The sequence below is a fragment of the Falco biarmicus genome, chromosome 7, assembly GCF_023638135.1.
Source record: "Falco biarmicus isolate bFalBia1 chromosome 7, bFalBia1.pri, whole genome shotgun sequence".
Classification (NCBI taxonomy): Eukaryota; Metazoa; Chordata; class Aves; order Falconiformes; family Falconidae; genus Falco; species Falco biarmicus.
The window spans coordinates 2,691,787-2,761,215 of NC_079294.1; the positions used below are offsets into that span (position 1 = coordinate 2,691,787).

The following is a 69,429-nucleotide window of genomic DNA, read 5'->3' on the forward strand; positions in this document are numbered from 1 at the left end:
CCTCATACTGAAGTTCCTCTTCATTATTAGTCACCCTGAAAGTTGTCTGGTTCTCCAGGGAGATTGCCAGAAAAACAAAAAAAGGGGGATGGGGGGTGGGGGGGTGCAGGGAGCCTCTGCTCTTTCTGAGGTGTAGAGCAGAGAGGGCAGACTGTGTGTGACAAGGCAAGGCAACATTCTTAGCCCGCCATGAAGAAGTGAAGGAGGTACAAAGAGATTTCTCCTCCTTTATCAGTTACCTTCAAAGTGGTGAGTTTTCAGTTCTCAGCTTGTGTTGTAGTGCCCATTTACAGTTTGGAGGCTTTGTTTTCTGACATACCTAATCCTGCTGCAGGCAGCTCAACTGCATCCCCAGGAGGCTGAAGGAGTTCCGTGGAGGGATGTTCCTAGGGTCTGGTGTCTTCTATTCAAGGCTTTCCTTTCCCCAGGTCTTGCATTCCCTGCTTCCCTGCCTGTCACTCACTCCTGTTTGCAAGGCCAATTTAAATCTACCCAAGGGCCTTAAGTTCACCCCAGAAAGAATAATAATTGCAGCGCTGAGCTTTGCGGCTTCCCTTTCATTCCCCACATAGCATTAGGGTGCTCACTGAAACCACAGCATTCATGGATCCTTGCCATATGCAAACATGCAATTAATACGCTCTTCACTTTCCCCTCTACAAGAGGGAGGAAAGAAGCACAAGTCGCAGTGTACGTTCCCTCAGCACACGCACAGGTGTGTGTGCCTGCACCTCGCCTGAGTGCTCCGGCATGGCTCACACCTAGCTGGGCTCGCTGGTTACCGACGAAACATGTCTGCTTGCAAGCAGGCGTTTAACTTGATGCAGCACCAGTTCTGTGTAGCTGCACGCGAAGCAACCTGCAGAACACAACTCGTGTCCTCCTTCAGCTGGGGCAGCGGATTTATGAACGCTCTGGTTTTACAGGTGCCCCCCCACCCCCGGCTTTAGCAGGGAGCTGGGCTAGGTGTGATCTCCTCGCTGGCTGCCCTCCCTGCCCTGCTGCTGCTCGCTGGTGGTGGGAGCAGGTGCGCTGGGCACCTGGCTGGGAGGCAGCACCCAGGAGAAAGGAGGAACTGCAAAGCAGCTGAAGCTGGCTGGAGGGAGACGTGTGTGAAAGAGAGTTTAAACCAGCATCTGGAAGGAAATCAAAGGGAGCCGGATTTCCCAGATGAGGCGGAGCAGAGGGCAGAGAAAGGCTTCAGAGCCTGCGAGTCCTTCCTCGAAAGTTACCTTTTGCTAGAGAACGTTCTGCTGGATTCCTCCTTTCCTGTCTTGACTTTTTCATGGGTTTTGAATTGTTCCCACAAAACCTAAAGGAAGAAATCACAGCCTGAGGGTTGGATATGCAACTACTCGTGCCATCACAAATGGCCTGTCTCTTACGGGGCTGTCAGGGGACTGCAGTGCCTCTTCTTTGACGGGTTGAAAGTCCCGTTTCCATCCTCACCTTGTTCTCAGTGGGACTTCAGGAGCAGAGGGGACCTACAACGCAGCAGTTGCTCCCTCTGTCTGTGTTGCACAAAATGGTGAGCAAAACCACCCCCAAACAACATAGTGAGAGGTAATTTGAATCCAGAGAAAAAATGGAGAGAAATAAAGGCAAGGCTGCTATAAAGAGCTACTGAAGAGCCAAAGCGTGGAGCCTGCACGGCTCCAGAAAGCCTTTGTGGCTAGGAAGATGGCTTGTGGCAGAAACCAGCTATTCCATCCCTATGAACGCCAAAGCTGGAAAAATAAACAGGACAAATGGTATCTTTCACCAGACTCGAAGTAAAAGCTCTGCTGTGGTGGCAGCCTTGGAGGCAGCCTGACCCCCAAAGCAAGCAGCGCTGACAGCGTGAGTCCTTCCCGTACCGCTCTCCAGGCTGCAGATCAGGGTGAACCCCAGGCAGGCGACCTCTCCTGTAACAACGGGGCCTGCACGCAGCCAAACAAAAGTCACTGACATAGGCAACTCGCCCCACATTCCTCAAGAAACACTCATCCTCGATGAGTTTGTGAAACCTCCTGGCTTGGTCTGGGGTGGGGGAACAGAAAGCCTCAGCTTTGCAGCCTGCAAAACGGCCTGGATTGCTGTCGGCATGTCCAAGGCCAGGGGCTGCTTCCCTTGTCTTGCATGTGTTGGTCACAACGGTGCAGGGTGAAGGCAAAGAAAATGGAAAATGGTATGATGAGAGGCTTGCGGTTCTCCCTCCGTGGGTATAAACGCAGGCAGTGTCGGGAAGGCAAGGCAGGATGGAGCACAGGAGAGCAGGAGCTCCTTCTTACAAGAACTGGGCTGCTGATTCACTTTTCAGCACTGATAAAATGAGCTTGGTTGTATATGTGCATTTGCAGTATCAAACGTTGCGAGGCCGGGATAGCTTATCTGCTCTCAGTTTGAGACTTGTGCAATCTAAACATGGTTGCTGTTTCAGTCTCCTGCTGTGATCAGATTGAAAATAAATCTAAATATAAAATCAGAGAAAATAGGGCTGAATTTGAGCGATCATGTGATTCAGCCCCTGCCCCACGGTCACCTCCTGATCTGCCATAGCTATGTCCCAAGAGATGGCTGCAGAACTTTTAAAGATTTATTTTTTAAAAGAAATTTTTTTCCCAATTTTTTTAAAGATGCTCCGGTGAGGGTGACATTGCTGCTTCCCAGGCGCTCGTCTCTTACTGCTTGTCCCCTCCAGTGTGGCAACAGAAGAGCAATTTGTGCCTGCAGCTCTTTGAGTGCCTAGGCTGTTGGCGTGAGTCATCTCTTTAGACCCAAGAAGCCCAGTTCCCTCGGTCCCTTTTCAGGGTTCACTTTTTCTCCAGCTGCTCCCTCTGCCCTCCTCTGGACCCAGCCCAGTGAGTCCCTGCCTTGCTCGAGGGGTGACAGGGTAGGCATGGTGTTTGAGCTGACGCCATGTCCTGCGCTGGTCCTCTGCAGAGCAGAAGGGGAACTTCACGTCGTAAAGGTTTCCCAGGAGGATTCCTACATCTATATCCCAGCATGGCATTTGCCTTTTTCACAGCCATGTGATGCTCAAGTGTTTCTAACGTAAAAAAACTGTAATTTTTTTCTTTTCAAGATTTTTTCTTAAAAAGAAGAGAGAAAAATGTTTTTTTCAGGAAAAATACCATAGTTGCCAGGTCTCTGCTGCAGCCGTGCCGCTCAGCCTGTCCTATCCCCCCACTGTGGGCACTCCCTGCCAGCTGCAGCAGCATGTCCAAGACTTTCTGAACTGCAATTAACTTCCCTCACACCATCAACACTTTCCCTGTCCCCAGGTCTCTTTTGGAGCACAAAACTGCTCGCCTGCAGAAATACCTCTCCTTTTTGGCTGCAGATGGTCAGCAGTGACACTCTCTGAATGCAGAGGTAACACTTGCGTCGCCTTTAATGGACTGCACTCGTGCCTGATGTGGGCAAAATGTCCGTTTCTAAGCTCTACACAAGTTCTAGGGATGGGGGTCCCATCAGAGCTCTCCAAGATGGGACAGAGCAGCTTTGCAGCGCAATACTGAGGAGGAGGGCGTGTTCTAATCCTTCCTTGCCTGCAGAGGTGAGCAGCGATAGACAAGGGAGCTGTGTCCGGGCAGTTCTGCTCAGTACTAAAAGTATTAAATAGAAACAGGGTCTCAGAGCAGGCAATTTCATTTTTTCCAAGATGTTTTAATCTTCCAAATGGACTTCACAATCCCTATCTGAATGTGCCAAAGCATTTTTCCTTCAGAGCGCAGACAAATTTGAAGGTTTGCTTTGCTTGACCTCTTCTGATGACACTGCCACCCATGCTGCGCAGTCGCTGGAGCTGACACCACCTGAGCTTCCTTGGCCTGGCACTGAGGATGAGTGCAGCATGTGGCCTGAGAAGATGATTCCTTGTGTTAACTTGCGTGAGGCACTGAACCAGGAACTCTTGGTTTCACTTGGTTTCATTGTAGTCAGGGAAGCGATACCCGCATGTGGTTGCAGCAGGTGATGCTGCCCCTGCTGCAGCTCTGCCCATGCTCCGTGACCCTGGGCCGGGTGTCCATCACCCTGCTGCTATCGAAGGGCTCGGTCCTCCCAGCCCTCGCAGCTGAGGACCCTGCTGGCTGGGGCGTTAAGGAAAGACGTCTTTCCCCTTGCTTGCAGATGAAGGTTTGCTTCTTGCTGAAGGGGCTGGACATATTTCTTCTCCCCATCATGCAGTGGCAAAGGTTTCGCTGTGTGTGTCCCCCTTTAAACCCACTGGCACCCACACTGCCAAAGAGGTTTCTTTATCATTAAAGGAGGAGGAACAGCATTTTCTCAGCACAGCTCTGTCCTGGCTGAATTTATGTCTCTGACCTTTTACCCAAAGGCTCTTTACACTTGACTGAAACGTAAAGTAAAAGTAAATGTAACTGAAAGAGCCCATTGTGCGTGCGGGTATAAAGGCTTTTGTGTGCAGGAGGCAGCACGCGGCTGCTTGTGCAACAAGTAGCCAAGGACCACCTTGGGTTGTGCAGTTAAGTCCTGAGACCCGGGGGGAGCAGAGCGAGAGCCGGGAGGGAGGGAGGGAGGGATGGAAGCCCAGTGTTTGGTTCAAACACAGGCTCCAGCCAGCCTCAACTCAGCGTTTCGCCACCAGGACCCTCACGGCTGGCAACCTGCAGCCAGGTTTCTGCCAGGAGAAACGCACCGCTGTCTTTGGGTTTTATTTTTCTCTCTGTGTGCCTGTGACCATGACAGACCCTCCTGGCAGCCAGGACTCCGGTCCGTTCTCTGTGGAGCCATGAAAGCAGGGACAGATTAATAAAACATCAGGGCTTCTTCAACAAGATTATTATAAGTGGTTTTCCTGAGTGTTGGTTGGAGTAAGGATCAGAGAAGACGGGGATCCATAATCCCATTTATCTGAAGCCATATAATCTTCCTGAAGCTCTTTAATGGTGTCCAACTCTTTAATTATGGAGCAGCCACATGGGCTGCTGCAGCCAGGCCTGCCTGCATGCCCGCGGCGGGGAGCGGGGGCGCGGGGCTTTCCCCACCGGCAGCTCCCCTCGGGCACTGCCCCCCCGCCCCCTTTCCGGGGATGCAGGGGGGGCCACCGGCCCAGCCGTGCTGCCGGCAGCTTTGTGCAGCTCACACAGCTGAGATCCCGCTGGGGGGGAACCAGCACCACCCCCGAGCCCCCTCCGCAGCGCTGGAGGGAGTGCAGGAGCCCCGGGGGGAGACTGGGGGGAGACCGGGGCGGGGGGGGAGTGCAGGAGCTCCGTGGGGAGCCCCGGGTGTGGAGCGCAGGAGCCCTGGGGGGAGCCCCGGGCGGGGAGCGCAGGAGCCCCGGCGGCGGGGGGGGGGAGCGCAGCAGACCCGGCAGGGGGAGACCCGGAGAGAGACCGAGGGAGAGCGCCTGAGAGCCGGCGGGGAGGTCGGCGCGGGGGAGCCCCAGGGGAGCGCAAAGGACCCGGGGAAGGGGCAGCCCCGGAGCAGCGGCGGGACCCGGCGCAGCCTCCCCGCCGGTGCGCGGTCCCGCCGCGGCCGCGCTGCCTTAAGGGGGTGGCGGGCGCGGCAAGTCCCGCCCCGCCGGCGGCCGGTGCGCGGCCGGGGGCGTGTCGGGGCCGGCGGCGGGGCCACCCGGCCGGCCCCTCGGCAGCGGGGCACTGACAGCCGCCCCGAGCGGGCACCCGGCAGCCGGGCTCCCCCGCCGCCCCATGGGCCGCCGCCGCCGGGGGGCGGGCGGGCGCGTGCCGCCGCAGTGAGCCGGGCCGGCGGAGCGGGGGGCGGCCGCCGAGCCCCCGCGCCGCGGGCACCATGGACAGTATCCTGGAGCCCTTCCCCGCCGAGCGGCTCTTCCCCGCCGCCGGCACCGGCTTCCTCGACCTCGGCGACTTCAGCGAGGCGGATTTCCTCAGCAATGTGGTAAGGGACGGCCGGCGGCAGCCCCCCGCCTCTCCCTGCCCCGCTCCCCCGGCAGCGGGGCCGGGACGCGCCGGCGGGGCTCGCTGCTGCGCCCCGGGGTCCTGCCGGGGGTGCTGCCCCCCTCCGCTGCGCCCCGGGGACACCGCGCCGGGCAACGGCGGGGGGGGTCTTAAAACGCGCTTTTTTGGTGGGGTGATGGCTGGGGGAGAAGCGGGCGGTCCCGGGCGGGGGGCGTGCGAGCTGCCCGTGGCCCCGCTCCGACCGCCGGCTGCCCCCGGGAGACCCTCGGGCTCGGCGCCCCCGCTCCCCTCCCCGTGCAACTTTTCCTCGGAGTGTCGTTTGGGAGGCGAAGCATCTCCCGCTCGGCCTTGAGGCCGGGCTGATTGGCTTTGGAGAGAAGGGTGAAGGGGAAGAGTGACTGCGGAGGGAAATGCGTTGCCGGTCCCAAGAAACCAAAGGGCCATGGTTCGCCCCCAGGGAAGCCGCTCAGCCTCTCCCAGGAGCCGAGTCCCCGCTCCAGCGCTGGCCCGCGGCAGGCGCCCGGCTCCTGGTCCTGCCCCGGCTGTCCGGGGGCGGTTGTGCGGCGGACCCTGCGGCCTCTCTGCCAGGGAGAACCCGGCCCTGGAGCAGGAGGGGTTTGGGCTGGGGGCATCATCCCGCGCTGGGCAGCGGGGCACTGCCGGCACCCGGGGCTCCGCCGGCCTCCGAGCAGCCGCAGCCCCGGACAGGGAGCCTGCCCCGGACAGAGGGGCTCCAGCTGCACCTTGTTACCCCCTGTCACAACGCTGGCACCTCCCGCGTTCCCGGGGCAGCCCTGAGTGTCCCTGAGAGGTCCCCTTGCAACGAGAGCAGGGGAGATGCCAGCAGCACAACGCAGAGCAGGGGACAGGGAGGGGAGGGCTGTAGCCATTAAACACCTGATGGATCCGCTTCTGTTTTGCTACGCGAAAGGTCTCCAAACCCTTCTGCGCTGCCTCCCTTGTGGAGGAGGCAGTAGAGATGCGGAATCTGCATAGACGTGAAGGCACCCCACTTGGTGTGTGGAGGCACTCCAGGTCTGGGAAAGACATCATGCCGGCAGCCCCATCTCTCAGAAACCTCGCCAGCTCCCGATTTCCAGGATACCAGGGTGCCTCAAGGGCTGACTCCAGCCGGGCTCTGCGGGAGGCAGCTCGTCCCGCTGCGCTCAGGCAGCCCTTCGCATGGCCCGTCACCCCGAGACTGAGCGCTCGCTCGCACTGCGAGGACGTTTGCTCACATCTGAGAGACCTGTTGTTAGGAGTCGCGTGCTTTTCCCTAGTTCTATATACATCCAATGTGGATGAAGCTATGCTGATATGAAGTGCTTTATGCCAGGAGCATTAATTCCCTGAGCGAAGTGAAAATAGGATGTACTGGCAGCAGCCCTTTCGCCTAGGTGCAATGCGGGCTGCGGTCAGAAGTCACGGAACCTCTAACCAATAGAGGTGGTGCCTTTTTATAACTTAAATACAACTTCTGCCTGCAAGCAGACCCTGTGAAAAAGAAGCTTTTGTGTAAGAGTGCCATCTGGTGCCACCTGCCAGGACAGTGTGTTTAAAGTGTGTGGTGGCCATGTGCAGGCTGGCTCTGTCCTGCCTTGCTTAAACGGCCTTTCTGCTTGGAGAGCTGCTTCTGCAAGGAGCCTACCCTTACATCACGTTAACTAGGTTGCAGTGACTCAAGCTTCGTTGTGCTCAGCTTACAAGTAGAAAGGATCTTTTTGTGTGTGTGGATTTTTTTCCCAACTGCCAGCACCACAAACTTCTGCTGGAGTGTGAGAGTCAAGCCAATACCTTTTCTTCCTGCAGATGATAAACACAAGAGATTCTGTAGCCACTTCTCGCCCACCAAATCTGTTGGTGATACAAGTGCCAGAACATAATACATCACCCTCTTTGTTCTCACTCTGCATGACAACATGGGGGAAGGAGCACACTCACATTTTCTTACTAAATCCAGCAAATCTCCCGGGATCTTGAGATGTGTTGAGAAGTTCTTTTTACATAGAACTGTGCAAAGCATCACCGTGCACAATAGCTCACAAAGTTGCCAGTGCCTTTGCTTCAAAGATGGGCAAACTTATCCAGATATTGTTCAGCAAGCATTTTTCTTAGTGCAGGCCAGGAATTTTGGCCATAAAATGCCAGTATGGAACTTTTTCTGAGGAAGATTTCCTCCGTTTGGAAAGGAAGTGGAAAGAAAAGATGGATGAACCTTATTGCAGAGGCTGTGCTCCTTTGGGGCAAGAATTATGCATCTCTAAACTACTCTCCTTTCCTGAACCTTGGCTTCTAATGAGTCATCTTGATCTTTAAAAAATGGTTCTCCATATTGTTCATCTGAAGTTGCGACAAAGAAATAATGAAGGCATGTGTGTAGCTGCAGCCTCAAAAAGGTCTGTGTGCGTGAAACAGGAAAAAAGAAAACCCAAACGATTTGAGTAAGTCTGGGGACTGCCACTCAGATGAACCTAGCCAGGCTGGAGCAACAGGCTGACAGAAACCCCATGAAATTCAGCAAGGACAAACGGATTCTTGCCCCTGGGACAGATGGAGTGACCCACCACGGGCCATGGAGCAGTGCTGGGCCCCGGCAGCAAAGGCAGCTAGCAGTCAGCAACAGGCGGGCGGTGGCAGATGGTTGGAGGGCAGTGATTATACCCCTTTTCCTGACAATCATAAAACTGTGTCTGAAATACCGTGTCCAGTTTTGGACTGCCTGGTACCAGAAAGACGTTGATAAATCTGAGCATGGCCAGAGGATGGTCACCAAGATAGCTGGGGGCTGGAGAGCTTCTGTGAGGGGAGGCCGAGGGAGCCGGGTGGGCTCAGCTGGAGGCAAGGTGGCTCCAGGAGGACCTGGCAGAAGCCTGCCTGCGCTGGTGGGGAAGGGATGGAGAAGATGGAGCCAGGCTCTTTCCAGAGTTGCCTGGCAGGAGGATAAGTGGTCGTAAATTGGAACGGGGAAAGTTTAGCCTGGGTATAAAGAAACAGCTTCTCACTGTGAGGAGAATTAGTGGTGGATGAGGCTGCACGGAGACACCATGGAAGCTTCATCTCTGGAGGTTTCCAGGAGCTATCCGGACAAAGCCCTGAGCAACCTGTATTTAGTGCTGGACCTGCTCTCAGCAGGAGGTTGGGCTGGAGACCTCCTGAGCTCCTGCCCAACTTGCATGAGTCTGCCATTATATGATGGGGTTTTCAGGTTTTTTGGAAAATCTTAGGGAAAGCAGAGTCTGCTTGGTACTTGGAGGGGAAATCTCCAAGGGACAGAAATGTTTCTTTTTACTTCACTTAGCTTGTGCTAACCAGACTTACGTGTGATGACTACATTATCAACAGCATTATCAGTCTCGTTTTGCTCAGGAGTCCACATACTGCTCTTGAACTTAGGCAGCTTTGCTCATCTTTTTCTGCCAGAAGGACGTACCGTACATGAAGCCGATCCTTCACACAGTGCCGGCTTACCAGTGTCACCTGTCTGCCTCCTGCCCAGCCCAGCATTTCTGGTCGTTCCTGTGAGCACCCATCTGTTCACTTATGGTCTATTACAGCTGCGCTCACGGAGCTCTTACTTTCTCTCTCAGCTCTTATCAGTGCCATGAAACTCTTCAAAAGCCTTATTTTTTGAGTCAGATTCACCACAGTGCTTCACTGGGTTTGTAACACTTCAGTGTCAGAATGAAGCCAGAATAAACCAGCCAGCCAGAAGTCATGTGTTTCTTTTTAACCCAGTACCTCAGTGGGTTTGTTTCTTCCTTATGTTTCTGTATTTTATAGTATGAAAAATACCTTCAAAGATGACTTTGGATGTTCATGTAAACACAGCTCTTTTTTTGATTCTATGGGTTTCAAAGCATATTCTTTACCTCTTTCTGAAAGAGAGACATCAAGGCAAAAAGAAATACCCTACATGCTAGTCGAGGTCTGCACTGTTAGAAGTTGCAAAATAGCAATTCAGGCTGTCTCGGTGGTGCTAACCCAGCTCCTCTGCAGGGCGCACGGTGACGTGCCCTTGCACTGTGTGATCCTATATGCCCAGCCAATGTGACAAGCGGCATCTTCTGAAGCCTACCAGGGGACAGCAGAATGGGAGAACCGCTTGTCTCTGGGGGTTACTCCTTGAGTGCAAACTGGGTTTTGTGCTTAATGTGTGCTGTTCCCTTTAATGTTGTCCCGGCCCGCAGAAAAGCGGAGAGTGGCAGGACTGTTTGTAGTGAGCAGGCTGAGAGCAGTGCTGGTGCAACTTGTGAGGGGAGCCTCCCCTAAAGATAAAGAGGGACTATTCACCATGAATGACCGCTGCTCTTGCAAGAAGCCTGTACACACTTCTTTTCCTCTTATGCCTACTACAGGGACATAAATAGCACTTTAGTGGTGCTTAGGTCTTGGGCTGACCTTTGGTCTGAGTTTCATGCTATGTAAGCTCCCTCTCACCATCTCCTTACACAGGGAGGACAAATTGCTCAGGCAGATCGGGTCATCCACTTCTCATTCCTTCCAGCTGCTCTAATGGGAGCTGGGTCTCTGGGATTGATGGTAGTCCCTCATGGGGACATATGCAGCATTTTGGGCCTCTGTTCCCATGCCTAGTAAAATTTGGTCAGTGACACATCCTTGATTAGTCAGCCAAGTACTGGGTAAGGCAAGACTTTTTTCTTTAAATTTTGCTTGGAACTTGTCAGTCAGAGATTCCTGTGGGATCTGGAGCATAGATACAGAGAGACCTGCTGGGGCCATCAGACCTGGCCTGATGGAAATCAATCCTAAAATAACAGCTCACAGACTTTCCTATTTCATTAGTCTCTTTGGATCCACCTTGTGGTTCTTCCACTTCATGTCCATGCTGCTCCTTACTGTCTCACAGCAGGACTTACACCTGCAAAAGTGCCAGCAGCAGGATGAAACCAGAGCTAAACACAGAAGTTCATGAGTCTTTGAGCCTACAGCATCATCACCATAGGGTCATCACCAGGAAACGTATTTCCATTTTGGTGACAAAGACAGGGAGAGACTTGAACTTCCTTTGGAAGACTCTAGGTCAATACTTTCTCCACAGAGACTGGGGATCGTTTGTGTGTCCCTCCTAGCTGCCAAGAAACTGATAAACATTTGGGATAGTCTTCCTAATAAAAATGTTCATCTGTTGGACAACTGTCTGCATCTGCTGGGCATCTGCTGGCCTAAAGGCTTGTCTCAGCTGAAGTGGGAGAACCCTTTGACTGCACTGGTAGGCCAAAGCTAGGAGAGAGGTTGCAACTCAGAGCAGGAGTGGAGGAGGAAGGCATGCATCCTCAACAGGGTTAAACAATGGAGACAGAGCCATCGTCTTGGTGGGGAGAAGCAGGAAGGACTTTGGTGAAGTGCTTGCAGAGTAAACAAAGGGAGGGCTTGGCAGGAGGTGGAAGCACATCTGTGCATACAGTCCGCTCTCACTGAGGGGGGGTGTCAGCAGCACCAGATGGGAGATGCTGGAGCTGTGTGCAGCTCAGGCCATGTCTGCCAAGTGATCCCCATCCCCTCTGGCATATGGCAGCCATTCCATGCCAGCACCACTTTCAGAGAGGAGGAGACTTGAGGTCTCATTTGTATAGATGAGACCATAGAAAGCCTCTGAGGCTGGCCCATTGGACCTCCTCCTGGTACCAGTGCAAGTGCCTAAGCATGGCATCTAGTGGCTTCTGAATCCCAAGACAAGTGTTGGGTTCATTGGTGCAAAGTGGCTTTTGCTGCTCAGGAGCCCATCTGGTGCTGCACCAGTCCCACCCCATGCTGCACTAGTCTCATTCGGCACTGTGCTGGTCTCATCTGGTGCTGCACCGGTCTCGCTGAAGCCTGGAACATAGCTGCCTCTGGTCGAGAGGGAAATTTGGAAAGAAGAGTGTTTTCTGAAGCAGCCCGTTAAAGGGAAATTTAGAAGCAGGGATTTCACAGCCACAGGTGCAGCCCCACTATTCAACATAGGGCCAGGCTGACACCTCTGCAGTGTACTCCTGTGTTTCCTCTGGGAAAGGTCTACTCCTGCACTTGCTCCTTTTTTTCTCAGCACTTCCCTGTAGGTTTTTAGACTGTAGAATTTAATTAGCATGTAGTATATTACTTACTTATTATTTAAAGTATTCTCAGTGTTAAAGGAAGCAAATGAAAATGCTTAACTCTCTGAAGCCGCCTTTGTGATGGCTACATGGCAGGTCCTCTTCCCATAGCCACAGGTAGGATTGTGCTTGATCTGAAGTGCATATTGTACCAGTGCATTTCAAGGCATGAGTCAACCCACGAAAGCCTGTGAATCCTTGTCCTGTTGTAGACAGTCCACTGCAGGAAACTAGATGGTTTGCAAAAGCCAGCTGGTGACTCTTCTTGCTGCAGAGTTACAGAGGAGCATGTAGGGCACCAGGGATGAAGCTGACCATTACAGCTCAGCTAAGAAATGGCCAATAGCTGTCTCTTGGCCTGGTTTGGCTGGAAGATTTCCCAGGGAAATTCCAGGTCTGTGCTGCAAGGTCAGGTGCTGTCACCTATGCTTCACATGCAACCTGGTGGCCAGCATTGTTGTTCTTCAGGAGAGGTGTCTGTCGGAGGAGCCAAGTGTGTGAGTCCTCACTTCCAGGCCAATCTCAGTCCTGGGATTCCTACATCCCACCAGTCCTACCCTTCTGCTGGGGACTGTATTTATCCTCCTTTACACATCTGAACTGCTGGCACTTCATGTCTCCACATGGGAGATAAGAAGTGAGAGCAAGGGTGGAACCAAAGCCACGCTTCTCAGCTGAGCCCCATGCTGGCACTGTGTCTGTCCCACTGCAGCAGGTGACTTCTGTGTGTGCAACTTTAGTGTAGTTTGGTATCCGCTGGCTGAAATCACTGATCCTGATTTCAGGCTGGCAATAGGACAGAGTGAGTGTTTGTGTGGAGCCCTTTTCTTACTCTTTCCTGTCTTTGGAGCTCAACTTGTTGTGTTGTGAGTCGTTAGTTGTTTTCTTGGGTTATCATCCCTCAGAGCAGAAATAGCTGAAAGGTTGTGAAGACCCGAGGGCATGGCCAGAGCAGCAGGGGACTGCAGGTAGCATGCTGAAAGGCAGGCTGTGCCTTTCGGCCTGGTTGCTCCCCACATCTGCTGTGCAGTGTTTACATCTCTCTAACTTATTCCCAGCTGCTCAATAAAACAATTTTTTTTTGCTTCTACTTTCCTGTAGGGTCACATCATTTAAGGTTTTCTTTTCCTGTAGTCTCCTGAACACCCCAACCTTCCCCTCACCCACCCCTTTCTGACTTCTTTACCCACCTTCTCTCTTTGCACCTCTGCTTTCACTCCTCCTTTCTTAAATCTCTCCAGGGCTGGCTTTGAAATCATGTGGAGCTGCTCTGGTCTGGTCAGTGTCCAAGCGATAGATGCTTGACACTGATCTTGACACATTGTCCAGCCAGAATGAGGTCTCATGAAGGTTGGAACTGCAGATATCCACACACTTTTTCACTCCTTCCTTTCTCTTCCTATTTTATCTTCTTACTTTCTAAGACTGCAGAAATTCCTCATGCAGGATGGAGGCAATGTGCATGGCTATTCTCCCTGAAACTAGTGTGTAATATAAACCAGTGCTGGGGTAATTAGTACCATCTTTAGGGCTCAAAGGTAATGACTTATGTGAGGTCATTCAGTACGATCACTGTCCAGCCTGTTCCAGGGGAAACTCATCCCTGACTACCTCAGAAAAGTTGCTTTTGGCTTCTTGACACTGTGACTTTGTCTTGATTAGGAAAAATGTTCGTTTAGGTCAGTCTGGCGGACCCGATTAGCAAAGCCGGCTCAAAACTCAGTTAATATTTTTCCTAGAATAGATGCAAGAGAACGTTCAGCTCGGCAATCTGTGTCAGGAGTTCCCCTGCAACAGGAATGTCAGGGCTCCCTTGGGAGGAACCTGGCAGCAGAGGCTGGAGGAGAAATACAACTTGGGCCTGACATCAAGCACGTTACACAGGAGGGAGTACAAATGGATACAACATTGGTTTTGCACACTCATATTGGATTGTCAGCATCCCTCCTGCAGGTGAGCTTCCTTAGACCAATGCCCAGGGAACTTCCCCCATGCTGAGATCTCCACCACAGTGTCACGGGGGCACTGGATTCTCCTCCCGATGCCACAGCATGTCCAGGTGGGAGCACTGCAGCTCCAGAATAACACATCTCTGCTGACCAAGGTGCAAGGGGTCTGCCTTGCAAGCCTGCTCCTGGCTCTGCGGTATTTGCAGCTCCCCCTGTCCCAGGAGGACAGCTTTTCCCTCCAGAAGGGGAAGCCAAGGCAGAAAGACGAGGGTGAAGAAGGGGACTCAGGTCCAGAGCCTCGACAGCTAACTGTTGCCTGTCACAGCAGCTTGATGCTAAATGAGCCCCCTAAATTCATGACAGTTGAAGGAAGGAGCTGGGCAGGTGCTTTTGGCTGAGCTCGCTGCTGCCCCAGGGGAGGGAAGGCAAACCAGGCAGCTCAGGGAGGAGGAAACCAGCTCTGACATTTGTAAAGACTGTTGATGGAAGATTTCTTTCAAAACCTTTTCAGTCTGTCGGTCTGAGAGCTCTTTGCCCAGGGGCTGCTGGAAATCTGGCTCTTCTTTCCAAGCAAATGTGGCAGACTGAGAGTTGATGAGGTGCTGTCGAGCCACAAATATTGAATTGCCAATTGAATGGTGTTGGCTTTGTTTTTGTTGTGTTTTTTCTCTCCTTATGGACAGCGGTGCAGTGAGGTTGTCGGGAATGGGAGAACTGTGTTTTAGTCCCAGCTCTGCCAGTTACTTTGCATGTGATCCTTAGGGTGTCACTTGCACAATGCAGCTTTCACTCTGTATAAAATAGTACACATCCTTATTCTTACTGACATGGGGCAGTGGCATCAATGGGTGAAGCAGATTAATGAAAAGTTAGACTGGGGTGGAGTTTTGCTAGTGGATATCTGCCACAAAAGGTCCATAGGAGCTATTGCTTTGCGTCCCTGCTTAGAGTCTCTTTGAAAGGCTTTGCAGCTATACATGATATTTGCAATGTTTTCAGTTTGGCAGGGCCATCCTCCACTGATGTCCCTGCTATCTTTCACCCTTCTTGTGTTCCTTGTCCCTGGGGACTGCACGTGTCTGATTCTGACCTCAGATACTTCAAGCAAATCCGGAGAAGGCAGTCTAAATGACTGCATTGGTCAGCATCAGGATTTCAACTAAAGTACTTGGGCCATGCTGTTGTTGGCCTGACCTCTTCAGGCCTTACTGAAAACCAATTAATTTGTACTTTATAAAACCAGTGAATGGACTGTATTCATACCTCATCCTCCACTGCATAACCAGACCCTGGCTGAGTCACAAAACCTAACTTCTCCCCGGTTTTGGCACAAATTGCTGAGGGCACCCTGTTAAATTTCTGCCTGAAATTGCTGCATGGTCAGGGCTATGCTGAGTTCCCAGGCTCCCAAACTATGTTTCATCTGGTTTGTGTCTGAGGAGAAGGTACTGAGCTGCAAGTACCAGAGTGCAATGGCTTTATCAGTCCCCAAGCAGGGCAATTAAGATCCACGTCAGTCCCTCCCGCTGCTCAGTGCATGGTTTTGTGCTCTCCCTTTCTCTTTGAAGGTGCCTTTTCCCTACAGTAAGTCTGCCTGACCTGTTGTAAAGTTAGGATTTCCATCGTCCACTGGGAAGAGAGATGCAAAGGTTGCTTTCCCATTCTGCGACACTTCTCCTGCTCTTCAGGATTTGTCAGATATAGTTGGCAGCGGTCCAGCAGCTGGATTAGCATTAAATAATGAGCAAATGGCCTGCAGCCCTTTTTCAGACCCAGGAAAGCACACACCTTTCATTCTTTTTATACACGTCTTCGAGCCCTGTTTTTATCACATTGGGAAAGAGCTAAGTCCCAGATGCTGCTCTGGTCAATGCTGGGGACAGAACAGAGGGTGCTGCACTCCTTTCTTTGTCGCTAATTAGTACCAGGATGGTAGCTAGAGGCTGCTAGCTGCGAGAGCAAAACTGTTCTCTCCCTCCCCTTGTAACTGCAGCCACGGCGAGCAGTCAGTGGCAGCTGTAAGCAGCTGTGGTGAACTGCAGCAGAGCAGAAGCAATGCTCATTTCTTAATTTTCCTGCATGCTTTAGGCTCCAGAGGAGCAGCTCTGGTAACCTCCTCCTTTGTAGCCAGAGGCTGAAGTCCCAGGTGAGATGAAGGCATTACTATGTCAACCCCAGCAGCTAAACGGTGTGATGAGGTCACCCAGCAGCCTCGATATCTAGAAGTAAGTGCCAGAGATCCATGTCCAGACCAGTGCCCCATCCGCTGGTCTCAGATGCCTTTCAGATATTTGATGAAATTGGATTGTATAGAGTTGCCAGAGAATTTATTTATCTATTCTGGGAAAGGGAAGAGGGAAGGAGTCCAGGAGGGATGGAGAATAGGGAAAGAAAGAGGGAAGAAAAAGCAAAGACAAGAGAGAGGTAGCTATGCAGTTAGCATTACTGAGCCATCTGGACCTGTTGGCATGGCCCCAGCTGGACAAGCTCACAGGTTTATCCACAGCATGATGTAATCTCCATCGTCCAGCATTTGAGTTTTCTCCTTGCACTGGATGGCCTCATATCTGGTGCATGTCTGGAGCGGGCATTTTGATTTCCTGTTGCTATTTGTGGACTTTTCCTGGCCGATCCTCAAGAGCAGCTCGGGCGGTTTGCATTCCTTAAGTTGAAGAAGCAATGCCATCCCGCCGGCGTGGAGTGGAGGCCAGCCATGGCCAGCCTGCTGGCTGGAGCGGGCCAGCCCCACGCAGGGAACCAGCTGTGGTTTGCACCGTGCTGCAGCTGGAGGAAGGGTGACACCTCTGCCTGGTGCTTGGGACACTGCAGCCGAGCTCAGGAGTTGACCAGCACAGAGGACTGGCAGGACCACCCTTCCCAGCCTCTCGTGGGCTTCCCTGCCCTGCTGGGTCTTGCAGCAGAACAGGATGAAGGATAATTTTATTTGGCCCAAGACCTATTCCTCCCCTTGGTAGATGTGAGTAAAAAGCAATCAATGATCTCAGTCCTGCTCCCTTGCTAATGCCGGCACCGGGGATCACCAAGGCCCTTGGCTGCCCTGTGAAGCAGGTGGGCTTCCCAGCACAGGGGAAGGGGAGCTATGGAAGATGTGGTCCAATGCTGCCAGGCACCCACCCTTGCTAGGGAATAGGCCTGTAATCTCCTTCTCTCCATCGCTCAGTGCCATTTCCAGGAGGCAGTGCAGTCTAATGGGAAGGACTCAAATGTACATTCCCTCTGTGGGAGACAGCCGCACCTCACCAAGACCAGCCAACTTTTTTTTCTCGAGTCCTTGCCAGCACATGAAGGGAAGAGAGTTTGACCGTCCACCTCCATAACATCACACTGTTTGAACATCTTTTAAGTTTCAGGAGCCACACAAGAGCAAAGTGGTCTTCTTTGCTACATAAAATCAATGTGTGGAGGGGCAAACAGTAGAGCCTTAGGTCCCCTCCTGCCTTCAGAAACAGAGCAACTCCCACCCTCCTGCATGGCTGCAAAGGTCTGAGATGCCCAGAAAATGAAGACAGAACTTCTCTTCAGCGTACCACTGCTGCAAGCAAACCTCAAACCCAGCGATACAAGCGGCCTGCTTCAGAGTACGCCATTCTTCGCTCTGACTCAAGAGATGTGGGTAGTTGTGTGATGAGCAACAGTCTGACATGAGCACACAGTACTGCCTCCCTCACGATGCCTCACCCTGCCCACTTAGCTTTGCTTTCTCCAGGGGCTTGGGAACAAGGAAGTTGAGTGCAGTGACCTCCAGGGAGCAAGATTTTGTTCAGCTGAGAATCCTACCGTCTGCTTCAGAAGTTGTCCTGGTTGCACCCGGAGGGAGCAGGGCTCTGCTTTCATAATACCCCGGGGATGGCTTGTCCACCAGGGATGGACTCACTGGAACCACAGAGCTGAGCTTTTCCACCCGACTCAGCTCTGCTGAGCAAGAGAGTAGCTGAGGAAAACGATGGCCTCTTTATAAACCAACTGGCAAAACTCTTGCATCTCTCCTGGGAAGTGGCCAGGGATTCTGAGTCACTGCTTAAGTGGGTTGCAGCCAAGGTAGTCTTACCCAAGACATTAAGTGAGAGAAGAGAGATACACCCAGGAGTGCCAGCAGAAAGAGAAATAGTCATGACCATAATTAATAATAATAATATAATGATGAAAAGATTCAGAAATGCACTGCCCACTCCAAAAATAAAGTTTGAGGACAATTCAAATGCTGTAAAGAAAAGAGAAGAGAGGAAAGAGTCGAGAAAGACCGCCAAAGCCTGCATGTCAGCTGCAATGCAAGGAGTCCCATCCAGCTGGCCTGGGTTCAAAGAGCTCCTATTGTCCAACAGCATTTCCAAGACACCATTCAAAACTTTCAGAAAATGAACCCAAGATGCAGGGTGAGATTTATCACACAATAAAGACAAGCCAGATGTGTGCACCCTTTTGGAGAGAGAGGATGGGAGGAAGGCGATGGAGGAGCAAAGCAGGGGAGAATCAGGCAGCAGAGGCGTGAGGGAGGAGGGTGGCATGAGGAGGTCTGGTGCTGTGAGCATCCAGGCAGGAGCAGGGTCTGGGTGTGTCTGGGCTGGGACACACACTTGGCACTTGTGAAGGGTTTGATGTGTATGGAGAACTCCATAGTTAGGAAAATTACTTGGCATCGGGATTAAGGGGCAGACAGAGAATATCTCACTGATGCTTTTTCTCTTTTGTTGCACATAAAACCATGATGGATACTAAGAGGTTATTGTTACTTCTGGTCCTGGATAATGTACCTGCATAATAAGGCCATGTCTGAAAGGATGCCCAGGAGCCAAACCACTGTAGATTTTGTCTTGATTTTCTAGGGCTCGCATAGCCTTCATTAGTGCATTTGCAGCACTGGCCACCATGGCAGGGCTGTAACTTCTTTTGCCCACAGGAATCACTCACTTCCACCTGTGATTTGATTATGTTAAAATCTAGCAATTAATTATATAGAAATGTAATTTAATCTTTGAGTCTGCTGCTAACGTGGAGTTACATGCCTACAACCTGCCATCATTAAGTAAGTCCTCAAGTTCTCCCTGCCTGCAATGAGACCAATGGTGTTTCTGCTGTCTGCAGAATAATCTGGGAGGGTAGCCGTTGCCATACCACACTCCACAGATTAAAAAGTGAGTTGGTTTAGTTCTCAGGAAGACTTCTAGTAGTAAGGACTTCATCTAAGAGCAAAAAGCCTGAGAAAACACTTTGGAGTTTTAAGCTAGAGAGTCCCTCTTTGCAATGACTCATGTGTTTGGTGGCTTCAGTCAGCTTCTACAACAGGTTTTTTTTTAGAAAGGGGTGGGTTTATCTGAAGACTTTAAATTAAGATATGTCTTCCTGTGAAGCTCAGTTGCAGATGATGAGTTTGAAGCAGGAGGCATGCACCTGCACTCAGCTATGTAAGGAACCATATTTGGTTACCTGGTTCCTCCAGTCCCTGAAACCACAAAGCCATCCATTGTCTCATTGAGCTGCTACAGGGGTGTCCAGAGAATGGATTCCCAACTCCACCAGTTTCTGCAGACCTCCCTCCGATGCTGGGGTGCAGATGCCTGCTTGATCCGACACAGGAGCTTTCAGGGCAGGTTGTCAGGGCATAATAGGTTTCCTATCTTCAACAGAACATGGGATCTTTTCTTCCCATAAGCTTCTGACTTTATTTGAGTGCAGGATCCCAGGCATCTTCACATTCCTATTTCTTTTCACCAGCTACAGTGTACTTGGCTGCTGGGTCTCATCATGGAGAAGTGTGGCTTGAAGAGGGGATAGCTGGGGAGACAGGTATTGGGAAACAGTTTTCACAAGCTGCCTTTCTCCCTTGGCCTTGATTTTCATCCCACGGTTGAAGTGACTGCATTAGCTCTGACCAGTTGGATCTCCATCCTCATCTTTGGAAACACAGGGCTTTGACCCTTGTTCACCAACATCACACCTTTGTTCTCCCCCAGGATGGTGTTAATCCAGGCTGTCCCAGTAGTGAAGAATGGCCTGAAAGATGTTACTGCCCTTTGCAGGCTAGGAAGGATTTCCCCATTCTCCAGAGACTCTGGTTTCTGCAGCTCCACCACTGAGGTGAAAATGATACCCTCAGCACTGGAGCTGAAGTTGAATTTCCTATCTGCTGCTCAGGGCACAGATTTTCCACTGGGATATTGGCAGCAGGTCAGAAATCTGCATTCCAAGCTGAATTGCTTTGAAAACAGTCCTGGTGCGGGACCACATTTAGTCTGCTGGTTGCAAAACCCAGCTTTTGCCCAGCCTGGCCACTGAAGAGAATCCCAGCTCTCACTGGCTCAAGATTTTGGGTGAAAATCTCTCACATCCTTGATCAGCTGGTCCAGACTTAGTTGCTCTGTAATTGCCCTTTTCAAAGGCCCAAAGAATGAAAGCCACCAGTAACGTTTGGTATTAGCTGCATGCCTCAGCTTTTGGACTTGAACAGAGCACAGCTATCTTCCTCTTCCAAGGCCTGCTTTTCTTTATGGGTCTCCAGGGACCTGCCAGGGGACAAAATGTGAATTATCTCCAATTTTGTTCTCTGAGCACTAAAAAGAAACAGTTTCAATGAGGCAAATGAAGCTGATTGTAAAGATAATACAGACCATGCCTTCTTCTCCCCTTATCTCCCAAAGCAGATTTCCTCTGTCGCCCAGGGTGCCTGTCCCGTTGCTTAGATTGCCTTTCTTGTAAGATGTAGAAAAAAGGCCCATAATGGCATGGGGGTGACAAGCTGTGTAAGAGCAGAGATTTGCCAACTGTGGTGGCTCCAACCCCATATGGGGCAGGGCCAGAATCTTCCAAGAAAGATGGAAGAAGCGGTGGAGCGGTATTTATTCCAGTTTATTTTGGTTATTGAACAAGCTTCCCCATCCCACTGACTGGTGACTGACTTGAGCGGTTGCAACTCTAACTCATTTTTGATTGTATTAGAATGTTCATGCTGTATTTCATGTCTTTTGACTGTAACGCTGCTCCACTGCAGCATGGCACCATAGTTCACAGTCATGCAGAGTAAACCAGTATTTTCTTTTGTTTGCCCTGCCTGCTGCCTTTCATCACACCGCACATCCCTCTCCATCAAGCAGAATTTTTCCCTAAACTGTACAGGCAGACATGCCACACACAATTAAATCCATGTAGTTTCAGGGTAGATTTGCCTTTAGATTTCCAGGGCTGGGCCAGAGCTGCGTCCTGAGGTTGTGCAGGGCAGAGCTGCCACATGCCAGCGGGCATGGCTGTGGAAACCCAATTGTGTTCTGGCTGTACCTCTGTGGGGACTGAGAAGGGATGGATGCATTTGGGCCCTGCAAAGGGCACGCCTGGGTGGAGGTGGGTTGAGGTAACATATCAGATAGGGCCTTCTTGAAGATGATGGATTATATTTTCACACATAAGGAGATAAAGTTCATGTGAACCCCCTCGCCCTGATGCTACAGCAGCTGAAAGACTCCTGGCCCCCGCTCGTGGTGTGGAGTTATGGTGTCACTGGGAGCCTGCTGCAAACTCAGCTGAGGCTGCCAAGTTAACACAAGGACGTAAAACACCAATTCAGACAAGAGGGTGGTGATGACGATACAGCTTCTTTCTCTCAGAGCTACTGCTCTTGTGAAGTCTCTGTCTGGAGACTGTACTGACCTTGGCTTGGGAGGGAGCAAAGAAGAGGAAGAGACCCCTGCCAGCTTGCCCAGGGGTACCTGCATTCCCATGGAGAACACCTCCCACGCATCTCCGTTTGAACGGGGCCCAGCTGCCACCATCATGGTTCAGAAATAAAGGCAGCTTTGTTTCATAGTAAGCAGGTGTCTTCAGTTCTCTGAGCTCAAGAAAGGCCTTGAAGGACAAACTTTTTTTATTTACCTTTCATAGACTCCTAGAAATAGCACCCAAGTCTTCTGCCGAATGAGGGTTGAGAGCAGCTGATCTAAATGTTCCACCCAGAGAGGGTTGTGTCCACTTCTGCATATAGTTTAAGTCCTGCTCCAAATGTTGGTTTTTTTTTTTTATCAGAGTCGGCTGCAAGGGAGTTAGCTGTAAGTCAAAGGAAATTTGGGACATTTGTTGCATATGTAGCATACACGCAGCAAAAGCTTGCTGGAAAGCAGAGGCATTCCTCTTTATCCTCCAGGGTGCTGCTGCTGGGAGGAGAGATGCTCCTGTCTCTGCAGATTCAACGAGTCTCGTGCAACAGGCAAACTGTGTATTGTAGCTGCTTTCTACCCCAGGCCAGTGGAGCTTGGTTTGCCTTAGGAGAGGCTGACATCTTCACTTTCCTCCCTAGCACGCACATACCCAGTCTGCACCCTGGCACCCGCAGGTGGTTTGGGGGCACACAGATGGCCATGCCACTGTGGCCACACCGTGATGGCACCTGTCTTTTGAACCACCTTGGCCTGGGCTCTGCCCTACTCCACAGTTGTTGGCCTCGCAGAGCACCTCCACACTACCACAGCCCACACTGGCTGCTAATCCTGTTTATGCTGAACATGGTAAGCCCAGGTACGGGTGCACCATCGTCCATGGCTCTTCTGCCACCACAGCAGCTGGTACCTTCAGTATCTACTTCAGGGCCACTGGGAAAGCCAGTCTGGCAGATTTCAGCTTTCCACATGCTTTTTTCTCTCTTTTTATTCTTTCTTTCAGGGGCAAAACCATTTAAAGACTTATCTTGCCCACTCGCCCTGCACCTGGGCTCCTCCCCAGTGAAAAGCAGGCTCAGGAACTCTAAGCTGGGTGTTTCAAAGCTACAATCCCAGCCACAGAATTTTGATGTGGTGTTGTGTGTATGCTTTCAACAGCATCACCCATTCTGTCAGCTGAGTTTGTTTTTTCCCCCTGTTAGAGCTGTAGGAGGGGGGGGGGCGGGGGAACCCACAAAACCTTTATGGCTGCCGCAGCGGTTACTGCAGAGGGTGGGAGCATTATGTACTGGAAGGGGTAGGTCTCCCGGAGAGGCTGGGACCCTCTGAGGTGCTCGCTGAGACATCCCGGGATGAGGAAGAGCCATGAAGGGGCAAAGGTGAGGCCTCCTCTGGGGCACCGCCCGCGGAGTGCTCTCCCTGCCGGTCTGCCCCGCCATCTCGGCGTCCCCTCCGGCCTCACCTTGTGGCAGAGCCGGGCGGCAGCCGTGCCGTAAGGAGGGGGTGCCCGGCGGGGCCGAGCCGTGAGGAGGGGGTGCCCGGCGGTGAGGTGCGGCGGGGCCGGGCTGTAAGGAGGTGCCGGGCCGTGAGGGGCCGGTGTCCAGCGGGGCCGGGCCGTGAGTAGCGGGTGCCCGGTGGGACCGGGCCGTGAGAATGGGCTGCCCGGTCATGAGGAGGGGCTGCCGGGCCGTGTGGCGCGGGTGCCGGGCGGTGGTGAGGAGGTGCCCGGCGGGGCCGCGCGCTGAGGTGAGCCACGGCGGGCCGCGGGCCGCTCCGTCCTAACCCTGCACTCCTCCCGCCCGCCTCGCGCCGCTCGCTGGCAGCCGCTTCCCATTGGCCGCCGCTCGGCTGCCTCGGCCAATGGGCGGCCGCAGCTGCTGGCCGTTGGAAGCGGGCCGCGGAGACCGTTAACCGCCGGCGGCGTAGGAGGGGCGGGGGCGTCCGCGCTCCTGCCTGCCGCCCGTCGGAGCCCTCAGAGGACCTCGTAGCTCTCAGAGGTCTTCAAAGCCCCTCAGAAACCCTCGGAGCCACTCAGAGCCCTCGGAGCCCCTTCAGAGCCCTCAAAGCCCCTCACAGCCCTCACAACCCTCTGAGCCCCTCAGAGCCCTTGGAGCCCTCAGAGTACCTCAGAGGTGCAGCAGGCCCGGGCCAGGCTCGGCCGCAGCCTCAGGCTATGCTGCCTGATGCGGGGTGAAGTGGCTGCAGGCACCCATGGCCCAGGCGGGGACCTGGGTGGCTTGGATTGCTGCTGCTCCCTCGCTTCAGGGTAGTGCCTTGCCTTGGCACCACTCTCTCAATTGCCTTCCCCTGATTGTGTCTTGAGCCTCTGTCGTCCCTCCTAGGTCTTGTGGCGCCTAGTGCTGGAAATTGTAAATCCAGGTCCTTTGGCACGGATGCGTGGTGGAAGGAGGTTTCCACAGTGAGCTGTGCCTGAGCCTTGCTGGGTCTGCACAAGGCACTAGGGACACGGCTGCGGCTGCTGCTCCCGAGGACTAACAGCTTGTAGCATCTTTGGTCTGAGGGGCTGCAGTCCCTGCGGGGAGGGAGCTGATGGCACAGCTGGCCTGTGGGAAAACAGGCCACCTGCCTTGTTTTCAGTGACTGTAAACCCTCCTCTTTCTGTCATTGTGCATTATTCTACAGACAGCAATAAATTCTGGGCTTGGTTCCAGGTCAGGCTCAGTCAAACCTTCCATCACTTGGAGGGTGTCAGGGAGGCGTTTGGTTCACCATAGAGCCCAAGGTCGCGATGCTGAAAGTAATCACGGGTGACTTGGGCGTTGCCGGCAGTCTCGGAGGAAGACTAAGGGGTGCTGCTGGCCAGGATGCTGTCCTGCTGCTGAAGGGAAGCTTGCACCTGGTTTGGCCTGGAGGGCTTTGGCCATGCCATGCAGGGAAGCAAGAGCAGCAAGGAGGTGGCAGGTCAGTGGTAAGCTATCCAGGCAGGTGGGGGGCCTGGGTGGACCAGGCGTGGAGCAGCAGGCAGCTGTGGTACATGGCAGGAGAGAGCAAGAGCAGTGTGGGTCAGGACAGAGGGACACCAGTGGGGTTTGAGAGAGGCAGGAGGTGGTTGAATGATCGCTTGTGCCCCTTGGGGTACCCATGCTCTGGCTAGACTGTGAGGAGAGGTTTGCACAGCATCTGTCCATCCTGCCTGGATCTTGTTAATGCTGTCAAGACCTTCACTTTCATAAGGTCTAAAATTTTAAGGAGAGCAGAAGGACTGTCTGGAGTGTATGGGCTCTTCTTTCCTGGAATATAAAGGAAACCTCGGCTGTGCAGCTGGAATGCAGGGGGCTTCATTCCTTAGTGAAAGCAGAGAAGGGAAATGCAGATGTCACAGCTGGGACAGGAGATTTATCTTGGCAAGCAAAGAGGAAAAATACTTTCAAAAAGAAAAGAGAAAACTCAGAAGAATCCCCTCCCCATATGTACTGCCTGCCAGCACGAGCAGAACCTCCAACCTGCAAAGGCCTTTCGTCTCCTGGGCCTGGGCTGCCGCCCAGCTGGATTAGCCCCTCACTGCTTTCTCTTTGGAGCGAGACCATTGGGGTGGGAGCAGGGAGGCTGTGAGAACAAGGCTGATCCTGAAGGGAGATTGTCTCTAAACAACTCAGCTGGAGGTGGGAAGAGGAAAGTCACAGTCAAAGGATGGAAGCGTGAAAGGGAAAAGGAGGGACAGATGCAGTCAGGGTGATCACAGAGAAGTGGATCCAGGAAAAGGAAATTATCCCCTCCTCAGCCATCCATGGTGCTACTGGGCTTCAAGAGTGGCACCTTAAGGGATCCCATGCACAACCAGGCAGGCGAAGAGGCTTAATGCCTCAGTCTTTGCTTGGGGCCACCAGAGGTCTAACACCAGCTCCGGGTGGCGGGAAATAGAGAGCTTGCATCTGGATGTCTGGATGCCTTACATTAGCTCCCAAGATAACGGTTGTACAACAGGAAAGGGTGTTCAAATGAGAAATGCACGCACGCACATACAGTGTGCTATTTAGACAACCCTAAGCATGAGGTCAGGATGAAAACATGTGGTGGAAATATGTTTGGAAGAGTCAGTGCCTATGTCGGTCACCAGGAGTGGGAGGGAGCAGGAGCCAGCAGCTGACAGATTCGCACTCTCTCCCTGTGGCTGAGGTGGCCTCAGCTCGAGCAGATTCTCCTGTTGCACTGGAGCAGCTTAAGACACTCTGTTGGGCCTGGAGATGCAGTGGTCATTGCCTCGCTGTACCTGCACATGCTGGCTTGTCCCCTTCAGGTGCTGCCTCCCCATCCTCCCAGAACTGTGGTAGGGGGATGGGCAGCCAGAAATCGGGCTTGAATCAGGGAATCCAGCACATCCTCACCATTGCGTTTCTGTCCCTTGGCTGCCCCCTCCCTGACCGCTCACTGGTAATACAGCTTTGGAAACACATCTCGTGCTATTTCTTGGCTTTGGAGCATAGTTAGAAGGAGAAGGAAGGAGGGTGTGAAAGGGAGGGGGAGATAGCAGGAGCGAATAATGCAAAATGAGACTGTGCTGTGAGCTTCGTATCCCATCTGGAAGCTGTTTTCCCCCAGTACACTTCACACCCGCTCCCTCTGGGCCAGGATGGTAAGGATCACATTTCCCAGTTGACTGGTCCCCCTTGCTCAAGCCAGAGCCATCTGCGTGAAAGCTACTTGAGATATCTTAAAGGAGAATCTCAGCAGAGTTGCAGAGTCCTTCATTGTCACAATCAGAGATTCTTGGCCGGTTCTCTGAGGAGTGAGAGCTGACTTATCTCAGCCTGGATGGAAGGTGCTCTTGAGGAGACAGTCTTAAGCCGTGAGGAGGCTGTGAGAGGGTGAGCCTGCTCTTGCTTTTGTGTCTCTGTCCATCCCACCTTCATTCACGACCAAGTCCTGTGGACTGTTTCTTGGACCTTCCACCAACATGTGCCTCCGGTCTGCCGAGATCTTTGCTGCCACAACATCAGCAAGACTCTCCCCAAAGCCCAGCACAGTTTGTTCATTTAGTGGCAGTAAAAGCCTTTAGCTGTGCTGGCCCCTATCTGGGTGGGAAGGGAGGGCTAGTGGCTGCCCAGGACCTCCTTTGACATGTGACTTTCCAGCCAGGATAAAGCTACCCATCCATTCGGTCAGGTGATAAACCTGCTTCCGTTAATCACTCAGGTGCTCTGTTTCATGCTCTGCCATGATCCACACAGCCCTGAGACACTGTATCCTGGGACCTGCAGTTTCCTGGAGCCTTCTGTCTCACACACATTAAGGAAAAGTATGGCTGAAACCTTCTCTGAGTTTTGCTGGATAGGTGCAGCTCCCCCAGCAAGGCTCGGGTGGGACAGAGTTTGCATGTTCCAGGTTGGCAGGCTCCATCTAAACTAATTAGCAGCAGTTTTGATGGCATCTATCCAAAATAAGCTCCGCACTGCTCCTCACTATGCCCATCACAGCTGGATCTGGACAAGAGGACACTTTTTCCTGTTAGCATGTGGTTGCATGCATGGCTGTCTTTACAAATCAGAAATCTAAAGTAAATACCTGTTGGCATCAGGTGAGAACAGAACCAAGCCAAGAGACACAGCAGTCTTCCTGGGACGTGGTGGCTTAGCTTCCTGCTTGTCCTGTAGCTTCTCTCGTGGATATAGCCAGCTACAAAGCCATGTCGTTATCTTTGTTTGCTTTACCCTTCCTTCTTCTGCTTTCCTCTGCCTCTTGCCACCTTCTTTGATGGCTAAAATAGCAAGCTCCAGCTCTGTGACACCTCTACATGCTCTCCCTCTTTGAGCGGGTCTGATCCTTGGTGCACCCTTTGATAATAAAGACCCAGCAGCACAGAGAGGGGTACATGCCCCAACATTGCTGGATTCTCAGGGAAGGTGTGAGTTTCCTTCTCTGCTTATCACCCTTCGTTTTCCCATATTGTGCAGTAGGTCTCTGTCTCTCAGGAGAATGGTCTCCTGGGGGCATGAACTCCTGCATGTCTGGGAGAACAGTGTTGCCTTCCTCCTCCCTTCCAAGTAGCAAGGTCCTCCAGCAAGCCTGCTGTGTGGTGTCTAAAAGAAGAACCAGAAATCTGCAATTACTCCTGCCAGTGTTGATGCCCTTATTAAGGCTCTGATACTCAAACTCTTGCACTCCTTACACATCTCTCACCCCATAGCCACCGCTGGGGAGATTTTTTGGCTTCAGAATAAAACCAGAGGCACACCTTCACCTCTTCCCTTCAGGTAGGTTTGTCCTACAGTAGGAAGACTGTTGATTGACCAAGAGATCCTTGTTCCAGGTGTGGGTGGGATACCGTTTAAAAGAGCTTGTGGAACTACTGCATAAGTCCATCTTCTTAAGTCCCACCTCTGCCTTTGTTAATGCACAGTTGTGAAAGAAATTTGAAGCACGTGGCAGAGTCGCCAACAGCTCTCCCTGCAGCTCTAGCTCTGCCTCTTTTCCAGAGTTACACAGTGATTCTAGTTTTGATGGTTCCAACAATATATATGATTTGAGTGCTTCTTGTTGGATCCTGGTTCTACTGTGCTGTCGTGGTGCGTTGGCAGCCAGAACTCTGAATCCCTTCACTCTTCTGTGGTTATGTTCTCACCCTTACCATAAGGCTGTTGTGTTCATATCCTCTGTTTGCCTGGGTTGTTTAGAGAAAGCAAGACAAAGAACAGCTGCTATATGAGCAAGCACTCTCTGGGGTTAATGCTCAGGACTCTGGACCCTTTACCCCTCCGTGCTGTAGGATAGGACAAAACCTGGCTTTACAGTGTTTTTTAGATAAATATCTAACCCAGTTCCATCTGCTGACTCAGCTCCCTCTGAAGAATGGTTATGCTCGGCACAGATGGGAGGTGTTTTCTGTTGCTTGATTCAAGTGCAGAAACGCTTCTAGGCAACTTGGAAATGGCTGGGTAGATTTTACCAAGCTACCCTGCCAATTCTGCTTCCGGTATGGGAACAAGTGGAGAAAACTTCAGCCCAGACAGCCCAGGGAGGGCCTCAACACTGGGATTTAGCATGTGTGTGCCTTCTCCACCTTACCTGCACATGCAGTGTCTGCCCTCCCAGGGGAGCCTTGGATGGTGGTGTGGTGGGCTGTCACTCCAGGCAGTGGAAGAACAGACAAATGGGAGGGACGTGAAGGGAGGGAAACCTCCTCGTGTCAGGTAGAATGCAGATGGCAGGACTCCCCCTTATTTCCAGCATGCTCTGTGGACATCTGAGTTTTTAAATTGAGTGGCTGAGGGATGATGTTGGAGGGTGAAGGGGACTGACATGTTGGAGGTGGCTGCAGCTCACCATCTCCCTCCCCCACTTGGTGGGAAGCATGGGGCTGTTCAGCTGGAGCTTACTGCACTCCCCAGCCTCCACCCCAATCCTCTGACAGCCAACATAATGTTGACAGAGTGATACTGTGCTCAGGTAAAACAAATATACCTTCCTGTAGGAGCAGGAACCTGCAGGATCCGGCATCCGGGGTCCTCTGGCCAACTCCTCCTTTGGTCTGAGCGCTGGGGAAAGAAAGCAGCTCCTCTAGGAGCCGGGCTCTTTCCTGAGCTCAGCTCTCACACTGGAATTCATTGGCATTTATGTCTCCACTCTAGGACCTGTGTGCTCTCTCCCACTCTCTCATCCATACCCTGTTGCTCTTGGTATTTCAATATGCTGCTTTCAATGCCTTTCTGCCCACCCAGATGCTTTTCCAGGCGGGGGGGACCCAGTCTGACTCTGCTGAGCTCTCTCCAGTTCATTTAAGTTACACAGTTCCGTCTGTGTAATACAGTCACTTGAATGTATCTGTCTTTTCTTTTCCTCTCCCTGAGCCAGAAGCCTCAATCTGCCAGCAAATGGGATAATTTTTCAGCTGGTGTTTGGCAACCATAATTTTTCTCCCTGCCCAATCAATGCTTTGTTGTAGCAAATGGAAAAGTTAGTGATTTGACTTCTGAATAGGAGGATATGCCTCAAAGGAAACAGGTTCCCTGTAGCATCAGGAGCCTGACTCTGCACTGGCCATATTTACTGACTGTTACTGGAATGATTAGTGGAATGATTGTTTGTTGTTAACAGCCCATCTGTAGTGTTTAAACTTCATTGGGGAGCCGAATTTCACAGGCATTATCTGGCTGGAGGACAGCCTCATATGGTCCACAGAGGGGCTGTGAAATCCCAGAGGAAATTAAATACAACAGGGGGCCTTCCTGTTATGTTGATCCAACTGATCTTTTTTTCTTGTGATAGAAATCAGCAGCTGGGTTGATGTTCTCTGGGGCATCAGAGTGCCTATTGCTGCTGGCAGAGAACATGAGAAAGTGTCTGTCACCAAGGACAGGTGCTGAAGACCATGATTTTCTGCCATACTTGCATTTTGTCATCACAGAGGCTTCTTGCCTCTATTCAGCTTGTTGTCACAGTGAGATGATGCTGGGAATTTGAAGATAGGTAACCACAGAGGAAGGGGGGATGTGAGAATATAGAAGAGTTTCATGAGTGTTTGTGGCATAGATAAACAGGCAGAGAAGATGTACAGCACCATGGCCCTTTCTATCTTAATTCAAAGTGTTTTTATCAAGCTGATGCAGGCAAGGGATAGGAACTGCTTTTTCCCATCCAAAAAGGGCTGTTGCTGAGGTTTGGCTCTCAGTGCAGAGGATGGCTCTTGGATCCTTCTTGGAGTTGACAGTAATGCTTTCTCTCCCTTTGTCTTCCTTCAGCATTTCTCAGAGAACCTGGATCACTTCTCTGACAACATGGAGGATTTCTCCAATGACCTCTTCAGCAGTTTCTTCGATGACCCAGTACTGGCTGAGAAGAACCCACTGCTGGACATGGACCTGGATCCACCCACTCCAGGCATCCAGGCAGAGCACAGCTACTCCCTCAGTGGAGACTCTGCTCCCCAGAGCCCTCTTGTGCCTGTCAAGACTGAAGATAATGCTAACGGTGAGCATGAGACGTGCGCACTGCACTGCTTCGGGCACATCTGTTAGCAGAGGCTCTGGCCCGCTTCCATATATAAGGAAAAACTGGCTAGTCCCTGGGCTTGCGCATGGCTAATCCAGGGAAGAATTTGATCTGCCATTGTCAAACACAGCCTACATTTTTTCCTTCAGTTTGTGCTCTGACAGTCACATTGCTCCTTTGCCAGGCTAACTGTTATTTACGAGGATGATAATGGGTTGTGGTTCAGTGCGCTGCCAGCTTCTGGCAAGCAATAGGAGAGGCAATGTCTCTTTAGGACCCTGCAAACCTGGGTGTGGATGCCCTAGATCCAGGTCTGTTTTGGCATCAAGCAGCAGGGTTTTGGCTTGAATATAGGAAGCATGAGTCTCTGGCTGCAACCAGTGCTGGTACATGTGGAAAGCTAAGTGGCTTCTTTACCGGCAGATCTTTTAGCAAGAGACAGAGAGGAACAGTCATTTCAAAACCTATTTTTAAAACAATTCATTTCTGGATAATTTATGATGGCTGGATATTTTTAGAGCCATCCTTGCAAAGAGTCCTGTAATTTGCGGGACTGTGTGGGTGTCCCAACAGCTGATGGACACCAGGCTGCCTGAAAAAGCAGTGGCACAGGCTCAGCATACACAGAAGAAAGCAATTCCTTTGAGTGAGAGTGAGACCTGGGATGGAGGCTTCCCTCTCATGGCCAGGAATGATCCCAACTCTTTGGTACAAACGCCAAGGCAGGAGGAGATGAGCTGGCCTCTGCTGCCTCTTTGGTCCCTGTGAAGGGCGCAGCCGTCAGTGCCACATTCCTTAGGGACCACTCAGAGAGGTGCTGGGAGAGAGGCTCATGGCAGGTCAAGCAGGCTCTGCCTTAGTATCAAAAAAGCTTTCCATTTGCACTTCTTTTTCCTTAGCTTTAACCCAAATACAGTCTTGGAGGGCACTCAGCCCAAACAGGCAACCAGGCGACTAAAAAAACAAACAAGCATGAGCGCATAAACATCTTTATTTTGCCCCTGCAAATGAATAGGAGGAGATGAGGCTTGGAATGAGAAGCAAAAAGCATGAGTTTGTAGAAAGCAGGGAAATGAAGTCTGCCTGCATGAAGCTACCTCAGGGACTCCTCTCTGAGACACTTGTCACCACTTCTGCTCCTCTCTTCTGTGTCTGGACATGCCCCTGCTTCAGCTGCAGTGTCTCCAAGGCAAGACCGTCACTCCTCTGACTGGAGTGTAACACTGATCCTTGGGCAGAGGCCAGCACAGGGTGTACAGCACATAACCTAGGAGAGCTTGAGATGGACCGGGCACTTGCTCTCAGAGGGTGCAGATCACCTCTATACAGGGAGTAGGGCCTAACACTAATGTGGCAGGTATAGGAGTATATTATATATATGTAAATATATATATACCCCAGTCTTGCAGCAGGATAATTCAACCCATCTTTCCAGGGCTATCTTGGCTCGTAATTGGGTGTGAGTCATATTCTAGTGTAGCCCTGAGTCAGGTCCAGTATTTGCAACACTGTGCAGTCCTTCTGGCACAGCTCCATCCAGTCTTGGTCCTTTTAGACACTCACTTCAAATTAATTACCCAGGAATGGCTTTTCTTTAACATTAAGCAAGCTCTGCTTAGTCTGCAAAGCTCCTCAGGAATGCCCAGGCTCTGTCTAGGCTTGGAGCTGACTGAGGCTTGCTATTTATGTGCTTTCTCCCAGCTTTTCTGCAGATCTCCAAAACACTTCCAATCCTGCCCCTTCCCACATGGTTCCTACTAACACAGGTCAGCTAGGGCAAGCCACTGGGTGCATTGTGACCCTGCTTATCAGTGGAGTTTGCTTTCCAGATGGTTTGCGCATACAGACTGGCTGCTTCAGTTCTCAGTGCTAGCCCTCAGTACTGCAGGGTGTGATTCGATGCCAAGAGCAGGGGAAGCCAGGGTTGTGCAGAACAGCGGGTGCTGGACCAGCCTCGGGCTAGTGCCCCCACCCCTCTACACGTGCTGCTTCCTCACTGCTCTTTGCCTCACCTCCTCAGCCCATGGCAGCTACGGATATCTGTCAGCTGTACTTCTTGCCATTAGGTACAGAGCACCAAGAGCAGAGGATGAGCTTCCTGGCATGCCTCACCCAACAACATACAGTGAAATCTGCAGTGGTTACAGACGGGCCATACCTCTGAAACATCCTCTCAGGCAGCAGAACATAGATGTGTCCACACAAAATGCCTCCTTAGTCCCCCATTGACCCCCCAATGGCTTATGTGTTTCTGATTCTGTAACCCAATCACTCCCCAGATAAATCTCAGAGGGTGGGAAAGAGAGCAGGGTCAGAATGTAGACAGGAAATGGGAGCACAGCACATACTTATTTGGGTGTCTGCTCCTTGGACTGTCTGGATTCACAGCACTGGGGGCTGCTCTCCCACTGAGTCAAGTCTGAATGAGGAGAGCCCTTGGTGGTCTGCTCTCCCTTGTCTGGTAACTTACTTCAGCAGCAGCCCTCCCAGACAGAGGATGCCCCATGCCTCTGAGAAGAAGTGCAGAGCTTTGCAACAGAAAGGGAGGATGAGGAAGATAAGGATTAAAATCACAGTCAGGCAACTTCAGGTTAGCCAGTAGAGAAAATGTTCCCACAGTGGGCATAGTGAAACCATAGAAGAGTTTTAATGGGGGAAGCTGTGGACTCTTCATCACTTTCCAGAGGAGTAAGATCAAATCAGACAAACATCTGTCAGGACTGACACAGGTTTAGTTGGACTTGCCTAGAGCAGCGGGGTAGACTGGAAGACCTCTCAAGGTCTGTCATCTTTGTGACAGGCTGTAATCAGGCAGAAGAAGTCAATACAAGTTTTCGGCTGCAAACACTTGTGGTTGTGTAACACCTTGCCTCCTTCCATCAGAAAGGGCTTGTCAGCATACCAGGGGTAACCGGGACTTCACTACCAGCTGCGGGTTTGGTGTCCTTAGCAGGACAGAGAAAACGCAGTTTAGTCTGTGCCTGCTCAGCAGCCTCTCTGTTGTCATGGCTGTGCAGTGCACCCCTGCCTGAGACGCTGCCTGATGAGTCGGCTCCACTGCATTGTGGGAAGTTCTAGGAAGCAATCCAGTATGCACACAGCACAGCCACATGAACTCGTGTCTGTGCTTGAAGATGTCCAGTCACACAGGGAGCTGGAAGGAATGAGCTTCTGCTAGAGACCTATCTAGGCAGCAAAATAAGAGGTGCTAGACCAAAGACAGGAAGACAACATATTCCATTGGCAAGAGCAACACTGTGTTAACTGATACAATTTTTGCACAAGCTTAAACACCACTCTGTCCAAGCAAAAACCAGAGGCAGGATTCTGCCCCGTCCTCTCCTGAGGGCAACAGAGACTGAGTTGGGCAAAGACGATGTTAAGCTACCTTTTAGTTCAGATCGCAGCTCCCACACAGACAGCTGCTTGCTTTTACTGTTTTTTTGTGCAGGCTTTTCTGGAGCTGAGAAAGACCTTTCTCTCCCTCTTCTCTTGCCAGGACATCTTCCAGACTGAGACCTTCATTGCAGAGGTGCTTTGAGCAGCAGACAGCTAGGCAACCCCTGGTTCTGTGGGTGCTGTATGCAGAGAGCAGGGCAGAGGGGTTGGGGAGTAAGCCCAGCTGTGGCCTCACGTTGAGCCAACTGGGGCACTGTCTGGTGACACACTTACCAATAGCTTGTCCTGTGTCAAGCCAAATGCATTTTTGGTTGTCAGATAAAAAGAGGAAGGGAAGGGAGAAGGATTAGGGAGGAGGATGCAGGCTCCAGGCCAGCTAGGAGTAGCTTTTTGGCAGGCTGGAGTGTTTGAAGAGCAATGAGGGGACCAAAACTTCAGAGCAGAGCGCAGGCAGCTCCCCTGCCTAGCAGGTTTTTTTCCCATCTGAGCTGCAGTTTATCCACCACTACCTGAATCCCAGCTCCTGGGATCTCTACTTCCAGTGACAAGCCAGGCTTACACCACAGATGTGCATGAGACAGAGCAGGCGGCGAGCAAGGGGAGCATGCCCACATAGCATCATTCAGTTCTCTTCAGACACTTCCTTTCCCTTGCTGCTGCTTCTGGCCCTGCCAGCGATGGCAGCAGAGCATGGCTGTAGGCGGCAGTCCTCCTGAGCAGCATGGAGTGGAGGAGGGAGCCTCAGAGGTGACACTGAGGGGAGCAGCCATAGGAGCAGCCTCACAAGTAGGTGCCACATTGGACTTCCTTCCACAGAAATGGACCTCCCTCGTCTGCTGTCGTGCAACAAAGCTTAGGTACTTGCCATAACATCGGTGGGAGGCCAAAGCAGCACTGTCAGCCTTTCACTGTCATTGTGCTTGCCCTCTCACCGGCTCTTTAGCACAGAGATGGTGCTCTTCTTGGTAACGCACCTGGCAGCTCTGTGATGCTGGCCATGCTGCCTAAGGAGCAACAGCCCAGCATCCTCCTCTCCTGGAGCTCTAAATAAAAATAAGCTCCAGAGGATGAGACTGAGACATCACTGAGGGAAGAAACCCTGCAGCTGTCCTCCAGCACTCAGGCTGCACAGTCAGAGCGGAGCAGAGCCACAATCCCTCTAGCTCTGTCCTGTCTGCTCCCTGCACGCTGGGGGTTCATTCTCTTTTGTACTCTGTGTTGTGGGCCTGCACATGCTTGTGTGGTGACAGTGCTAAACTTGGAAAGGCAGCCTCCCCAGACGGGGAGAAGCTGTCTGCGTGACTTTTTTTTTTTCTTGTCCTGTTCTTGCTTGAGTTTGACTCTCACGTTGTGCATGTTTCAGAGCTGGAGAATGGAGTGTGGTCGCTGGGGCCCAAGCTCTGCTCCATCATGGTGAAACAGGAACAGAACCTGGCTCTAGACCTGCCTGAGTCCCAGCTAGCTGCCAGCTCCATACCAGTGCTGAACCTCAACCCTCTGCAGAGACTACCAGTCCCCGAGGAGGTGAGCCCATCTAAGATCCATCGGGAACCTGGGCTCTCACACAGCAGCAACTGTGGTGATGCAGACCCAGCCATGTGACTGCAGGGTCCTGCTAGGCGATTTAGCCACTGGACAGACAGGAGAAGGTGATACAAAGCCCAGATACTGCACTATTTGTCGTTCTTCTCTTGAAACGGCAGGCAGAGGAGCAGCACTCCTGATGAGCACTCCTAGAACCATGTCCTTGATTCTGGCAGCAAAGCTACAAGACAACTTATCCTTCCAGAGGAAATGGTGGAAGGAGGGTTTTGTCCAGCAATGGAGGCTTTACAGTCTTGGTTAAATACAGGCATGTTTCCTTGGCACAAAGGCCAAAGGCTTTAAAGCTTGCACGTGCTAGAGGCCTGTCCCCTCATTCTGCCAGTATTCCTATAGTCACTCTTGGCTTATTTGCATTTTTCAGAGAACAGTGTCAACTAACGTGTTGCCAGTGACCTCACTATTCCTGAGAATAGACCCCCACTCTGCCACTGCCTTTTTCATGGCCTCACGCTTACCATACAGCCTCTCACTTTTCTCAGCTGTTCACTGGAAATGGAGGTCCCACTCCAGGTCCTGCTTGCTTCTTCCTATGAAGCAGCAGGAATTACTATTTCTAAGTAACAAGGGACCAAGTCTTTTGGTCATATCTAAGTTCTTAAGAAGTCCGTTTGTTTTGAAAGAGGCTCACTTATGCCAAGGGTGTGAGTTGGAGGCTCAGTTCAGCTGGCCTTGAGTCCAGCCATGTTGGATGGGAAAGTCTGACCAGTCTCACACAGACCTTGGCGATCTTGTAGCAGCTCAGTAGGTAACAGCAGAGCATCTCTGGGGTTCACTTCCTTTTTTCACTCATGCTGAGGATCTTCCCATTTAAACAACCATCCAAAACAAATGGGTACTTCCAGCCAAAACTGTGCACAAGCTTCCTCCATTATTTACACAGCTTGAACTTGCTGTGCCCTCAAAGCTCTGCTGTGTGTGCTCAGCAGCCATACCATGGTGCTCTCTCAGCTGTGTTTACAGTCTGGAGGAGTTTACAATGTGTCTGTTTAGTGTAAAAACTCCCCCAGCCGATAGTGGGCTGGGGGCTGGTGAGCCAGGGATCTGAGGGGCAGCATAGCCCAGATGGGAATAAATCTACTCTTTATTTAACTCTCAGCCCCCTCTGATTGGAAACAGCTGCCCAGCAGCCCTGGTGAAAATGATGTGAGCAGGACAGGGGGTTGTTCTGTTTCTGGTTCTGTATAACCTCTACACTCCCATTTCTAATGAAGGCAGATCAAAGAGGGACTTCCCGTGGTAATGCATAGGTTGTTTCTGTCTGGGTCTAACAAGGGAAGAATTACCCAGGATAAAAGTCATCTCCCTTTTGGAGGTACTTAGTGCATTGCTTGGCAGCATCTGCCACTGCCTCTTCCTCTGCAAACGTGTTTGCACTCTGTGTGCCCAGTGACACAGACTTCAGGGGGCTTATATTTGGACTCTTGGTTTCTGTTATGGGTGGTGAGAGGCTGCTTTGGGGCAGACCTGTGAGATGGGGCAGGCCAGAGAGCAGGGAAGGAGCAGCTATGAACAGAACTGGTGGGAACCCTCTGGGCAGAGAGGTGGCAGCACCCAAGAGCTCTTTCTGCTTCTTTTCCACAGACTCCCATAGAAATGACTCCAGCACCTGTGATCAAAGCTGAACCCAAAGAGGTGAACCAGTTTCTAAATGTGCCTGCAGGTAAGAAGATAGAATTTGCTGGTTGACTTACATCCCTCTATATCACTCAGATATAGATCATTACTATACAGGGAGGAAAGACAACACCTGAGGGCAGAGCCATGCACACAAGGTAGCACTGGGGCACAGACCAATAGAGGAGTGAGTGCTGCACTGTTCCAACTCAGATCAGTGTCTGGACCAGCAGCCACACAGAGGATTGTTCATCGGGGACTCCCAGGGAAAACAGGCTACTTCAGCAAGAGTGCCTTTAAAATCCTCAGAGAGGCTGTAGTGTTATCCAAAAACAACCATCTGAAAGTCAGGAAATTCAGGATCCAGTTTAATTTGAAAGAAACCCAAGCATCTGAAAATCTGCCGATGCACAAATGAAAGCACTATAGGAACTCCCACTGCCACAGAGAGACATTCCTTAGGCAGATTCCCACCTCGTTAAGGCCCCGAGGGCTCTCCAGTACAAAGTGGGGGCAGTTTTGAAGCGCTGGAAACCAACTGAGTGATCAGAGCCCCTTTGGATCAAGTGTACTGGCAAGTGTGTGAGCTCTGCAGTGCTTTTGGAGGAGCTTTTCTCTCACAGATTTTCCTGTACTTGTGAACAGGCTATGGAGCAAAACATCAAGGGCTTTGTACACCATTTTGGTTGACACCAGCGTACCTTACTGCTTTGTAAATACCCTCACTGTCTTGGCAAAGACCCTGCCAGCTGTCTGACTCCTGCAGTTCCTGGTTAGCACATTTGAGGTCAGCCTCGCCTCTGTCTTGGGCAGTGCTCAGTCCAGCGTTGTTCTCAGACCCAGCCTGTCTTATCAGAGTCATCACCCTCTCCTTTCAGTCCTGTGTTATGGCAGTGCTTTTCCCTGTTGCTACTCGGGGTCCTGTTTCTGTACCAACAGGATGACATGGCGGCCATTGACTTGATATCCTTATTTCTCAGTAGATGACCTGGTGCAGATGCCTCCAACTCCACCCAGCAGCCATGGCAGTGACAGCGATGGATCTCAGAGCCCCCGGTCCCTGCCTCCCTCCAGCCCAGCTCGACCTGCTGCTCGTTCTTCTACTGCCATCTCCTCCTCACCTCTCCTCACAGCACCACACGTAAGGAGGCAGCAGGATGTCACTGGGACACAGGGCTCCTTGGTGCTCAGAGAGAGTTGGATTCTTTCCAAGGCTCATGTAGGGGATCTTGCCCTTGTTAAGGCCTCCAAGCTGAAATGCTCTGGCCAGTCAATGTGATGTCTTAGCACAGGGATGTGAGGATGCTCACAGGAGTGAGGAGAGGCACAATGAGTCTTGCACAATGCCTACCAGCAGCTTCCTTGCTTTAGCAAGTGCTGTCTGTCACCTCGTACTTTGGGAAGTGGCCTGTGCACTGCAGAACTTTCTGAAGAGGTTAATGGAGGAGAAAGGAATAATTGAGAATTCCCATACCCAGACTGTGTTTTAACCATCGCCCAGAAGTTCTTTGGCAGGGTCCTGCAGTGTAAACGTGTGGCCAGCCTCTCCATGGAGAAGCAGATGCCCTCCAAGTAAAGGAGGAAGGCAGCTGCTGGGCTGTGCCCCCCAGGATCAGGTTGAGAACAGGAAAGAGCACTGCCCTGCACCAGTTTGTACTGAGCCCCTAGCTGCTCTGCGAGGCTTTAAGGAGGTTCACTGGGATAGAACTCCTTGCTGACACTGACAGGTGTTCTCTTTGTGTTTCAGAAGTTACAAGGGACCTCTGGCCCGCTGCTCCTGACTGAAGAGGAGAAACGCACCTTGATTGCTGAGGGCTACCCCATTCCTACCAAGCTGCCCCTCACCAAAGCAGAGGAGAAAGCACTGAAGAGGGTCAGGAGGAAAATCAAGAACAAGGTGACTGCAAAAAAAATGTAACCATGCAGTTTCCATGATTCCAGAATGTCCTCAGCTGACCGGTGCTATAGTTACCCTCGCCTCCTCAGCTGCAGTGCAGCTCAGAAAAGGTGGTGTCCCACCTTTGGTACACTGGCACGAGCTTTACATGGCACCAGAAATGGTGCCATGGTGCATCTCTGCATGCATGCTGTGCATGCAGCTATATCTGGGAAGTGTGGCTTCCAGCCCAGCTCCTGGGAGCGCATGGCCTGGGATGGGGCCCAGAAGCTAAGGTCAGACAAACCAGCTTGGTCAGCCCTTGCTGTGGGGGCAGGGAAGCAAGAGCCATTGCATGGTGCAGGATGGGTGATCCACAGAGCTCGTTAGCCAGGCAGAGGCTGTGAGACTTTCAACTGTGATTAGAAAGCATCCCATGGGAGAAGTGATGAGACCCTGAATTAGTCACCCAATGACTCAGAAGTGGTCTGGGGCAGAATCTGCCCAGATGGCCACAGCACGTACCCGTGTGAGTCAGAGGAGTTCAAAGCAACGCTAAAGATGCTCTCAGCTGCAAGGGGGTCAGGCATACTGCAATAAATGGTTGTGGCCTACAGGCCAAAGAAAACTGCATACCTACAGCATCCGTCCCTCCCGGTTTTGGTCTGGAGACTGGTAGGAATGGCAGACTGAATGGAAGGCAACTTCCCCATTTGCCTTTAGGGTGCTGTGTGTGCAGGGAACAGGCAAGATGAGGGAACCACAAAGAAATGTCTAGAGGCTTATGATACTGACTCCTTTCTGATGGCTGCCCCCTCAGATCTCTGCTCAGGAGAGTCGCAGGAAGAAGAAAGAATATGTGGAGTGTCTAGAGAAAAAGTAAGTTCTTTTCAGTCTTACCTTTGGAAAAGGAGTCCTGTCCATGCACAGCCCCGCTTTCTAGTGCTTTTGTCTCTGAATTGCTCAAAGAATACAGTTCCTTGCAAGGCTGGCTGCACATAAGTTTGGTTTGGGATCCTGCCCCTACTCCCCTCCCTCCTAGAAATCCTCTTGCAGGGTAAAGATTGCTTTAGAAACCTTGTGCTTCCAACTGCTTGGTTTGGCTCATCTCCTGCAGAACACAGGCCATTTTGGCTACCAACAAGGTGGGATTTTGGGTAAAAGTCATGTTTCCCCACTAGAAGTTGCTTCTGTTTTGTCTGTCCTATAACCAGCAGGCCCTCTGAGGGCACTGACCACGGGTTTTCCCTCTCTCTTTCCCCGTGAGGGTGGACACACCCACATTTGATAGCAAGAAAAAACCTTGCCACTACAGTTGTTTCCCACACTCCCTCCCTTCTACTATTCCCTGCATGAGCTTTGCTTTTCTCCTTGCAACCCTGAGGTCCTGCACATATGGTAGGTATAAGCCTAAGGTATCATCACATGACACTGACGGGGTAGAAAATAACCCCTGAGGGCCTGATCCTGTGATCCCCTCTGTACTAGCAGCCCCTTATAGGCATTCGCAGGCAAAGAAGAATTCCAGGATCCAGGTGCAAATTCACATTTCTGTTTAAATATCATCATCTTTCCTGTTACTAACACCACCTGAGATCAGCAAAATGGAAAAAAACCAGCCCGCAACCCCAGCTTTAATTAACTCTTCTCCCTGATGCTATTTGTTTATCTTCTCTAAGCATGCAGAAATACTGAATAAATCCAGATGACTCAAGGCACTGTCAAGTTCTCATGTCCTTCCATAAGCAGCACCTCGGTGTGCACGTGAGTGTGCGGAACACGTTACTTCCAGCTAGCGTCCCACACTGACACCCAGCTCCGTCAGGCTGGGGCTGGGGAGTTGGCTGGCCTTGCTGAAGTGGCAGGGCCAGGGCTTTGTGCTGGGGCCTCATCCCCAGACGTGGCTGTGGTGCCTGTATGTACTCAGTGGTTTGTTACGCTAGTGCATTGCTGTGACAGATGGCTTTCAAACAATGCCAGGTTTAAATGTGAACCAAAAGCAGCATTCAGTGAATTTTTTTAATGGAACAAAGTCTTTGGTCAACTTGGCTTTCTGTAAGAGCTGGTTTGTCAGAACCTGTGCTTGGGCCCTTCACCATTCAGTTTGACACCTTCGCTGCAAGCCCAGTTTTTACACGGAACGCCTGATTCGGAGGCTGTGCTGGAAGCCGGCAGCAGGCTCAGGCCGCGGCCCTGGCCTGGCTCCCTGCGCCCTGGAGCCATGCCCCGGCCCCCGGCCCGCCGCAGCCCGGCCACGCTCCGAGGCAGCGGGCGGAGGCTGCGGGCTCTCTGCTGCCCCCCAGCGCCTGCAGCCGGAGCTGCCCCGCGTCCGCACACCGGGGCCCGGCTCTCACCCCCAAGGCGCAGCCAGGGCAGGTTCCCAGGCGGGGTGGGAGAGGTTTGAATTTGTCCCCCTCTTCCTTTTCCATGCTCCTTAAACGGGGTTTGGAAGTGATGGAAATGCCTGCAAAACCTCGGATCTGTCCTGACTTGACCTGCTTGTAACAGGGTGCTACTGGCTTTCCCAGCCCTGAACTGGGAACAGGAACACGTAGCCCACCTGCAATCTCACTCCTGGTCCATTGGGGCTGACTGTCACCGGACAGACCTGGAACATCTGGCTCCAGGACCATATTCGCAGGTGATGGATGAGGCCACTGAACTTCCACTCCCCGAGAGAGGCAAGGACTACATTTTCCTTATCTGTCTGGCCTTTGTAACTAACTGGCCATGGGTTTTATTCCCGCAGGGTTGAGACATACACGACAGAAAACAATGAACTCTGGAAAAAAGTGGAGACCTTAGAAAATGCAAACAGGTAAGAGGGGCTAGACCTGACCCTCTGTGGGTGGGGTGGGGTGGGCAGGTAGGGAAGCTGGGGGGTGTGCTGGGGCAGAGGGATAAGAAGAGAAAGGCAGGCTCCTCCAGCTCCTGGTGGGACGGGTGCTGCTCGTCGAGGCGCTGGTTTTCAGCCCGTGGCAGCAGCAAGGCAGCTGGGTTTGGTTAGTGAGCCTGGAATGTTTGTGTTGGGATGGCCAGGCTGTGCTGCAGCAAGGGGAGGGGAGGGAAGGCGCATTTCTCATATCTCTTCCTCCCTCTCCCTGCAGCTGTTTGGGCTCATGCTGCTCTCCCCATTGCACTCCAGGCCTCTGGCTGCCTCCAGGGTAGCTGCACTGAGAGAGGCCCTTCACACCAGCCTCTCAGACCCACTGTTTCTGGTCTTGGGCTCTTTGGAGGAATACAAGGCCCTGGACATAATGTGGCTCTTTCAGGTTTCTCTCGAGAAAGAGCTGAACAGACTTGTTGAATACAGGGAAAGCCCATTCCTCTAATAAAGGTGGAGATCCCAGCTCCCACCAAATCCAGGCCAAACCCCTGCCTATGTGGTACCCTGGCCCTTGCCTTGCCTCTTTCCCTTGCAAAGCAAGCCTGGAAAATCTACCTCCCATCTGCTGCTGCTGCTGCTCACCTGAAAGGGGCAAGCTGCTCCCACAGCCTCAGAACAGGCCACTGGCTCCCTTACCTAAGAATCTGGTGAGCACTTGTGCTTCTAATATACAGAGCTGGCTAACTGATCACTAGGGAAATTTGCTTCCTTGGAAGAAAATAATGGAAGATTCCCATCCCCACTGCAGGGGTGGGCAGCAGGAGCTGGAGGAGGGCCCAGCTCTGCTCCCTCTTGCTGAGTGCAGCAGGTGTGAGCAAGGGCAGGGTCAGCTGCAGGGCTGGGGACGCACACACTTATTTCAATTGCCCCATTTCTGTCACCCCCAGCTTGAATTAAAGGGGAAACCCACAGCCGGTCCCCTCTCGCCCATCCCTCTGCTGCCACTACAGCTCATGGAGCACTCCTTGAGGCTCTGCCTCACTCCTTCCTCCCATTCATGACACCAGTGCCTTAGCCCCGGCTTCCAGGCCAGCCACCGGTGCCGGGGCCAGGGGCTGTCGGGCATGGTCCAGCTGAGGTGTGCCAGTGGCCAGAGCCTCCCATCTGCCCAGCTGCTCTCATCCACAGGGTACAGCCTGCCGCCTGGCCTCTCTGGGAGCGTGGGCAGCCCTGCTGCTGAAAAAGCATGAGCCCCACCCTGCAAAATCAGGAGATTGTCCTAAAAGCCAGGATACACTTTTTTTTTTTTTTTTTTTCCAAAAACACATTGTGTTCTTTCTAATTGGGGTTGTTTTTTGAGCACTGCCAGTGGGACGCTCTGTGCTTCTCTCCATATGTACAAGGAGCACAAGAGGATTTGGAAAGAGGCAAAGCTGGGATTCTCCTGCAATCTCCTGGCTCCAGGACCTGGCATTTTATAAAAGCTCAAACATATTTGTGTAAAACAGTCAGTGCTCCCAGGGGGAAATACGCATAGTATGCATTTCAGTAATTTGCAGCTCTTGGGAATGGTGTGATCTGTAGTCTCCCTCATCCCAGTTTTCTTCACCAGCCCAGTGAAGGGTTTGGTGGATCTTAGTAACACACCCACCACTGTTTTGTGCTTATGTGTGCCAATGCCCGCATTCAGTTAAACAGGGCAGAGAGACCTTAGCACGTGTTCCAGCTGGGGCAGCCAGAGAATGAATTGTGGAACTCAAGATTTGGCTTTGCCCACATACCTCTGCAGAGCTTGCCGAGACTGAAGAAGCTGGAGGGGATCATAACTGGTTTTTATTTCTCTCTCTGCCATATGGTTCAGGGCACAGGTCATGCTGCAGAGCTTGTGTCTCTGAGTGAAGTGGGAGAAGGCAGGCCTGTGTTCAAGGTCTGACATGACTACAACATTAATCCTCCACCCCAGAGCTTGGTTTTCATGGTAGCCTGCCTCTCCATTGCTCTGGGAGTTGACTGGCTGGGCTTTGAGGCACCCAGGAGTCCTAAATGAATGGGACATTCATATTGGTGGGTAGTTGCAGTGAAGGTTGTGGTGGATCTACTGGTGAGGAGACGGAGGGTGTTACCTCAAAGTAACAGCACCTTGGGGTGTTGCTCCTGCAGTACCTGCACACTGTATCTCAAACTCACCCTTTTTTGCTTCTTGCTTCCCAAGGCTGCTCAGTTGGAGAACTTGGGCAAGATATAGCAAGGGGGAGATACTTGTTTTCACAAGAAGGGAAAATCAGGGTAAAATACGAAGGGAGTAGTGGTATCATTGCATCATTTACTGGCTGCTACCTCCTTATCAAGTTTTGATTTGGGTTGTTTCCTATCCCAGGACTCTACTCCAGCAGTTACAGAAGCTGCAGGCTCTGGTAGCTGGGAAAGTCTCCAGACCTTACAAAATGGCTTCCACGCAGACCGGGACCTGCCTAATGGTATAAGCTTCATTTCCATCTTCTTTATTGGCCATGCTTCCCCAGACAGCTCTGTCGATTGTCTGTCTCTGCCCTCTTCCTCACTGCCTGGCTCTGTTGTCCGTTATGTCTGCTCTCTCCTTTCCTGTTAGAGTCACCAGAACGGGGCCCTGTGTCATATATACATCAGTATTGCCAGTTGTTTATGCAACACCATTAGAACAATTCCTGCATTTTCACTGTCTTGTTCTTTGAGCAGAACAACACTTTGTTTGGTTTTCATTGGCTATCGGCCATTCAGCAAAAATCTTCAATGAGCTTCCATCACACTGGGTAGTTTTCTTTTGCTGAGTTGGTATTGCTTAGTGTTTAAGTCAGCAGGGCAGATGAACATTTCAATATTCCTCCCAGTGGGCATTACCTTGTGTTTATCAGCAAGAAATGACATCTGTTCTTGCTATGCCTGCATATCAGGCTTTGTTAAATCCAGCTGAAATTCTCTTAATTTGCCATTTTGACTAACCAAAATTATCCGGAGTTGTCTGTTGGTTTTGGTAATCCATGGTTGCCTCTCATTTCTCATAGTAGAGGGTCATGGTTAAGCAATATTGGCTTCACTGTGGAGTTTGGGGGCACGCCAGTATGGCCGTAAATAGAGTCAGTTGCTTATTCGTCATCTCATTTTTTGCCGGGGGGAAGTTTCTGATCCACAATAAAAATATAACCTTCAACCCTATGATGTCTTTGCAGGATTGTCGTAGCAACGGCTTGTGACAAGTTTGTCAAAGTTAGTTATCTATATCTAGTTATCACTTCCATACTGTTAACAGCCATGAAATACAAAACAGATGGTGAGGTGCTTGCCACACTTTCTCAGCACCCTCAGTGTCCTGAGGGGTTGTTTTTTGCTCTCGGTTCAATGAATTTCCTCGGTTCCAGAGCCCCCGCTTGTAATTTCCAGCACTTCCTCCTTTCGAAAGCTGCTCAGATTTTGCTGCTCTTTGCTGCCCCCATGTCAGACCAGATTTTAATGACCAACTGTCCTTTCTGCGGGCTGCTCTGTGGCTTCGCTCCGGAGTTCTTTCCACATTTTCGGGTGTGACCCAGCTGGTCCCAGTGACTCATTGTTCCTTAATGGAGCAGCTCATCAGAGCACCCCTGGCTCCAGCAATTCTTCTTCACTACTACCTGGAACGAGCCAGTCCAGAAGAGGGGCCTTACAGACAACGCCTGTGCTGTAGGCTGATAAAATATCTAATTTAGCTTCCCAACAATGTCTTATCTCTGCTTGCTGCTCCCTTCAGTTCCACAGCATCCCAGCCCACACACCAACTCTCTCAGGCTTCCTAGCTTTGAAGCATTTCAAGAATTTGTAATTTGCTTTTCTATCTTTGGCCAGTTCCTCTCATAGGCCTCCGAGTTTCCATTTTCAAATACAGCACTCCTTATCAATCCTTATCATGACAGATATGTGGAATCATCATGCCTTGCAGCATGGGAGTGGAGCAGAGTACCCTTTTTATTTAGCCCTGTGCCATTCCTGCTGTATATTTGTCCAGCCAGTTCCTGAAGGCCTCCAATGGTGAGCAGTCTTCAGCCTCCTCAGGCAAACCATTCCAGTGTTTTGTTATCTTTCCCAGATAAGGCTTTCTGGCTATCTCATCTCAATCTTGCTTGCAACAGCTTAAGCCTATTACAACTTCTTCTGCCCACTGTAAGGAAGATCAGTTTACCCTCCCTTTGTGTAGCTACATTTTACTTGTGCAGCTACATTTTACATATTTGAAAGCTATTGGTTTTTGAGCAACTCACTTCAGTCTGGTTGCTAGATCACCACTATTTCTTCAGTCTTCCCTTGCAGGCTGAATTACTGAATCACTGCTTGTTCCCAGAGCTCTCTTACAGACTTTCTCCAGTTGCCCCACATCTTTTTGGAAGTACAGGACCCAAAGCTGGACACAGGGTTCCACCTGAAAGCCAGTACAGAGCCAGCCAAAAAGCCTGTTCAACACTGCCTGGGCTGAGATTTGCCATTTGCAAAGTGACACCACTGGCTTGTGCCCACCTTGTGCTCCATTTTAACTCTCAGATCGTCCTCTAGTACAGCTGCCTGGCCACGTAGTCACTAACATGTTTCCTCTGTTAACCAGACCTGCTGCCTTGCAGGTCTCGGCGTTTGTCTACATGGATCTGCCCACTGTTCTCTTGGACCACTTCTCCCCATGGTCAACATCATTCTGAATCTGAATCCTGACCAAAAGCCAGTCTGCTCGTAGTCTCCCCCATCTGCAGATTTGATACAATCCATCATCCAAGCCAAGCTTAAAAATGTTGGATCTTGCCAGAGCCATAACGGCTCTCTGCCACTCCATCTGCTACTTCCTCCCAGTCTGACGGTGCAGCATGTGATAACTATGTGCTCAGGATGTCTTTTTTTGATTAATTTTGCCTCCACCTTTCCAAATGGTTTTGCAGTAGTCTCCTCTAGATTAGTCCCCCTCACTTTTGAAGAGGTCAAAATGGTGAGACAGTAAAAAGCTATGAGATGAATGGTACTTGGAGTCAAACCAAGAGTTATTGTTATGGAGTGTTAAGGAGTTTGAAGTGGAACCAAATCAGAGCATCAACCAGAGTTAACCTGAAACAGAGTACAAACAACACTGGTTTGCAAAGCCCCAGCTGGAAGCCATGTAAAGCGAGAAGTTAAGTATACAGGTCTTTTGCAGCCCGTAAAGCCTGTTTTGTTTTAGAAGAGAATAACAGGCTTCACAGGGCTGGCTCCCCTTTCTAGAAGTTGGCTGTGATAATTTGATCGATGGGTTGAGGCCAATTGTATGAGGTTCAACAGGGCTCGGTGCCGGGTCCTGCACTTGGGTCACAGCAACCCCACACAGTGCTACAGGCTTGGGGCAGAGCAGCTGGAAAGCTGCCTGGGGGGAAAGGACCTGGGGGGTGGTTGACAGCTGGGTGAACATGAGCTGGCAGCGTGCCCGGGTGGCCCAGGAGGCCAGCAGTGCCCTGGCTGGTGTCCCACGCGGCGTGGCCAGCGGGGCCGGGGCAGTGCCCGTCCCCCTGCGCTCGGCACGGGTGAGGCCGCCCCTCGAGCCCTGGGCTCAGCTCTGGGCCCCTCACGGCCAGAGGGACACTGAGGGGCTGGAGCGTGTCCAGAGCCGGGCGGGGGCTGGGGGGGCTCAGCCTGGAGAGGAGGGGGCTGGGGGGGCCTGGTCGCTCCCTGCAGCTGCCTGACAGGGCCTGTGGGCAGGGGGGGTCGGTCTCTGCTCCCAGGGAACAAGCGACAGGACAGGGGAGGTTTAGATTGGGTTTTAGGAACAATTTCTTCATGGAAGGGGTGGTCAGGCACTAGAACAGGCTGCCCAGGGGCTTGGTTGAATCACCATCCCTGGAAGTATTTAAAAGACATAGACATGGCACTTAGGGACACGGTTTAATGGTGGACTTGGTAGTCCTGGGTTAATGACTGGACTCAATGACCTTAAAGGTCTTTTCCAACCTCACTGATTCTATGATTCTGTGAATTGCAAGAAACATCTATTCAGAATTTACTTTTTCCCCTGTTTTTGTGGGATAAGGGTTCTAAATACCTTGTGTGCCTGATATGATGTGCTTAGTGTCTATGCTGTCCACACTTAATTTCCTTACTTTAAAAACAGCCATGGAGAGTCTGGACAATTAAAAGCCCTTTTTACATAGTGTAGAATCCCTGTGCTATTTATTTGATATTCCACATCTCCTGGAATCGACTGGTGGTCAAAATTACCCTGGTGTACCAGCTTCTGTGTGTTTCTTAGGCATGACTATTCCAAAATAGGTGGCTATTCTGAAAAGCACTCAAGAAACTGCTGTCCCCACAGGTCAAACTTAACTAGTGTATGCATAGGTAGTAGAAATCACCAACAGATGCGTTGCCTCTTCGGTGTTGCTCAGTCTGAGCACTGAGCTGGCAGCAGCTTGTTACAAACCACTCACAGCACATGGGTATTCAGATAATAAGTATTTCGCTCTGTATCTTTTCCCATGTGCCCCTCTCGCTCTGTACTGGCAGTTCCTTAAACGCCACAGAGTCCCTTACAATCAGCACTGGCATCTCACGGCAGGTTTACTGTTAGGGCAGAATTTGCAGACAGGTGCAGACCTACCAGAGGGGGATTTCCAGGGAGCTTTCATCTGCCAGTTTCCTTTTATCACTGCCCAGTAGCTCTGACTGGTCTGCCTGACAGCAGAAGGCACAGACACATGGTCCTGAATAGTGCATGTTGAGCATAAATTTAACCCTTTCCTTGCACTTTCTATCCTTGCTATCAGGTATTAGGCAGCTGCAGTTCTGCTGTCATTTCTGTCCTTGCATGGACAGTAGCTTCACCTTGCTATGTGCTGTGGTGCCTCACAGATTTGTCCCAGTGAGCTTGTTTTCTTACAGCACACTACAGCTGCTGCTGAGCCAATGGTCAGGTTCCCTTTGGTCGAGGCAGAGTTCATCCCTTCTATTGAGTCTCCCTTTTTCTCAGCTTGTTCCCCAGCTATGCCTTCCCCTGTCTCTCACCAACTGGCTGAGCAAGGTCTCACCATTGAACCAGAAGTACTTCAAATAAAGGAACACTAGGAAGCTTCTGACTTCCCTCCTTAGATTTGCAGCAGAGATTAGCAGAGTGGGCCCTTTCCCTCCCTGGGGGACCGCAGCAATGACCACACATTCTCACACGGCCTCATGCTTGTGTGCTGCAGGGGGAGCATTTCCTCATGGCTAGTGGCACTAACTCTGTGCTGATCTCTCTAGGTGCTGGCACTCTGCTTCGTTCTGATCCTGGGATCCCTGATGCCCTGTCTCCCTGAGTTTTCTTCATCATCACAGACAGTGAAAGCAACACCAGCACCAGACATTTACACAACTAGTAAGAGTGAGTCTAACGTGGTTCCTGCATTTCACCCTCTTAACCCATTTCCAGTTCTTGTCTTGATGCCCTTGGTTCAGGGTAGCGTCCTCCCCTTGGTGCCTACCCCATATGCTGGGGCTCTGGTGAGGAGAGAGTCCTGGCCTGTCAGTCTGATAACAGCACCTTGTTTGGGCTTGTTCTCTGCTAACCATTGTCCCAAAACATGACGAGTGTCAAAGGAAGGAATATGAGGCAAAAGTTCCAGGGCTGATTGATTGTCTTCTGAAGAGGCTGTGTGTCCAGGGAGGCGTTTACCTCCTGAAGCTGGGGGGAGATGGGTATCCTGCACAGCAGGCATCCTGCACGGTTACACACGGACAAGGCCATAGCTGGGGGAGCACATGCTGAAACCACCACCCTGACCCACATCCGTTGCAAGAGACCTTGTCCTCATTGTTAACCAATGCTCTCCTTTTTTCCAGTTCAGTCACGGAGCCTCCTTTTCTATGATGAAGGTGCTGGCTCTTTAGAAGAGAGCTATAGCTCCTTTCTAACCATGGACCATCCTGAGGGGTGGGAGCCCAAAAAAGGGCAGTCTGAGGAGGGAAGGCCTCACCTGGCCAGGACACATGGGACGGCCAAATATCTGAGCAAATCCCAGCTGGAGGGTCCTGACCAGAACCAAACTGACCCAACTCTCGCCCACCTCAAAGAGCGGTTCCATGAGAGGTAAGCAGCTGGGGGCCACCCTCCGAGCCCCAAAGCACAGCGTGGTGTCTGGGAGTGAGCAACAGCCCTGTCCCCTCTGCTGCGAGCTGAGGACAGCTGAGCTGCCCGGGATGCAGTTAGCTAAAAAGCAGCGGCTGGAGGAGGCCCGTGCTGGCAGGGAGCATAAGACCAAGTTTATTTTTCTAGAGCAGAAGTTCAGGACTCCATAGATTAGTGTCCCACTGGCACAGAGCTGAGGAGGACTGGTGATTCAGCGGGTCCCAGGCTTGCTGGTCATTCAGTGCCCTGGGGAAGGGCTCCATCCCTGTCAGAGCAAACCAGCTGGGCTCACAGAGGTGAATTTGCATAGGAGGCTGCAGTGAACCTTGACTGATGCCTTGTCTTTTCTTTTTCTCAGGGAGACAAGCTCCAGTGAGACAGCTGAATACTTGTAGCAGCTGCTGGACCTCAAGGCCTCATCTGTCTGATTGCAGGATTCCCCTCCTCACCAAGCAACTGAGGGGACTTGTCGGGAGAGGACGCTGCATTCAGACACTCCTAATCTGGCCTTGGGTTCAGCTTCTCCCCTTCCCCATGCCCCCCCGTTAGTACAGATCTCTCTGAGGGGAGTTGCAGGACTGCCAGAACCAGCAATAAATGTCTGGCGAAGCCCTGAGACACCCTCTTCTCCTGGCCTTACCTCCTGCTTAAATGAGCACTACCCTATGGATGTGGGCTCACCTTGGAGTGGAGGGAGATCAGGGGAAGCCCCCAAACTTCTCAGCTCACTCCCCAAAGCCTCCAGATCAAGGGGGCTGTCCCCAGGTGTGTACCCCTTGGCTACATCAGATGCACCTGAAGGAGGGAAAGAAAGTGCTGGTTTTGCTGTCCTGCCTGGGGGGCTTAGGAGTGGGTAATACTGGTGCTGGAGAGATGGCTCTGGAGAGTTTGAGCTCATTCATTCCTTTCCCTCCATCTGTTAGTACACTTCTGCTTCCATTGAGAGAAAACCTAGTTCTTCCTTGCTCTAGTTTTCTCTTGATGGACATACCTACATAACTTCCACACCAACTATCTGCAAAGATCTGCACGCAAACGGAGTGGGGGAGACAGATCCCAGACAGATAAACCACCGTAAAAATTAGCCAGAAGCTTCTGGGCAACCAGAGCTCTGAAATAAATAACAATTTTTCCCCACAACCCAATTCTCCCCACCCTTGGCACCCTTGCTTTGGCAGGGGTGGTATTTCTTTTTCTGTTCCCAGCTTGGGCCCTACAGTGCAGTGCTAACCACGTCAGTGGCCTTCTCACTTTTTGATCTGAGGCCTCCCGCTTTGAGAGTGGGTGAGAGAAACCCGCTCCCATAACCTGATCCCCATCCCGGCTCTCCATCCCTAGCTCTGCTTCATGCCACGTGGGGTCTTTCTAGGAACCACCAAGGAGAGCGCTGCAGCCTGTTGGAGGGCTGTTGGATAGCCATCGTTCCCCTCACATCCTCTGTGTGTACAGCAGTGTTGTGAAAGCCACTGAGGACATACTGGCATCTCTGGTGACAGGTCTGCCTTGTCAGGAAAGAGGTGGCATGTTGGAATTGGCCAGGGTCACCAAAGAGTCTTTTAGACCTTTTCCTTCTAAGTGCTGGCACCAAAGGTTGCGAACTCTTGCCACACCACCCTTCAGGCCAGACTTGCCAAGCCTGGTGCTGAAATGACCTCATCTATGCCATCCTCTTCAGCACCCAGACACCCATTTCTGACCCTTCTTCCTCCCCGGCAAAAGCCCTGCTGAAAGGCTCAGGTGTCTCCTTGCTCCATTCCCTCAGCTGCCATTTGATGGAAGGACAATGCGAGACACGAGCGTCGGAGATCTGGGATGTGGCAGGCTGCCCTGTGTTTGTACGTGCGAGTCCCTGTCCAGGCCAGCTCTCACAGCAGGTTCCTCTGTGGCTTGTTCCTCTTCACGCACCCTGGACTCACTCTGCACTGCCCCAGCCTCTCCTCTCCCCCCAGGCTGGGAGTGGAGAGGGCTCCCTGGAGAGGAAGGTTGGGATGGATCCTGCTCAAGGACTGGGAGAAGTGAGGGAAGGGCCCTCACATCCCTCTCTTCTCCCTTTTGAAAACTGTTTTTGCCCTCAAGCCGTTTAGGACAAATTTGGACAGAGGTAGCTGCAACCATACAGGCATGGCCAGCGGGGTGAGGAAGAGGAAGAGGAAGGCCTTCAGCGTAGTGCTGCTCTTCTCGAGGTTCACACAGGACCCGCTGGTCACCAGATACCACTGCATTCCCCATCCTCCGCCTCCACCCCAGCTCAAAGAACCACTGCCGGGTCCAAGCACGCCCTCCTCCACCCCAACACTTCCACTGAGCACGTCCCCGTGCCTCCCACTCCCACCGTTGTACAGAGACCAAGAGCAGAACTCGTTTGTACATAATGAACCTTATTTTGTATTATTGCCGATCCCTTAAGATATTGTATTTTGGAGACTCTCAGATCCTATTTTCAGTATTGTATTTTATTAAGAATTAGTGCGGGCTTGGCATCTATGAACTTCTTTCTTGGTAGCAGCTCACTTTCCCCTTATACTCCAGCAGCTGCCTCTTCCCTCCTGTTTGATTTTTTTTTTCGTTGTTTTTTTTGTTTTTGTTTTTTCAAGCCGCCTTTTCCCCTCCTCCTATCACTCGCTCTGCATTTGCTTAGTGAAGCAAAATAAAAATAAAATAAAAAGATGCAGCATCACCCTGGGTTGATGGCTCCTTTCATTGAGGCATGTTTGTCACACAGCCCGCACAGCTCCTCACCTCCTACTCCCCGACGGTCCCATTCCCTGGCCCTGTGCAGAACTGGTTCAGCGCCGGGACCTTGTGCTCAGTGTCGGGGGCTAGAAGCAAACTTGCATGTTTTATTTCCAGTAGCACTGTGATTTCTTCTGCAGTTCTGAACAAGTCAGAACTGCCTCAGTTTCTTACCCCCCTGCGAAATACCACTAACATCATCTTCTTGGAAAGGTGGAAGATCGTGGAAGAAAGTTAATGAGGTGCAGTGAGCTTCTCTGATGAAGGGGCTGCGCAGGGGTCTGTACAGCAAAGACATTGCTGGTAGCACCGTGGCTCTGTCCCATCCTGTCTGAAAAAAATACTTAAATCGTTCCATTACCCATAAAAGCAGAGCAGCTGCATTCGGATCGGCGAGGACCGGGGACCTGGCTGAGCCCGTACCTCTGACGGTCCACTGGCATCTGCGAGAAGTGACGGGGTTTGTCCTAATTTTGTGCAAAACACAAGGCGAGAGGGGCTCTAGAAAATGCATCTTTGTTTTCTGGAAAGAGTTAGGTGGGTTCGTTAGAATTTGCATGTTGAAACAACTTCTCCTTGTGATCCGGCCCCCCACATCTGGGAGGCAGCTTGGGCAGAGGCCCCTCACAGAGGTGCTGAAAGGTGGCCCGCAGGGCTCTGCCTTTGCCGCGGGAGAAGGGTATGAGGCTCAAGGCTTGCAAAGGTCTCTTTTGGCTATGAGTAAAAGCACTGAGCTGTTGCCATCCCGCTGTGACAGGGCTGGCCGCTGGACAGTGGCCGAGAGAGAGAGGAGCGCTCTTTTGGCAGCTGGGTCTGTGCTGCCGAGCGGTTTGGCGTGGGATCCCCCGCATGTTTCTGACACAGCGCTCCGCAGGGCTCCCTTCCCCGCTGCTCACCCACGGGAGCAAGGAAGTGCCTGACCTTGCCCAGCGGTTTGTGTCCTGGGCCAGAACTAGCTGAGGGTCTGACATTTTCCCTGCAGCACCTTGTCCAGAAGCCCCCTCCTGCCCCTGCACCGGCCTGAGGCACCTTCGCCCCCTGCACCCACCACTTTTCATCTGAGGGAGGGGCTCCTGCTTTGCTTGCCCTGTGAAACATCACCCGGCTCTTCGGGCATTGCCTCCCGGGGACAAGCTGGCCTGCACCCTTCACGCACACTCCAAAACATCCAGGGAAATGGGTGCAAGGAGGGAGCTCTTAAAAGGACAAGTTCCCAGGCTTCGGCTCCTTTAACACTGATGCGGCTGGAGCAACCAGACCCCCCACCCATCAGGAGCAAATTTCCCTTCGTCTTGACAAATTCTCCCAGTTCCGCAGCCTACCAGATAGCTCGGAACAGGCACATTAGGATCCTTTGATCCCCGCTATGCCTCCCGAAACGCAGCCAGCCGATCACACCTACCAATTTGGCTACAGCAACTAATTAGAGCAGAACAAGAGAATTAGCAAAGCAAGAGAGCACCTCCTTTACAAGTCACCTTGGGTTACGCTGGATGCGCTCCAGGTGCCCCCCTGTGCCAAGCCAGGCCTTCGCCCCTTTAGGGTCACATTTCGAACAAGCCTCTGCACTGTGGATACGTACAAGTGCTGAACAAAAAGAACACTAACGGAACACGGCCTTCGTTTTTGAGAGACAAATTATTCCCAACTGTTCTCTGTTACCAGGCCAACTTGGGGAAAAAAAAAGAAGAAGAAAAAAAGATAAAACAATTAGCTTTTGCTGCTCTCCGCTGCCAGGTGGGCCACTGGCCGTGTGTGTGACAGCAGCCTGGCGGGTACGTTGAGTTTGTTACAGCAGGACATGTGTTGTTAGGGCTCTCAGGAGGGCATCCCTGCTCTCCAAGCCCAGCATGGTCCCTCTTGCTGTCACTGTTTGGGACTGTGCTAGCAGTTGTCACAGGGACCCACCATGAAGCTCCAGTCCTACTGCTGGAGAGAACAGGGGGGTCGCACCTCCTGGCACCCCCAGGGGCTGAGGGCTTGACCCAGACCTCCTCAGCCTCAACAAATCCGTGCTAATTTCCTAATCTGGTGGCTGAAACGGAGCTTCCAGGTGAGCAGCATGGATGTTCATTCTTTTGTGCCCAGGGAGGAGACCGTACCCTCCCAGAGCTTTGGTGGCTACAAATGCTGCTTCCTAGAAAGCTCGTGCCCTGCCTGTGCCTGCAAAAGCGAGGACGGGGTCTGTGGTAGCACCAAGCTGCCCTTGCACTGTCCCATGTGCCCATGCAGAAGAAAATCCCGACCCAGGGCACAGGAGAGCCCACCTGTAAGCAGGTGAGCCCCCGGTAAGCTGAAGGGTGCCATGGGTGCCAGGAGGGCAGGACTGAGCCAGCCCCACCACCCAGCCATGCCATCCCTGGCCAGCACTGCCTGCCCTTCCCGGGTCCTCAGGGAGCTCTGATGGCATCCTCCAAGGGAGGGGTGGCCCTGTTAGTGACAGACATCTGAAATGTCCTGCAGGAACAGGCAGGCAGAGTTGCAGAAGCCTGAGCAATCCTTTACCTCCCCTCATGCAGGCTTATCCCGTTACATCTCCTCTTCTCCAGCCACACAAGATCTGGGCGCACTGCCTGTGTGACGGCTGGACAGTTTAGTGCATGTGTCAAAAGAGGAAAAATCCTCTGCTGGCTCCTCCTCCCATCAGAAGGGTTTTCTGCTGCGCAGGGTCAGGCTCCATGGGAGGGCAGGAGGCACCCACTGTCCTGCCCCTCTCTCTGCCCCAACCAGAGGTGCTGCACGCTGGGGCTATGCTGTGCCACGTTCTTGGGATGTCTCCTGCAATAAGAGCCTTTGCTTCCCTCCCCGAAGCTCCTTTCCCATGGCATCACCGCAGGCATCAGCCAGGAGCCCCCCCGGGTAGCTGTGCCCTCCTTCCCGCGCTCCCCCAGCCCCCAGCTCGCATCCACCCCCAGCTGCCATCTCCTCTCTCAGTGTGGTGGCCACTGACTCCTTCAACCATGAGGGACAGATGTTTGCCACCATAACCCAGGAGCTCGAGTGAGCCTGCAGCCTGCATCCCACCCCTCGTAGCTCCTCTGGGCATCCCCGGCTCTGCCCTGCCATGGCAGCCCGGCCAGCGCAGGTGAAGGTGGGTCTTGTGGCCCATGCAGCGAGGTGCTGCAGGTCCCTCTGCAGCGGCTGGGTACCTGCTGCTTCCCCCTTCCCACAGCCTGCTCCCAGCCTCCGCGGTGCCTGTGGGTGGTGGGAGGACACGGGCCAGTGCCGTGAGTGCTGCCAAGCCCCCAGCAGGTCCCTGTCCTGGCAGTGAGGGTGAAGCTGCTTCCCCAGGGCCAGCTCTGCCATCGCTGGGGGGGATCGCCCGGCGGCACTCTGGCTTTCAAGGGGAACAAAACCCCTGTGGGGGCTGGAGGGGCTGAGTCACACTGTGAGGAGGTTGCAGGGCTCCCTGCAAGTCACGACTGTGCGGGGGAGTGGGCTCGGGGGCTGCCGTGCCCCAGGGAGGCACAAATCCCCCGGCAGGTACAGGACTCTGGGGGAGGTGTCATCATGGCATCTCGGGCCAGACAAAGGTTCAATAAGTTGAACTGGGGGTGCTGGTGGGCTGTGGTTCCCAGGGAAAGGTACAGCCCTCCTCCAGCCCCTGCTGTGTCCCACGCTGGGGTCAGGAGCGGAGTGGGAACATGCCCTGCCGTGGCATCCTGCAGCCAAGGGGCCACAGGGTGTGTGGAGGTGATGGGGAGCACTGGCCAGAGGGGTGAGCTCCTCCTGATGACTCCCAAGGTGATAAAACAGTCAAAGCAGGCTGAGCACGTGTTCCAGCTCCTGCCGTGCCAGCCCTTCATGGGAAATCACTGGGATTAGGGGTGATGGCAACGTGTTCTTGATGTATTACATGACTGTAGGACCCTGCCATAGGCAACTGATGCAGGGGGTGGCTCTTACTGACCCGAAGCTCCTATTCGCAGTGCCCAGCAGGTAAAGCCTCAGCATGTGAATCTGGGGCAGAACAAATCCAAAACAAGCAGCCAGGCACATATGGAAGCTTTGTGGGGATCTCTCACCCCATCTGGCATCCGCAGCACTGGGGAAGGCAAGGCTGAGGCAGGCCAGAGCTGGGACTAGGGTTGCAAAGTCCAGTCCCAGCTCAGGACAGACAGATGATGCAACTCTCCTGATGGATGTGGACAGAGGACAGGAGAGTCTTTCTACCTCTGGATACCAGGATTGGAGGAAAAAAATGCCTTGAAGTAGTAAAAACCATGGGTAATGTGGACGCCTAAGTGGCAAGGAGCTGAGTGAGCCTGCTAGGAGGAGGGAAGCCTTGCTACAGCCATACCTCTCCTTGGGTACCACTGCCCACAGCCGGGGACCCCATCCCCATCCATGGGCAGTTGGCCAGAGCAGCAGGTACGGTGCAGGTACCTGTCACGCAGTTTTCCAGGCTGCCTGACTTTACCTGGCTGCATGTCTGGGTCAGAGGAGCGGTGGAGATGCAGCTCCCTGAGCAGCCCTTGCAGGCAGGCAGGCGCCAGCTGGGCTGCAAGCAGCGAGGGGCAGCTGAGTTGTCTCCCCCCTCTGCCTCCCCGGCCTCCAAAGGGTTAAGTGCCAGTTTCAGAGTGTCTCTAAGGTGCCACCAGGCTGCCTGGCTCGGTGCAGCTTTCCGCAGCCCCCCTCCACGCGCACACACTCATGCTCACTTTCTGCTTTGTCTTTTGAGGGCTGCTGCAGGATCGGTGCACAGGCACCTACCTCTCTGCCTACCTCTGCCTGCCTCTCCCGCTCGCCTGCTGCTGCCGGGGACACCGAGGGACGTGCCTGGCCCCGGGGGGACCCCGCAGAAGGCACCCCAAGCTCTCCATCCCCCGCTGGGAGCATCGCCATCCCTGGACGTGCTCTCTCCTAGCCCTCCAAGGAGCATCACCAGCGTCTCCGGGTTTCTGTCAGCTGTTCCTCTGCTTCACAGTGGCAGGGCAGCAGAGACAGAGGGAGGCTGAGCTGCAGCGCCTGAGCTGCCCAAATCGCTCTCAAGAGGCAGGTAAATACCACTGCAAAAAGTTGGACGCTGCTTTTCCTCCTTGCTTGTGCTCCCCTGGGAGTTAAGCCTCACCAGGATTGTCCCACGGCCCTGGGGAGACGAAGTGGAGCCGCACCCGTGGGACCCTGTGGGGCAGGACGGAGAGGTTGCGGGGACAGAGCAGGACTCCCCGCCTGGAGAGGCACCTCACCTCAGCATGGCTGAAGGTCCCGGGGGCTGGAGAGACTTCACCCCAGCCAGGGGTGACAGCGAGGTGGCCAGGGGGGCCACCGCAAGCCTCTGGGGAGCAGCAGATGCAGAGAGCACCAGGCGAGCAGAACACTCTGTCCTCTGCAGCGCGGATCCAGCTTGGGAGGAGATGAGAGGGGCGAGGGCAGTGGCGGAGGTGGAGAAGCAGTTCCTGCACTTGGCCATCAGAAAGCAGGTCTCCTACAGGTAGGAGCCATCGGGTCCCCGCGCGCCAGGGCTGGACTGGGGTGGAAGAGTGCCCTGTCCAGGGGGCATCTCCCTCCTGCGGGGTCAGGGCTGGCTCTTCCCACCGGCCACCAGTGCCTTCCCACTGGAAAACCTCTCGGCATGGGGACAAGGGGAACATTTAGCCCCTTCTCACCCCACCCACGCAACAGCCCCCTCTGCAGTGGCAGTCCTCCTGTCACCATCGCAGTCCCCCTTATTTTTCCTTCTCGCTGACTCCTCTCTCCCGTCCCGGGGCTGCGATGCCTCCCAGGCCCCTCTCTGGGTAGCTCGTGCTCAGCTGCCTGCCGTGGGCTCTGGCCATGGGCTGCACATTCCCTTCTTTCTCTGCAGCGCCAGCTTGTCGCTGCTCCATGCACTGGGTACAAGGGACTTCTGGTAACGTTGGCTCTCCTCTTCCTCTGCGACCCCCAGGCAAATGTCCCCTTGCTTGATTCCCAGGTCCAGAAACCTCGGTCCCACCTGGGGAGACTGAGCAGTGATGCAAAGGTGAAGGGGCTGAGACTGGGGCTTAGGCTGCAGATGTGCCCTTTGGGGACACCTTGCAGCACTTGTCCTGGCTTTCGGTGTGACTTTTCTGCTGGGACTGCTCTGCTTACCCCCCTACTAGAGCCATGCAAAGCCGGTGGGGGCAAAGAGTGGTTTTCATGGCTCCCGGGGAGCTTACAGGAGCCGCTGCCTGGTGATGCTCAGGTGAGCTCCTATTCCCAGCTCCAGCTGTGGTCTCTTGGGTCAGCTTGGTCCTTGGTCAGCTTGGGTCAGCACCTCCAGGAGCTCAGCTTTATTCTTTCCCTCACAGTGAATAAGATCTGGTGTCTCACCCTCCCCTTTTGTTCACCCTTTAAGCCCTTCTACCATGTCGTACCTCTGAACTTTGCAGAACGGCCCTCAGGTGTAAATGAGGAGAAATCCTTCGACCCTGTGCCTGTCCGGGGTAAACGCGAGCCCTTGCAGGACCGACCCTGGGCTGCTGGGACCGAGCCGGGAGGAGAAGGCAGCAGCCACCTCCTTACCCTTCTCCTGAGCTGGCTTGGCCCGGGGACACCCCTGCGTTCTCCTGGGCTCAGCGGCACCATGCCATGCCATGCTGTAGCAAGCACCAGGTGCTTTACAAGCAGGTGGAAAACCGGCCCAGAGGGTGTTGGTGCCATGCCTGCTGCTGTGGTGGGCAGAGGCCGGGTGGGCTCTGTGCCAGCCCAGGACATGGGGACCCCAGGGCACGGGGCTCTGCTGGGGGGCAGATTTGGGGCAGGAGCTATCGGTCAGCGCTCCCACGCGTACAGCAGCCCTTCTCCCCCCTTGTGTGGGCTGTGGTGCAAACTGTGAGCAAATTGCTCTCTGATAATTGCGGTAATGGGAACTGATGGGAAACTGTATTAGTGCCTGCAGAGCAGGAGGGGCCCTGGAGCTGACTCATCTCCAGCACCTGTTATTCCTGCAGTGGGTGGCAAGCAGGAGCCGGGGTGGCAGAGTCCTCCCGGAGGCAGCCCCACATCCCTGAGCCTTGCTGTGAGCTGGGGCAACGCACAGACCTCCTGGCCCTCATTCGGTACCTGGGGCTGCTCACGGAGGTGCCAGGCCGAGCTGGGAGGATCTCTGCCCTGATGCCACCAAGGGTGAGGGATTATCGTGCCAAGTGGAGGGGGCAGAACAGGATTTTCTCCTCTTAGCTGTCTTTCTCCAGATGTGCACAGCATGTTTTGCAAATGGATTAGCCAGCTGCAATTATCCATTCTCCCCAGGGGAGGAAGGGACCGTATTGCAACCTAATTTGATCAGCCTGAATTTGCTCCAGAATTGTCTAAGGTTGCTGGGGATTGTTTACATCCTGCTCACCCAAGCCGGCCGCCCCAGGCAGGCGGCTCCGCTGACACGCTCCAGGCTGTGCCACCCTTCCGCAGAGCTCCTCCATCCTCAGCCCTCACCGGGAGTCCCTCTGCAAGAGGCGTTGCTCCATCTGACAGGGCTTTGCAGGAGAGAAGAGCAGGGCAGGGGCGGAGGGGATGCCGCAGCTACCTGCGGGCCGGCGGTGAGGGAGGAGGTGGTGTTTGGGATCAGCCGCTTCCTTCGCCCTCCATCTCTGGCAGCCCAGCAAAGGGAAGGGGAAACGGGAGAGGAAGTGTCTGGGGGTGGAAATCTGCTTGTGCAGTCCTGTGACGCCCACACAGGGTCGTCTCTGGCTGCTCCCTGGGGCAGGGCAGGCAGTGATGGAGCAGTTCTGGGTTAACCTCTCATCAGGAGCCCCTCCAGCAGCACAAGAAGACCTGGAGGGGGTGCTGACAGAAAGCCCCCCCCCCCCGATGTGCTGGCTCTGGAGGCACTTGCTGAACCCTAGCGTGGAGCTTAGAGGACCTCCTCTGTGGGCTGCGGGCATCACAGCCATCCTCAATGTCAAGTGAAGGTTGGAGGCCCCTGTCCTGCTGCCAACCTGCCTGTTCCTGCTGGGACCCATTAGTCATCACAAGGTGCAGGCAGCATGAGCTCCTAGGTAAAGGTTTTGAAATGAGCAGAAATTATATTAAGCCCATGGAAGTAAAGTTCCTTCCATAAATGGCTGCCGTGGTGTATGGAGGCACCTTGGGCACCTTAGGAGCTCAGTGCTCAGGTTATATTTAGGGCTTTGAGTAGCAGTTTTGTGCCAAACTTATTAATGATGCTGGCTTGTGCACCAGATTTGTGCATTCTGACACAATTTTCCCGGTAGGTGCCTCTGCAACACCATAAGGACCCCGTGCTCTCTGTCACCACAGCACACCCTGAGCAAGCACCAGGGCTTTGCCTCGCTCTCCAGAGAGTTGTGTCGGCCAAGGGGAGCCCAACGTCAGCTCCTGCGAGCCTCAGGTGCCCCCACGAAGGTTTTGCAGTGGGGCAGGAGCATCTCTAGTGGGACAGCTTCAGTGGCAGTAAGGCAAGTTAGATGCTGGAGGAGCTTTCCTCTAGGAAAAGCCCTGTGACCTGAAGCCGGGGAGGTGTGGGACAGGCGCTGGCTGGTCACAGCAGCACCTTGCAGCCTGTCCCGTGTAGTTTCAGGCTCACTCTCATCTCCAGCACCTTCTCAGTTGCTTTTGGAGTGATGCTTGCAGCAGTGGCCTTTGTCACTGTCACTGCTCCCTGCACGTAGGGTGTTTACCCAGAAAGGAAACCACAAGTGCACAAAAGCTCGCTGCACAGGCTCCCCGCAGGCTACGTGTGTGGGGTGAGGGATGTGCCCGGGCATCAGACCAGTCCCCTCCTGCTCTCAGCAGCGCCTGGCACAGCCATAGGCCTTGTCACGGACATCTTGTGGCAGAGGGAAGAGAGGTCCCCGTGGCCCTCCATGCCCCCCAGCCTGGGGTTAGCCCCCACAGAAGCAAAGCAGGGCATCCCCTCACCAGCTCCCATCCCTGCTAGTGAGATGCAGCGCACCTGGGCTGCTTGGCGTGGTCCCCAGCTGGCAGATAGGATGCAGCTAATGCCTCTTGTAGGCTGTTCTGTGCCAGGGAGCTAAATATAACCCAGAGAGTGGAGTGGATGGGACTGCTTTGTAATGTAAATAGCAAGGGAGCTTGGTCTCGGGCACTGGCAGGGCAGAGGGGAGCACTAGCAGGACCTGCTGCGGAGAGGGAGATGGGAGCCCTGCAGGGCTTGGAGGAGCTGGTTGCTGCCTTCTCTTCCCTCTGCCTTTAGATCTGCCTGGGCTCTGGGTTTTTGTGAAGTCCTGGGGCAGAGGGTGGGCAGCCCCTCCATCCCAGCTGGGCAGAGCAGGGGTGGGGAGGGAGGAAAGGGCAGCCCCCACCAGCTGCAGGGAGAAGGGGACAGGGAGGGGGAGTCCTGCCTGCTAGCCTTCTAATCGTGTTAGCCTGCCTGTGTGGAGCGGCATAATCAAATTCCCATTCATTCTCAGCAAGCCAAGCCCACTCCGCTCCGACAGAGACATCTGTCTCCACATCTCTCTGTGCAGCTGGGGGAAGGAGATGGCTGGCACCTGCTGGCACGGCCGGAGGGAAGCTCACGGTGCTGGAAAGTCCTAATGAGCAGGTGGATCCTCACAGACCTTGGTGGGGGGGTAGTGTCCCACTCTCTCCTCCCCCTCTCTGGAGCCGGAGCCAGCCAGGCTGTGCTTGCTGGGCACAGCGCCTGTGAGGGGTCCCGGGTGCCGTCAGGTGGTTGCCAGGGGTGGGATGGGTTTGGAGGCAGCATCACCCAGAGCTGGTGTGTACCACTCCGTGGCTGTCCTTCTAGATGCTCCCAGGTGCAAGGCAGTGGTGTAACTAGAGGTGGAAACATCCCCAGAGGCGGTTCTGGAGAAACTGGGGGGCTGTGGGTAGAGGCTGGCTGCGCGGGGGCATGCCTGCAGTGGTGCCAGTGCAGGGCAGCGTAAGGCAGCCCCCAGCCCCTGTCTTAAACCAGACCTGCTGCCTGGTTTAAGCAGATCCAAGACGGTTGCCAGAAGGATGCTCCGGGCCTCCCTCCTGCTGATGTTTTTCCATGTCAGGTGAGCCAGGCCAGCTCCCTGAGGCAGCAAAAGACAGCGAGCGAGCCTCCTCCAGTTGTCCCCACAGCCACAGCTGCCAGCAGTGGCCGTCCCCTCCTTTGGCTGTCCTCTCCCTTACCTGTTCCCCGCTGGCAATGAATCCCACTGGCAGGTACCCTGCCAGGCTCGGGAGAAGCAGCCAGCTTAACCCTTTCCTTACCAGGGGACTGCACACACCAGCGCAGGGGGATGGTGCTGGATGCCAAAGCCACCCAGCAGGGTGAAGCCTATCCCCCTCCCATGCTGCCAGTGGAGAAGCCAGTGCCAGCAGGGTCTGACCCAGCAGGGTGAAGCCCATCCCTCTCCCATGCTGCCAGCGGAGAAGCCAGTGCCAGCAGGGTCTGTCCCGGCTGGTCTCCTCACCGAGAATGACCAGAATGGGGCTTTCTGCGGGATCCCCTGAGGGACAGGAGTGTGGAAGGACACACGGACATAGCACAGATGGGACGGTGAAGGTCCCGGGGCAGGGCATGTGACTTCTCCAGCCGCACCAAGGGCTGGTGCTCCCTGCGGCGGCGTAAGAGGACAATGGCACGGGGCAGAGCACGAAACCCGAAAGGGAAATGTCTGTAGGCAGGGAGCAAAGGCAACCAGCCCATCGTGACATGCAAAGCGGTGGGGATGACGAACCCTTTCCGTGATAACAAACCCTCTCTCCTCCCCATCTCTGAGCTGGAGTTGGGCATCCAGGACCTGCCTTTTCCTCCCTCTGCACGTAATTAATTAGCGCAGTGGGCTGTGCCGGGTTTCAGAGCTGGCCTGGGGAGATCAAGGTCTGCCGACGGTTTTTTTTTCCCCTTTTGATGACGGAGTCTAAAGCGAGACGATGTGCCCTTTCAGAAATGCCATCCCTGCGGGCTGCGGGGACTGGCTTTGCTTGCGTGCGTTTCTCTGGCCCCACAGAAGCTGCCCACAGACCCCCCCCCTTGCCCATCTGAAGCTTTCCTGGACTCACAAAACCAAGCAGCGCCTGGTTGTGAAAAGCGGGGGTTTGGGGGCTGGGGACCGGCTGGGGACATGCTGTGCCCTGCAGACCCAGAGCAGGGGGTGGATGGTGGATGTCAGGCTGTCTCCCTGCCCTTTGAGGTTGACCTGGAGCCTCCCAGACGCTTGTGCATCCCGCAGCGCCTGTGCCTGGTGTACCCAGGTGGGTTTTCAATGAAGCCCAGGGCAAGGTGAGCAGATGTTCGTGGCTGGAGGGTGTCTGGAGCTCATGGCACAGGGGGGGACACATACAGCTGGGGGGCTGAGTGCCGTGTGCGGTGAGGACGCGCATGGCCCAGGGTGGGTGGCAGAGCAACCCCACTGCCATGGTCTGGTTTGCATGGCGGTGCCAGGGCAGCTTTGGGAGAGGGGGCTGTCTCGAGCGTGGGGGCTTCGGAAAAGCCATCCGGCAAGGGACTTGTGGCTCTTGGGTGCACAGCCCGCTGTGCCAGGGCGTGCTCTGGCTTGCTGAGGGCGTGCACGAGGCTTCTCCGGAGAGGGCCCAGTGGAGTAGGTGGCCCTGCACCGGGGGAAGGGTGCCGCGATGACAGCCGCCCTCACACTTCCAGGAAGTGCAGAGAGGAACCAGGTGGAGGGTGCAAACAAAGCCGGGGCTCCGGCCGGGCGGCCGAGCGCTGCCAGGGACCTGCCCTCAGGATGACTCCGGAAAGCGGCTGCCGGGGGAGGAAGAGCGAGAGTGAACCCCGGGCCGGCTGAGCGCATCAGTGCTGCGGCAGATGTGGCGGCATCGCTCCTGGGACGTTCCCCAGAGCCCTCCAGGGGACGGAGATATGAGGTACCCGCCGGGCCGGCCTCTGCCGCCCTCCCCTTGCTCGGGGGGGCGGGTGCCGTGGCTGGTGCTGACAGCCCGTGCTTTGGGGCTTCCCGAGCTTCCCCGGCACCTCGCTGGTGGTGCCCGGTGCCGGTGCTGGGCTGGCGTGGCACAGCCTGCCCCGCCGGGATGGCTGAGGGCCGCGTGGGCCCACTCGACGCCGAGCGCGGGGGTCTGCGCCTGGGCTGTCGGGTGCCTCCTGCAGCCGGTGGGGGCTGGAAGGTGCATCCCCATCCCCACCGGACCCCCGGGCTGGGACCGGGACCGGGACCGGGACCGGGACCTGCCCTGGGGGGTTACAGCGGCCTTGGGCTGGCAGCTGGGACGGCCCCGGGCAGCCCCGCGGGGGCCAGGGGCCATGGCGGCCAGCGCCTTTCCCAGGGGCCGGGGGGCTCCTGCCAGGTGGGGGGAGCGCTGACGGCAGCGCCAGCGCGGCCGGGGTGCAGCCGGGGGAAGCGGGGCGGGCGAGGTGAACCAGCCCCGGTGGCGGCTGCCGGCCCCCGGGGAGCGCGGCGGCGGGGCCGGTGGCCCCATCCGGTGGTGAACAATGGGAGGAGGAGGAGGAGGAGCGGGGGCGGGGGAGGCAGGCTCTGCCGCTGCCGCTTCCCGAGGGCGGGGGCTGACGCTTCCCAAGGCGGCAGCAGCGGGAGCCGCCGGCCGCGGCGGGGCGGGGGGTGGCGGAGCCGGCAGGGGGCGCTGCTCGGCGCGGGCTCCGGTACCGGCGGCGCGCGGCCGCGCTTCCTGCCCGCCCCGCGGCCCCGGTGGGGCGGGGGCCCGAGCGCGCCGCCCCCGGCCCCTCCCGCCGCGCCGCCGAGACCCGCAGCCGGCCATGGAGGCGGCGTGGCCCCCGCTGCCCGGCCGCTCGCCCGCCGCCGCCTCCTCCTCCTCTTCCTCCTCCTCCTGCGGGCCGCCGGAGGGCACCGAGCGGGGGGGGCCGCCGCCGGGCCGCCGGCACAGCAACAAGCGCTTCACCGGCCTCAGGCTGTTCGGGCGGAGGTGAGCGCCGGGGGGCGGGGGGCGCCGGGGCTGGGGGGGGTGGGTTCTGCCTTGCGAGCGGTGCGGAGCGGGGGAGCGTCCCCCCGCAGCAGCCCCGGACCCCCCGGGTTCGTGCCACCTGCCCGCAGCCGCCTGTCGCCGGCCCCGCACGCCGCCCCCGTGCCCCGGCGGCAGAGCGGCCGGCCCGCAGAACCGGGGGTGGGTGGGCTGTGCCCGGCCCGGCCTGCCGGCTCCCCCCCCCCCCAGTATCCTCTCTGCCGGCCCTCCCCGCGCCCAGCATCCCCGCTGCTACCCCCTCCAGCATCCCCGCCGCTGCCGCCCCCCCAGCTTCCCCCGCTGACACTGCCCCCCCACCTCCAGCATCCCCGCCGCTGCCGCCCCCCAGCTTCCCCCGCTGACACTGCCCCCCCACCTCCAGCATCCCCGCCGCTGCCGCCCCCCAGCTTCCCCCGCTGACACTGCCCCCCCACCTCCAGCATCCCCGCCGCTGCCGCCCCCCAGCTTCCCCCGCTGACACTGCCCCCCCACCTCCAGCATCCCCGCCGCTGCCGCCCCCCAGCTTCCCCCGCTGACACTGCCCCCCCACCTCCAGCATCCCCGCCGCTGCCGCCCCCCAGCTTCCCCCGCTGACACTGCCCCCCCACCTCCAGCATCCCCGCCGCTGCCGCCCCCCAGCTTCCCCCGCTGACACTGCCCCCCCACCTCCAGCATCCCCGCTGCTGCCGCCCCCCCAGCTTCTCCTGCTGACAGCGGGCCCCCAGCATCCCACTGCATCTGCCCCCCCAGCGTGCTGCTGCTGACCCGCATCTGTCCCCTCAGCTCCCCCCGTGGCAGCTGGCCCCCTACTTTCACCCACGGCTGGCCCCCCAACTTGGCCCACCAGCTTCCCAGTGCCGCTGCCCCCCCATTTTCTCCCGTGGCTGGCCCCCCAGCCTTGCTTGCTTCCTCCCCAGAGTCAGCCAGCTCCTCGTACGTCCCGCAGCCTTGCTGTTGGCCTGGTGGGATTTGCGGGGTTCTCAGGCCACGTAAGCGAAGGGGTGCCCCTGCCATCTGGAGGTGTGTAAGAACACCGACTAGCTGAGGTCTGGAGGGAGCTCTGCAGGTCACCTGGTCCTCCCTGCCACCTCGAAGCAGGGCTGGATTTCGTCAGGCTGCTGATGTTGAGTTTTGAGTGTCAGCAGAGTGGAGAAGGTACAGCCTTCCTGGACACCTGCTCTGTGCTATGGCTCCTCGGGAATCCCCCCCCCCCTCCCCAGTATTCGGAGTTTCCCTTCTTGCAGCTTGTGCACGTTGTCTGGCTGTCTGTCACCGTGTACCTCTGGGTAGCGTCTGGCTCGGTCTGTGCCTTCCCATCAGGTAGGTGAAGGCGGTAATAATATTCCCCCTTCACCCCCATTATCTCAGCATCTCCTTGTACCTGGTATCTCCTGCCCCCGACTGTCTCGTCTCAGTAGCCCTGTGCTGAACTTGCTGCAGCTTATCATCAGTTTTGGTGTATGGGGGGGGCTGCGATGCTCCGGAGTGCTGGGTGGAGGGGAAAGACCCCAGTTTCAGTAGCCAGGCTGGAGCTGGGAAGGGGAGGCTTGCAGGGTCACTCCAGCATGGGGTGATGCTCTTCTCTGCTCTGGTCCCAGAGCTGCTGGCAGTGGCTGCCTGGTGGTCTCTGGCTCATCCCCAATACTGCAGAGCATCTCCCTCTGGCTCCCAGGGCTGCCCTTACCACAATGTGCATCAGAGCCTACACTCAGGGATGTTCTCCACGTACAGAAAACCTCCTGCAGCATGGACGGAGTGGCAAAGCAGGGTGGGCAGGCGGTGGAGGGGCCAGCGTGCCCACCGGACAGCTGGGAATGCCCCTCGGGTGGTTTGGATGCTTCTCTTGCTCTTCTGCTGATGGAAGGGACCCGGTTCCCTCTGATTTGGGGTGAGGAATGCGGCATCTGGAGCTGCAGGGGAGTGGAGGGAGATTCCCTCGGAGGAAGGGGCTCCCATGGGAGGTGGGCTCAGTGGGAAGCCATGCCGGATAATTGGCTGCATGCCACCGAATTTGTGCCCACCAAAGTGTTGGAGCAGGGGGCAGTGTTTCGCCTCGGATGGGAAGTGGGGGGAAGGCTTCACTGTGCTTTCTTCCAGCGAGTACATCCAGCCCCTACCCCCCAAATGATTTCCAACAGCCGTCGGTGAGGAAATCTGCACCCCCTTGGATTCTGACTTTAGCCAGAGCATGGGTGGCTGGGAAGCAGGTCTAGGGGAAGCTTAGGCAACAGGCAGGAGCTTGCTCGCTAGCAGCAATGAGTCTCGGGAGACCCCTGGCTTCAAGGAGAGGGGTCTCCTGAGGTGGGCACACGCTGTTGGGCTCTGCCTGCAGCGGCACTGGGAGCCATGGCCAGGCGAGGGTCAGGTCCACAGAATGGCAAGAGAGCCTGTCTCGTCCTCAGGACAGGTGAGCCCCAAGGGGTTTGAAGCAAAAGAGGGGCCAGTCCCCGAGCTCTGGCGGTACGTGAGTCCCCTGTGCTTTGCAAGCGGGCTTATTTCTCTGCCCCGTAATTGCCTTACAGGAGGGCGGAGTAATTGGCTCCTGAGCTGATGGAGACAAGTGCACAATACGTGCATTCGGGTCATGGATGGGTAATTCTTTTAATTGGGCTGATAAAGAGATTGGGGCTGATCAGATAATAGGTAGTTAGGATTAAATTTCCTTCCTAGGCACCCCATTTCTTGTGGTGGGAGTGAACAGCCTATTTTACCCTTTCCAGGGGTGACTTGGGTGGGGGAGCGCATGTGCTGGGGACAGAGACGCTTTCTTGCTCTCCCCCGTGTGGGGTGGGATGCCAAGATGGGTCTTCCCTGTGTGCTTTAGGGTCTTTAACTCATCCCCCTTCAGAGGAGGTATGTGTGATGGCTGGGTCTGGTGTGACAGCAGGACAGCAGGAGCAAGGAGCGTGGCCACCGTCAGGGCAGCTGGTGGACAGTTGCCCTGCAGAGAGCGTGGGACCGAGTTTTCAGCGGTGGTCCCTCGGCAGGCGCGGTGCCAGAGCTCGCATGTGAGCCTGGGGGCACCTGCCATTGCCCCAGGGAAGGTCTGTGGGTGGCACGGCATGTGGGTAAACGGCACTCAAGAAACTGAGCCGAGCACCCGCCTACGTCTTTCTGGGACGTTGCTTGTCACCGTCTTTCTTGCAGCTTGGTGCTCACGCCTGTGTGAAAGCTGGGGGAGATGTGCCGCTGGGGTGGCAGCCCAGCCTTCCCCATTCCCGCTCTGCGGGGGGTACCACCACGTCCCCTCGAACCTGCGGGCCCTTGGCCACTGAGCAAGTCCACTCGGAGTCGCTTTGCCCTGGTGCGGTAGAGGGGCTGCGCGGTGGGGTGAGCCCCAGGCACCCTGCGGGGAGGCTGGGCAGCGGTGAAGAGCCTCAAGTTTGTGATCTGCGTGCTGGCAGTGCTTACCTCAGGACAAGCTTTTTCACAACACACCTTGCTGCCAGCTAGCTGTTGAGCAATCCTCCTCTGTGCTCACAGATTTGGCATGCCTCGAGCTCTGAAACCCTCCAGCCCCTGTGCCCCGCCATCTGGCTCGCAGGTGGTGGGTGGCATTAGCCAGGCTGGGGCCAGTGACACCCATGGGTGTCCCCAGCTGTCCCCTGTGGCAAAACCTGGGCTTGTTTGCAGGGTGGGTGGGATGTGCCAGGAGAGCTGTTCCCGCTGCTGTGTTTGCTCGGAGCCTGACCTGTGGGGCAGCTCGGGAACTTTTAATCTTGCCAGGGGGAGAAGAGAAGGCACTGGGCACAGGGAGCAGCTATGCCTGCTGGCAGCCGGCACGGCCTCCTGGCAGAGCAAGGCTGGGGTGGCCGCTGGCTCGTGGTGGGGCTGCTGGGGTAGGGCAGGGAAGGATCCAAGCGCAGGGGGCCCAGGGGCTGCCAGGGGCTGG

The 69,429-nt window shown here is 54.2% G+C and overlaps 1 protein-coding gene across 3 annotated transcripts; it reads left to right on the forward strand.

Moving 5' to 3' along the window:
• The first annotated feature begins 5,572 nt into the window (after positions 1-5,572).
• Positions 5,573-52,647, forward strand: CREB3L1 (cAMP responsive element binding protein 3 like 1). 3 transcript variants are annotated; one of them, XM_056347499.1, is made up of 12 exons: positions 5,573-5,862; positions 30,284-30,512; positions 35,296-35,456; positions 37,119-37,197; positions 38,132-38,292; positions 38,899-39,048; positions 39,848-39,906; positions 41,777-41,845; positions 44,232-44,331; positions 49,106-49,226; positions 49,685-49,931; positions 50,329-52,647. In XM_056347499.1, the coding sequence occupies exons 1-12, from the start codon at positions 5,755-5,757 to the stop codon at positions 50,363-50,365; spliced, it is 1,521 nt and encodes a 506-aa protein (XP_056203474.1). In that variant the 5' UTR covers positions 5,573-5,754; the 3' UTR covers positions 50,366-52,647. The 3 variants fall into 3 exon arrangements, with proteins under 3 accessions (XP_056203474.1, XP_056203475.1, XP_056203476.1); XM_056347500.1 differs by having other exon boundaries at positions 38,135-38,292; XM_056347501.1 differs by lacking the exon at positions 5,573-5,862 and adding an exon at positions 22,809-22,966.
• Positions 52,648-69,429: the final 16,782 nt, after the last annotated feature.

Bases quoted from the DNA above. Each gene is read 5' to 3' on its own strand.
- CREB3L1 (XM_056347499.1), top strand. From the start codon at position 5,755: ATGGACAGTATCCTGGAGCCCTTCCCCGCCGAGCGGCTCTTCCCCGCC. The intron at 37,198-38,131 runs GTAAGAAGATAG...CTTATTTCTCAG, and splicing joins GTTTCTAAATGTGCCTGCAG to TAGATGACCTGGTGCAGATG. The intron at 49,227-49,684 runs GTGAGTCTAACG...CCTTTTTTCCAG, and splicing joins CATTTACACAACTAGTAAGA to TTCAGTCACGGAGCCTCCTT.